The 72,089-nt window shown below is 38.2% G+C and overlaps 2 protein-coding genes and 1 long non-coding RNA gene across 9 annotated transcripts; all 3 read right to left on the minus strand.

Annotated features, from left to right (window-relative positions):
- Positions 1-19,613: 19,613 nt before the first annotated feature.
- Positions 19,614-43,699, minus strand: LOC114143752 (uncharacterized). Its single transcript, XR_003595308.1, has 3 exons — positions 43,615-43,699; positions 42,138-42,217; positions 19,614-19,714 (listed from the first exon to the last, which is right to left on the minus strand). It is a non-coding gene; the product is annotated as an uncharacterized LOC114143752 (long non-coding RNA).
- A 3,527-nt stretch (positions 43,700-47,226) lies between these two features.
- LOC114143544 (kinesin-like protein KIF23) lies at positions 47,227-59,590 on the minus strand. 7 transcript variants are annotated; one of them, XM_028015690.1, is made up of 24 exons: positions 59,292-59,590; positions 58,731-58,791; positions 57,991-58,119; positions 57,439-57,544; positions 56,869-57,005; positions 56,677-56,789; positions 56,407-56,577; positions 56,259-56,300; positions 55,698-55,810; positions 55,392-55,513; positions 55,026-55,128; positions 54,349-54,428; positions 54,102-54,221; positions 53,755-53,914; positions 53,442-53,600; positions 53,148-53,314; positions 52,888-53,061; positions 51,377-51,583; positions 50,819-51,148; positions 48,858-49,091; positions 48,575-48,663; positions 48,334-48,394; positions 48,162-48,202; positions 47,227-48,079 (listed from the first exon to the last, which is right to left on the minus strand). In XM_028015690.1, exons 1-24 carry the CDS (start codon positions 59,303-59,305, stop codon positions 48,064-48,066), a joined length of 2,949 nt encoding a protein of 982 aa, XP_027871491.1. In that variant the 5' UTR covers positions 59,306-59,590; the 3' UTR covers positions 47,227-48,063. The 7 variants fall into 7 exon arrangements, with proteins under 7 accessions (XP_027871491.1, XP_027871493.1, XP_027871492.1 ...); XM_028015692.1 differs by lacking the exon at positions 48,858-49,091 and having other exon boundaries at positions 59,292-59,588; XM_028015691.1 differs by lacking the exon at positions 56,259-56,300 and having other exon boundaries at positions 59,292-59,587.
- A 2,219-nt stretch (positions 59,591-61,809) lies between these two features.
- Positions 61,810-69,023, minus strand: paqr5b (progestin and adipoQ receptor family member Vb). The gene is made up of 8 exons (XM_028016078.1): positions 68,896-69,023; positions 68,314-68,441; positions 64,711-64,916; positions 64,331-64,457; positions 64,132-64,173; positions 63,567-63,657; positions 63,037-63,181; positions 61,810-62,241 (listed from the first exon to the last, which is right to left on the minus strand). The coding sequence occupies exons 1-8, from the start codon at positions 68,947-68,949 to the stop codon at positions 61,973-61,975; spliced, it is 1,062 nt and encodes a 353-aa protein (XP_027871879.1). The 5' UTR covers positions 68,950-69,023; the 3' UTR covers positions 61,810-61,972.
- Positions 69,024-72,089: the final 3,066 nt, after the last annotated feature.

A 72,089-nucleotide genomic window follows, 5' to 3' on the forward strand; every position in this document is an offset into this window, starting at 1 on the left:
GGAGGTTTCAAATGTATTGCATACTTAACTGTATTTCAATTGTTTACCTGAGTGAGGATTACTTGTAAAATAAAAGCCCAATACCCAGTGTGTTGGTGTTTGATTGTGTGATATTTAAAAATGGGTGAATGCCTTAAGAAAGTCAATTTAATTACAGAATACAATCAGATTTATCTATTTTGCATATGTTGCTCTTACTGGTAGACCAGACTTTCAAAGATCTTGACAAATTTGAAAAACCAGCAGCAGATAGCATAATATACTCAATATTATGTGAAGCCTAACAGAGATGTATGGGCTTTGGATTCATGAGCTATAAATTTCTAAACTAACACCAGCAGTTATCGGTAATGAGGACTGTGAGGAGCACAGGCATGCAGCAGTGGCCAGGTGGCTCTTTGGAAGATGGAGCCAAAAGATGAAACCACCTTAGTGTCAGCATTTTAATTTGAACTGCCATGTGCACATATGTCTTTAAAGTCTGCAGGGAGTCTCTCCACCACTGGTGTGCTTCGCCAATGTTCTGCTGTCGTACAGGTTAGCACTGCAGGCTAATCTGTAGTGAGTCTCTCCCAAAATCCTGTGCCAAGTAGATGGCAGAATGAGTGATCCCCTCTTCTCTCTGATCCATAGGCCTCAGATGCCCACAGTTGGCCAACTATTCATCTCCTTTGTAGTGGGTGCCAACATGTCCAGACGGGTAGAGGAGGAGCACAGAGATCCAGAGCAGCAGTGGTCCTCTCTGGCTAGATACAGTATTCAGAGACGGCAGTCATTTCAGAAGTGCCAAGATGTTTTGGGGACCAGAAGAAATCCTGTATCTTGGTTTAACAATGCTAAAAAAAAATAATTTGAGTATATTTAGGTGAACACTGTAAATCTTATTTACAATTTGAAATAAGATGTTGCAGATTAAACAAAAACATCTACCTTGCTGTCGATGCAAATGAGCATCCTGGTTAAATAGATTCTCAAACAACAGCGGCAACAATCCTGCTCAGGATTGAAAGAAAAGACTCTACATACTCCAACGTCTATATAAATGATGCTGTACCTTTTTTCCCCCATTACTAGCAAACGGAACTGTGCATCTACTCCTGCTCTATTGTTTTGATCAATTTCCCAATGATTGGCTAAATGATCTTACACCATGCTGTGGGAACAAGTACCAATGCCTCAGGCAACAACCTTACTCTGCGAAAGAAAATCATGTATAAAAATCTTTTTTTGCAAAGCACGGAGTGAGTCATGACCATGAAACACAACATCTCATGTATCCATTCAGTGTCAGAACAATTCCACCATTAGAGCTGCGTGAAGAGCCCTTGAAAGCGCTACACTGTCGATGGAGTTCTCACTCCTGCTTTCCCCTCCACTCCACAGCCTGCCCACATTAACTCTCCAACCCATTCAGCTGTGATTAGAAAAGCCTCTCGGCGTTCAGAGTTTGCAATCATTTGACCATAATGAATTCCAATCACTCCCTCCCCTGCCCTCTGCTCCCACTTGTAGTCGAGAAGTTATAAGAGGGGGAGTGCAGAACGGAGAGACAAAGAGTGCAAGGCAGTCAAAGAGACTGAAGTGTTTAGAAAGCAGCACAGTTGCACAGTTCAGTCCTTGCTTTTAATATTAACCATGAAAAATATTAAAAGTTTGCTAAAAGAGAGTAATGAGTGTGGAGTAATCATAGAGAGGACAAGCAAAACTGCATGTATTCAGGAATTGGAAGACAAGGTTGTGAGTTACTGAAGAGATTTTATGTGCATCTTGTCATAGTGAAGAATGAGCAAAGGTTTACAAAATGAAGCAAGGATAGCTTGTCGCAGAACAATGAAACAAGTGAAATCTCAAGGTGGCTGTAAAAAAGTTGCAAAAAGGAAAGAAATAGACTGTAATCCTATGTTTCCATCTGGTGTCTATGTCTCAAATGAGCTCTGTCACATTAAAAATGCCTAAATAAATCGGAAATGGAATAGGTATAGTTTTCCCTACCCCTAATAAAAGTGACATTGGTATTATCTGACTATTTCATAAAACCACCCTGTAGGTTTAAGTGAATAAATGCATCATCTAGGTAAAAACATGGGACACTCTGAAATAAAGAAAATAAGACAATAGCACAAATATAGTGCAGTTTTAAATCAACCAAAGATTACTAAGCAGCACTTGGTCCTTACCATGTATATTATCAAAATGATGAAAGGTATTTTTTTCTGCTTGTGTTAGGACCAAAGCAATTCTGAAAACCAAAAAAAAAAAAAACAGAGTGTGATTGTGCTCCAGTCTACAGTCTTGTTGTTCTCTGCGGGTTTTTCAACACTGTGTCACAGTGATGATGCTGACAGTTCTGTGGTAATGACCTTTCACCATTGTCATGCCAACATTTCCAGGTCCCTCTGGCCAGCAGTGTCCCTGTCACCTATAATCAGCACCACAGTCTGGCCGCCAAGCCGCCTTTTGAGTCTGACCAGTGGAGACATGAGGACAAGTGTAGAGTCACTGGGTTGGCCCAGGAAGATCATGGAGCAGGAATTAAACGGAATAGATATCAAAAATTTAATTTGTGGTCATCTTTTTTTGTTGTTGTTGTTGTTTTGCTGTGTCCCTGATTTGTGCCTCGTTAATTTCTCCCTCATTTTGAATTGAGCTCAGCTTCTTTTGGTCTCTGCCAGGCCATTGCCTTTGTCAAGCTGCCTGCTGGTTTGCATCTGAGTAAATGGAAAATGCAGTTTTCAAATGATGGTTTCATGCAGAGGAGATAAAAATTATACTAACTGTACAGGACAATGGAGCATTTTGTGGCATGGCTGCCTTGCAGCAAAAAGGGTCAGAATGGGCCTAAATCTCACCCTGCTGTCTTTCTACATGAAATTAGCATCTTTTTTCCATGGATGCTCTTGACTTCTCCCAACACCCAAAAACCATGACTGGTTGGTTAACTGGTTAGACTAAATCTCCCTTGTTTGTCGTTTGTCTTGTGATTCTCTGTCTCTTTGATTGCTTGATCTGCTTCTGATACACTGAGATATATTTTAGCCTGCATACATCATCTTACGTGCAAAAATAGACCTAAATGCCCATTCAGTGGATAATTTGCAGAGATAAAAGAAATAACTATTTACTAACATTTGTTCCTGACATAAAAGTGCCTGAACTACTATTTAAAAGCTAGGTTCTTTGCCAAGTAGGTAGTTATCTGCAGACATAACACCGACTCATCTCCTGGCTGGCGTTTAATAAAAATATGAAAAAGTAAATATCCCACATGAGCATCGCACTGAAAATATTCAAACACAAACTCTGAAATGAATGAGTGAAAAGAAAACACTAGCGGCCAACATCTAAAAACATCTTTACATCTAGAAAGAATCCACTCGAAGCTACTTAAAGAGATGACACAAAAGCCTGACAGCAGCAAAATGTGAAGACATGAAGCTCTGCTACAGACTTTTATGCTGCATTGTAAACAGTTTTGAACTGTGCAACAAATATGGAGTCCCCCACTGCTAATGAGACAGCTTAGCCAGAGGACGTCGCACATAGCTGGAATGTCAGACTGATCACACTGCTAAGAGGCATTTATTGAAGCTGGCAGATCTTATTTTCACACTCCAAGCAAACTCGACTCCTAGTGAGTGAGCAGGAGGTGTGCCAGCTGCATTTCACTGTTGATGGACGCAATTAAATTTATGGACAGGCAGATGGGTGGAGGGTGTACAAACTGAAACTTGGTCTTAACAACCACCCCCTCGCACTCCTCTGTTCTTATCTAAGCAGAGGTTGTACTTTAGGACAAGATTCATTGTCAGTTTGTTTACAGTTCACAAGCATTCACCAAAGGCACCCTGGTATTATTTATAGGGACAGATCATGATTAACAATCCATTAATTAACAGGAAGGAGAATGGCTGGTCTCCAGAACATCCACTATCCTGACTGCTGATTTCATCAGAGCTGTGAAAATGAGACTATTAATAACCTAAACACAACCTAAAAAAACCCCAACAACTCTTCAGCTCCAATACATCCTGCCTTGAAAGCACTGATTAAAATAGATAGCCCACAAATGCATAACATGCACACTGTGGCATGTTTTAAAGGTGCTTTTAATGTCTATCTAAGTGGATGAAGCAATTTGCATCTGACTGTGATTTGCGATGGAGCTTGGATGCCCCCTATATATAGAGGTGTAAATACCTTGCACTGCTTCACCTCAAAACATCTGACAACACAAATCTTTCCTAAGCAAACGTGGCAAATTTACGTCGCGTCTCCTTTTAGTTTTTACCGGTGGCCTTTAGCGTGGAGTTCAACCATCCTGTCCCTGCTGTGGTAAAAGGGGCTGAGAAGAGCTGAAGCAGAACGGACAGGTGGAAGCTGGGTAATGAAACCCGGGTTGCCAGTGGGGGCCGGCTGGTTGCTTTCAGCATGATTGTGTTGTCACATCCTCCACCAACTGTCTGACCACCAACCCCCAGTTCCTTGACTTTTCTGTCCCCGTTTCCCCGAGCACTGCCAGTACTCCTGTCTTCACTCTTCACCCATGTGACAGCAGACCCCCAAGCAGCAGGAGTTGATGACATTTGCCCACCGTGTCAGTCTCTAGTCTCTCACTTTAACTCATGCACACACATTTACAAGGTTCATACATGTACATGTTGACACTGAAACTCTTGAACGGGCACAAATTCTCCCTGACACATTCTGACGTCACAACCAGCCTGATCATTCTGAGGAGTAAGAGGAATATGCAGCCATGCTTATTTATCAAGACGCATGGATGTATTTTTTGATGATAAAATTCCTGAAGTATCAGCTGTTTGTCATGACTCAATCCCAGAAAGTGAACTCGTCTTCTGTTTTATATTCCATAGGTGAGTCCAGCAAACATGCCAGTAATTTTCATGATGTCAGAGAATGCAATCAAGAAAAAAACATCTGTTTGCAACTATTGAACATGTTATTGAACTTATTTTAGTTGTTCTGGTGGACTTTGATGTTTTATGTGTAAAATATTTGACTGTCATTAGCTACTGGGACACACTTATAAATCGAATTGTAAATTTCATTTGGGATAGTTGTGATAAATATCAATAATAAAATAATAAACATTTAACAAGATGACAATATATCCACTGCAAATGTGAACTGTGTCCAATCAATAATTTTAACACAGATAGTGGCAGCAGATTCAAATAAAATTACCACAAACACAACCTTGATCACACCTTAAAAGATTACAATGAAGCACATATAGTATGTAAATGTGCTGCAGTTAAATAGTGCAGAACAGAAAAAAATGCAAAGAGATGAAAAAATCCATAATTTTTTTCAAATTAGTAGTATATAATTTCAAAGATAGTTATTTTATATGAATGACAAAAAAATATAGAAAAATAAATTAAATGTGAAGCTACTCCATCTTGTACGCCACTGGTGTAAAGTTTACATTTTTAGAATAAAGATACTTATTTTTTTTTGTATTTTCTATCACCAGAAAACAAGATATTTAGTTGAGTACAACTGTGTTTAATCTCTAAAAACTGTTGACATATATGAAGAGGGTGAAAATAGGGAGAAAATTACCATATTAAGAAAATATTTTGGTAATAAAAACAGACTAAACAAAGTGCATGTAAAAAGGTGTATTTTTAGCATACAGATGAGTTTGCACTGACTGTACTGTTTTACAGTTAATCCAAAACATTTTGGCTTAAGTTTTGTCATCTACCATTGTTTTTCTTGATTTCAGCCGCCGTGCTTTCCAGTAGCGTCTGTAACATGTTTTAACATGCTATTCAAGCTAACAGTTCTCAGAGGAGGGAGACAGCCAGTATCATATGGCAAGATGAATTAAATCCACGTCAACACATTCCCCAGACAGGGATGAATTTCAGAAACTCAGTGGCTACTTTATCGCTGTCCTGGAACGGGGCAGGTCAATTCAGTGACCCCCAGTCCCACCACACATACTAGCACACACACATATATAGATGCCACAGCTTATAATATCTATTCTAACATTAAAGGATTTATGAACTAGATTAGTTCATCAATTTGTCAATATTTTCTGACTACAATGTAGGATTTTTTTCATCGCTTTTTTTAGGTTATGAATATGGAACAAAAAAAGGGTAAAAATATCAATATTTCACTGAGTGCTTTCCTATAATTTTCAAAACAATTTGTTAATTTCATTGTTTTTCTTGTAATTCATAAAAGCCAAATATGTATTATGACAAAGAATAAAACATAACTAAGTGCTGAATGTTTTTAACCACAATCCCTGCCTCTATAACGGTATTGATGTGCATCAGGTTGCGTCAAAACAAATCCATTACAAACTTTCTTCTAATTCTGTTTTCTTTTAAAAGGACAGTAGGACTTCCTGGCCGCTTTTTGAAAACAAGAGAAAATGTTCAAAAGTCTAAAGCTATCTTATTAATTCAGAATTTAGAGCAAAATGAGAGGTAAGAAGACCTTCAGAAATACAGAATCTTCAAATACTACTTTTTTGTAAAAGAAAAAAAAGAAAAGCAAAAGAAAAAAATGTCTGCTGATCGATATGTAGCGCCACTTCCTCAAACGTTTCTCTGATACCTCAAACATATTTGCACAGTCATCATTTGTCACCCTGCTGTAAATAAAACAGCAACTGCTCTGTTTGAGGATTACGCTGCACTTTAAGTTCATAACGAATGCAGGTTTAAGCAGAGGACAGCCTTTGGGATGAAAGGCGGAAGTTTGACGAACAACTCCAACTCGGTTAGGAGTAGGAGTCTGGGTTTCTGAACAATACCGAGCTAAAGTCCCCCAGCCAGAAGCTCCTTTCCTCAAGCCTCAGCTTTTTGACAAGCTTATTCCACTTGTCAGACAGACTTGATATATATTTTGTATTACAGACGCCTTCAAAGGACAGTTCTGTTTTTTGTGCCAAAAATATCTCTGTCAAAAAAGATGATTGAAAATGTCAGGATGACTTCCTGTAAAAGTGACAGTAGCTGTGGGGGTTTTACTTTACACTGGTGGAACAAAGCTCAAGGTTTGAGCCTGTGTGTGTTTTTGTCTGGAGGTGGTTTTGTGATGTGTTCATGTTTAGTTCATTTGTCAAGATGTCATGCGTTTCCCTGTGTTTGTTCTGCTGGAATCTCAGCTGGTGGTAGCATTTAGATAAGCTGCGACTTTGCACTCTGATCGATCACGAGCAAATCTTCTGCGATATCCTCTCGTAAGAAATGCAGCTACAACCACACGAGCCTAGCCAAAACATCCAAGTGAAAACGCAAACCCGTCTTATCCGCCCTCCTCCTCATTCATCACTTGGCTATGCAACAAGTAAGGAATGCAACTCTCAAACTTGTCACAAACTATTTCATTTTAAAACTTCTCAGCACAAAAGGTTTCAAGAAGCAAGGCAAAGGAACAAGAAACAAAGTCGGCTGGGAAAACAATATGGCAAACTAATTTGTTTGCTTGTATTTGTGCTCTGTCTGTCTCTCTCCCTACACACAACATCCACCTCCACACACTTCCTCTTGTGCATCCACGGCACTTTGCAGCTTGTTAGTGGGGCAGGGTGGTTGATGCAGCGCTCCAGAGACAGCGGTGTGAAGGTGACATCTATCACTTAGAGCGGCGGCTTGCTATAAATATCGTCAGCGGCTCCCTGCAGTCCTGCCTAGTGACAACTATAGCTGGGAGTGGGTGGGAAAACAGCTGATCTGAGCGCTGAGAGATGGACAGCGGAGGGAGAATTTAGTGCTGAAAGAAAGGCTGGGATGAGTTGCTGACTGGTGCATCTTGTGTCACAATCAAAGTACTCATCTTTTTATTCAGATGCAAGGCACACCCAAAGTGTTTTTATATACACATTTTGTGTCTGCGAAGACCAAAAAGAAAAAAAGAAAACCCACAAGGTATTCAGAACAATACTGAAGGTACAAACCTTTAGTTATGCTCATTGCAATGCTCATACCTAGGTAATAAATTACCAGGAACCATGCTAATCTGTGTGAACATGGGGTTATAGTCATTTAAACCATCTTACGCCTTTTCTTTTCATAATCCATTTGTTACATTTTCTTCATAGGAGTAACCGACCGAGGGTAAACAAAAGAGGCTTTTCAGCAAACAATGAATACTAAATGCTTTGCTCTTGTTTAATCAGCTGTGACTACTTCAGTTTAAGAGGCAAACCGGTTTTACAGGGGGATCTTATTTTCAACTGCTATTAAAACAGCAGGCGTTTCCTAATTCAACAAACAAACAAAAAAGAGGTGTATGTGCAAAACTGCCTCCATAAAAACCTGGGATTAACTTTGTACCACAGGTATGAATAAACATCCACCCATTTCTAAGGTGTTCCTCCTGAAAGCACGACATTTATCCGTCATCACACAAGAAGCCATAAACCTCTGCAGCTGGAAATGAGTCAGATGTTTTTCCAATTGTTAGAAAAGGTTGTGAGCCATCTTTATAATCCCACTAAAACTATTTTGCAATAACGGCAGCTGAACGATGTGACATGAAGTTTGAAACGCTAAAAGTGTTTGGATAAAAGAAGGCAACATTTGTCAGCTAAGGAGATTTGTTTACATTTCCAAAATGGCATCCTGGTGACCAAATGAGCATGTCTCTCAGTGAGCCAGTGACGTTTATGGACTGTTACAAAACCTTGGGTTTTAATTTACACTCACCTTTGGTCATCGTAGAAATGAATGTGGTGGAATGTAGCTTGGTTTATGGTTAAAATATTTAGCTAAATTATACTGAGAAAACACCGACTACTTCTAAATCTAGCTGAAGTAGAGAAGCCAACGCCTCCAGCTGGTTATCTTGAGGAAATGAAAAACACTGTGTATAAAAAGAAATCACTGGCCAGGTTTTCAAGCCATATTAGAAATAACCACAAATACATAAAATAAATAATTAAATTGGGAGCTTTGTTTACTCCTTGTAATATGCAATAGTGGTCCACATTATCAGAGCTGGTGGGTCAATTTCAAATGATAATCCATAGTCTCACTCAGTGCAAGAAAAAACCCAACTCCAGCTGTGTTTTATATATTTGAGCAAACCTAAATATGCAAGTATGTTTAGCATGTTTTTAAGTTCAACCCACACTTAATTGTTTTGTTTTTGTCTATAGCTGTTTTTTGCAATATGGTGCTTATTTAAAACAAACAAATCAACTGGTCTCTTTTAATTACAATGTTAACACAATAAATCAAGATATCAGAATTATTAACGTCATTTAATGCAGTTTAAGACCAAAATAGTATGCCTCACTATGCTGTTATCTAAAAATAAGGTCACAAGCACAATGTAATTTTTTTTTGTATTCTGACAACCAAAGCTTTTGCCTTAGCTAAACAACAATAGATCTAAAATAAACAGGATCTTGTTTAATTACTGAACATGTAGTGTGGTTTTGCTTCCATCATTTAAAACACATCAACCTCAAACACTGACCTGTCTTGACAGAATCTCTAATCCCCAACATGCTGATTTGTTAGCTGTGCATAGTATCACTGGAATTCAGAAAGAAAAAACAAGAATCACTTTCAGGAGTTACTTAAAAATATATTTCTTCATTAGCTAACGATTAATAGGAATTCATTCAAACTGGTGTTAAAATTCTGCCAATCTAATTGATCACAGAAATCTACAAAAAAAGAGAGCAAAAACTGAAGGAAAAAAATGGTCCAAAAGCAAGATTTTGATGGGCATAATTTTATGCAGATGATTCTTGCCATTCAAGTGGGTGATCTTGGCGCAGACCATCTGCTGGCAGAAAGTAAAGTACCAGAACTGGTTGATGACATGACTAGCCAAAGACTTTGTAGAAAAGTGCAATAGTAGTGAGAGTTTCACTTCGGCTTATAGAGAGCTGTCAGTATTTTGCTGCTGGCATAATTGGCAGTAACTCAAAGTCATCTGCAATCTCATAAAATTAAAGTGAGAGAGATAATGTAAGATCTTTTGTTTATGGAAGTGGATGAAGGTTTGGATCCTTCTGGTGATGGTAGTGATGAGGAAACCTTAATTAGTTGTGGATATTACCAAACTTCTCATCTAAGTTTTTTTCCACCATGAATAAGGTCACCAAGCAGAAACCAAACTTTAAACTGTTACTTGATCTTTTTGATAGAGTGTTAAAAACAAATATATTGTCAATCTAAACTATGGTTGTGTCGAGCTCCAGTCCTCGATACTGGATACTGGAGTCAGTATCCAGCCAGTTTTAGATGTCTCTGCTCCAACACACCTGATTTAAATGATCCAAGTATCCAATCAGCATGTCAAAGTTCTGCAGAGGCCTGATAATTTAATCCAGATGATGAGACAAACCAGGAAAGGTCCAGCCTACTGGACCTTGAGGACTGACTTTGGACATCTGTGATCTAAAATATGGCATGTTTTCTTTGGTTCTCAGCAGAAATCATTCATTTTCTTCAAATGTTTTGTTGTCTATATGAATGTCCAATCTGAAATAAGCAAAACATTGTATAGAGGTGGTTTATTGGAAGCAAACTCACCAACAGGAAAAGCCAAAATTAGTCACATTGTTTATTGACAAATGTAAAATGGAGAGAAATCAGGAATATCATAGGTCAACTTGTAATAGTCATACAGTTTAAACACAAATAACTATTTTAAGTCACAGTAAAGATTAAATTGTATATTCATCATAAAAAACAATCCCAGAGTTAATGTCAAACTTAATCTGGACGTTTATCATTGAAAGCTGTGACAGACATCCGTTTATGGGCCTCAGAGTGAAACCAACCGATCCTCTCTCCTACAGTTCTGCTTTGGTCTTGTTCAATAATTCATCGAAGTGTGGCGTTTAGGATGTCACCTCTACTGCCACAGGCCTCTTGGCCTGCCAAGCAGTCTGGTTAGAAGAGCTGCCTTCTGCCATTAACATGGCTCTGATCAGATCAACAGTTCGGCCGTTTGCCAGCAGGAAGCACGAAGGGGGAAAAGATCTGCCTGGCACGGATCGAGGATAGAATGGAACATTTAGCCTGCTGGACTGACCACCACAGTAAGCACTCTGCCATGATAGTGATCATACACAGTGTGATGGCCCCGCCAGAAAATATAAGCATTGTCGGCAGCTCAAAACAACAGCTCTGCAATTTGGCTTTGTAATTACAAGAAGAGTCGCAATTAATGTGACGCTTATCCAATCTTTACGATTTGGTTTCTGACCGGAGCTGATGCCTAAAAAAGCTGAAGGATGAAAAGGTGAAAAGAGAAATGATAGAGGGATAAAAAGACAACAAGGTGAAGAATGAGTGGCAGTGTTATAAAAGGTTGGACTAAAGACAGGGAATAAATAGGGGAGTGTAGATTGATGGCAGCACTCAGACAGCTCTACCTGTGGTGGAACAGATTGGACCCGCTGCAGAGCGTTCTGATTGCTGTGTCGACCAAGCGTCAGCTGACAGATGGCTGCCCCCAAGCATAGTGCACCGAGCTGTCCACAGCTTTCACTGATTGGTCTACACACACACACACGCCCACACACCCCCACGCAACACGGCTGACACCCACATGCACAGACTGGTGGCCTATGAAAATGGGAAAAGGAGGAAACAAGAAATACTTGCTTTAATCTGAGAGGCTTTTAGCACCACTTCAGTGTTCTGGTAAATTGTGAATAACTAATTCCACCTACATATACTGACTTCTGGGATCAATGGGGAAAGTACTGTAGCTGTCCTGTAAGTGGAAAGTTGTGGGTTTGATTCCAGCTCCCAGACTGCCACATGTCAATGTATCCTTGGATTAGTTGTCTTCCGATCTGGACGTCAGTGGATCAGTGTGTGTGTTTCTGGCTCTGACCAAGTCTAAAAGGGCACACTATGTCAGAACGACATAAAAAGCATGTCTAGATATAAAGATTAATTCCATTTACCATTCATGGCATCGATCATTAGTAGAAAAGGTTTTTTCAAGGAATGTCTCAGTCTGATTCCAGGCATCGACAATCAAAGCTTTTTTAAATGATCCACTTCGGAGTCCCTGATAAAATAATCCTAGATATCCAATGATGTCATCCATATCCCCAGGTAGACACGCACCCGTTTTCTACTGCCATAAGATTTGTCTGCAAATGATCAAATAAAAACTAACTTATGGGATCAAAACACTTAAAGATGCTCTTAGTCATATTATCACAAGCTATTTCCACAAAGAGAAAAGACATGCCAACATTAGCCTAGCAATTTTACTGAAAACTTTATCTGTAGTTAATAATTTTTGGCAGAAAGTTTACTTCTGCAAGGCAAATAATTTATAAGAAGAAAGTAACAAATCCAACAGTCACAAACTTATGTCTGCTTCACACGGCCAGATTTTTATGCTGATAATCTTAAAGACGATAAGATGATAATCTTAAGGACGCCCTGATAATCAAGATGGCTCTTAAGTTAATGTGAAGAGATATGAACCTGATGTGTGGTGTGTTGAGTGATCTGGTCCGCTCAGGGGGATGTCGGGATCACTTCGATCTCTAATCGGGGAACATGTTGGATTGTCTTGGCGTGTGATGTATTTCCTGAGGACAAACAAGCCGCAGCTTGTTGAAAGTGGCTTGGAGTCAATCAGAAAGCAAAGTGATGTCAACACAGAGAGACTTCTTTTTACATTGTTTTTTCTTTTTAGTCAAAAATGGTCCACAAACTATCACCATTGATTCTTCCTAGTTGGTCATATATTTTTACTCTGAACTCACATTTGGTCTCTAGAGGTTTTGCGAGATTGAAATCTGAATGTTGGTGAGTGAAAACTGGTTCTTGAATGGTGTGTTGCTCCTGCCATGTGGCTATAAGACCAAACTTTACAACCATACTGCTATACCTAAGATTTATTATCACCATGTGTGGGGACTCAGGTTTTGAAAAATCGTCCAACAGTTTTAATATCTTTCTGTGTGAACCAGGCTTTACTATCAACATGTCAAATTCACCACTACATGTTAGAGTTATTCCTATGTTTTACACTTTACCTGTAAGGTTATTTTTGCTCCTATTTGTTGTGGTTTAATCAAGTTTATTAGGTGAACAGATGTTTCAATGCTGGTTAAAACTGACGTTGAACCAGCACACAGCTGGTTATTTATCAGATAACCTCACAATTTATAATATGTCTGCAAGTGTAAAAACAAACACTATAGGACTTAAAACAGACCTGGATTTAAAAAAAGAAAAAGAAAAAAAACAGTCCCATGCAATATATTCAGCAGACTCACACAAGTGTGAAATAGACAATAATATAGCATATCATAGGAGCCATTTCCCAATACAATTCACTTTTTCTCCGCGCCATTTATTCTCAACCTCTGTCACGCAAAGACACACACACACACACACACACACACACACACACACACACACCAGGCTTTGATCTCTGAAGCAAATAGGTTGCAGGTGTTTTATGCTTCTCCAACACCTCCTGTTGCCATAAATATCTTGTTATGAAAGGCAGGTAATGAAAAGCACTGCCTTGGTAATCCATGACTGAAGGCAGTTTCATGCTAGTTTAGCTTCCATCACCCCTGTCGTTGCCTCCGCTGGCACCGCTACATCTGTCCTCTCTTCATCTCCTCTTTGTCAAAGAACCTTCCAGAGGTAAGGTTCTGCTAAAAATATAAAATATATTGCCTATAATATATCATCCATCCATCTATCCATGTGGAGCCGAACAGTCAGTTTTCTCTGTGCATTTATTTAATATATGGGTTCAGCGTGAAGAATTTTGGCTCATCACAGTTCCTGAATATTATTGTCATATTTTAAACTTTAAAAGACTGAGTTTAATCATTTCCAATTTTTATAAAATAAATGAAAATTTTTTATGGGATTTTGATTTTATTAGCAAATCAGTGAATCACATGGCCACAGCTATATTCATTTAGGATTTCTGCAGTTCATGCTAAGCATCAGAAGGGGGAGGTTAGTGACTTTGAACATTTGAGTGACTTTGCTTGTGCCAGATGGGCAAGGTCCAAGTATTTTGAAACTGCTGAGCTGCTAGGATTTAACATTCATCACACAAAGAAGAATATCCAAGAAGCAATATTTGTGTAAACAGAAATGCCTGTCTTGTCAGTGGAGAATGGAGGGATCAGTTCAAATGGTAGACAGGAAATGGTAGCTAAGCTAGCTGCTACATCCAAATTATTTGGAATACAATCCCTGAATATACAACATGCTAAACCTTCAAAAAGGTGTGGCTACAGCAGCAGAAGATCACACAGGGTGCCACTCCAGCAAAGAAAAGGAAACTTACATTTTACAAAGGGTGACTGAACTTGGATAACAGATTAGAAAAGCATTACCTGGTCTGAACAGACTCGAGTTCAGCTGCTGCATTCAGACGGTAAATTCACAATTTGGTGAACATGAAAGCATGGCTCCATCTTGCAGAGAATTAGCGATTAAGGCTGCTGAGGTAGGAGATCATTTTATTGCCACATTTTAATCCTATTAGTACAAAATGAACACTATTTATCTAGAGTATTCCTTTAGTACCACAGTGTATTGTCTCTAAAATAGCTTTTTTGCTCATGACAATGAAACCAGTGGTTTCTACAATAATCAGATCTCAGTCGAATACAGAATATCAGGATTCTGCAGCTCATGTGTGATACATTCATATCAAAATGGACCAAAATGTCAGAGAAACGTTTCCAACACTTCAATAAATATGTGCATGAAGAAGTTCCAGCACGGTGGTGAGTGTAAAACAGGGCTTAAAGCTCCATAATTCACATCATCAGGCGCATGAACCTCTAGTACACAAAGCGTAAAATATGAAAAACTATCATGTGTATGTTTTTGATCTCATATTATAATGCAAAGGAAAAAAATAATTTTTCACTTTTGTCTGCCAGAGTCGGTAAGGGACTTGGCTTCGTACAGTGAGCCATTGATCAGGGTGGATTGCAGGAGACAGCAGCTCAAAGCCGTGGCCCTCAGAGGAAGTCCCGCTCACACATCCTGGCAGCCCTTCCAACAGAATAGCTAATTCTGAGGAAGCAGCTCCCACTTCACTTTGTGCCAACAAATTTACAATTCAAACATGGAGCAAGGTGTTGGAGAGGAATTGTCTAAAACCATGACTTCTTTTTTATGAGAGATTTGACAGAGGTTGAAAGGATGAACGCTCCCACAATGTTGCGCTTCAGAGAATCTAAAATAACGTTCAATTTTTTATTTTCCACTTTTTATTATGAATTGTGTTTTACCCAGTGGTCTGACAGAGTGTTTCTCTGTAATCTGTGGAGGCCAGACACAAACAGGCCTACTTAAAAGCGCTGCAGTTTGTTTTCCTCTGCCCTCTTTGGACTATCTGATTTGTTCACTACAGAAGTGTGTCAACCTCGAGCTTTTCTAACAGAGATCTGCTTTAGAGATTTGTACAAAGATCAATCCTCTTCTTGGTTTCAACTCTATATACATCTTACCGAACAGGTTTAGTCAGATAATTACGCATCATCTCAGGAGGTCTCCATTTAGGACCCTGACTCAAACAAACTTAATTTTTTATTTTTACACTGTCATATTGTTTAAGAAATCACATTTAACGCAGCTTTGTTTTTGAGAACTGAAGACAACAATGCTATTTTTTTAAGTGAAGGTATCACCGCTTATTTTGACATCATTTAAGAGCGATTTAGTTTGGGGGGAGGGGACAAAAGATTTATGCTGTGTTTTTCAAAGGTAAACTTCGGATATATTTACGGTGCAGCATTTCCCCTGAAGCTCAGTCTGCTGAGTGTGTGCATTCATGCACGGAAACAGAGATCCAGTCCAGCTTTATGAGGGCCCAATTGATCATTTGACTATGCTGCCTTTGGCTTCACTTCATATATAAGGATATTAACTAAAGGCTTGAGCTCCAACCCTTTAAACGATCAGGCTTACAGGAGAGGTCTTATGCTGCCAGATTATTTTGTTCATGTTTATGGATCGGAGACGGAGCAAAGAGAAGTTGTAGCTTCAAACTCCTCTCTTCATCCATCTTGTGTGCAAGTAGAAATGGCATCAGAAATTTTATTAGCCGAGATGCAGGATGTGCAAAGATGACTTTGAAACAGAGCCTGTGGTACTTCCAGATCCAGACTGATATACAGGTAATGTCTAATCTTCCAGGCCTTGCTTTAGCAGACCACGTAGAAAAGAGTCCAGTAATGATAGATGTAGAAATCACAACAGCAACACCAAGAAGAAGAGTCATGAGAAGCTTGAGAAACACCAAGAGGTCAAAGTGGAAATAGAGACGTTGTGGAGAGTTAAAGCCGTAGTGGCAACGGCATCACTTTTATTTGTTGTACCTGTTCTTTATGCCAATAACACCAACTCTTGTTGGTGTTATTAGATAATATTTTAAAGTTAGAGGAAACATGATGGTAATATTAATAAGATGTTCAACTGCAAACATGTGTGGCAGAGTCATAGATAATCACAACAACCTGGTGTCTCCTCACACTGGTAACCACATCAGTGTGTGCTGCTCTTTAACCAGCCTTTTCCACAGGATGGTCCAAGTGATTGCGTTGGTCACTGAGTTATTTCAAATCTATTGTTACCTCAATTGTACTAAGACAAACAAGCAAATCTTTACACAATGCTTGGAATGTATTTTTTGACTCAATATTTCAACTTTACCTCCATTTATCACAACTGAAGATTGGCAAAAAAACAAAAACTTTTTTTAAGCTATATCTTCAGACTTATTTAGAATTTCAACAGTTTCCCTAAAACTGAGGCATAAAACAGAAGCTTAGGCATTTTGTTGATGCACTTTGAAATCTGTAAATTTCTTTACAGATTTCAAATCAAATGTAGCTTTCTTGTTTAATCTCTAAGAAATGCAAATCTCAAAAAACTTTTGTCAGGATTTTCCTCTACTTGTAAACAATTTGTCTTTGTTTGTGTCCAGGTCTTCAGAGATACTTTAACGTCACCATGCATGCAAGAGTAACCACTGCAAATAACATGCCTTTTATATTATTTTTAACCAGAAGGCAGATTTTAATGATTTATGTTCTATATTTTCTTGTTGCCTCGCTTTCTTTGACATTTACTTGTTCATATTCTCCTGTACTTAAACATCATCTAGTGTTTGCACGTGTGCATCAACTTTCCTGTCTGTGTTCATCTCTCTCTGTGTGGCTCAGTGCCTCCAGGCACAGCAGCTCAGGTTCCACTGCCTTCCCCAAAATTGAAAACCTCATCAGGAGATAATTCTGGGAGCTGCCACATTGCCAGCTATGTGCCACTGTCATTTTATCTTCCAGGCTTTTCGCCCTGCTACCCAAGTCTCTACCCTGGGGAAGACAGCTTAGTACGCATTCTGGCTACAGCAGCAGACAAGAGCAAGGCAGTGGAGATCACTCATTTTAATAGGCCTGTCAAATCTGTTTTTAGAACCTGTGGAGGTCTCCTGCTGCAGGCCTCTGAATGAACTGACCCCAAAGTGATGTGACAAGCTGCGATGAGCTCAGGGAGGCAAGCTTTAGGGCAGAGGACGAGAGGAAGTCATTAGATGGAGAGCGAAAAGGTGTAGAAAATAGAATCATACCAGCCAGTGCTGTGGTCTGCACCTACATTTTGTGTTATCATTTATTGGAGAAGTATAAATGGCTCCTTTTTGAAAATTTTAATAAGCTAGCCAAGTGTTCAACAATTTAAACTAATAAAAATATTCATTTGATTTACAATGACTTGTTCGTAACTGAATTTAGTAAACACTGTTTCTGTAAAATGTGTGTTTGTTAGGAAAACACCCAGTAGAAATGATCACATTACTTTAGTTTTATCTGAAATAACTTACAGACTATGTGATGATTTCATATGTCTTTGTCTATCAATACCTTCTGTTGGGGATCCAGCGCATGATGGACTGAACTACTAGGAACAAACAGACTGGAATAAAAATGGTTCATCCCACAATGCACTGCATTAACTCAACTTCAGTTTCTAGGATGAAAAGAAGGATGATCACATAACACAACTAACAAAAAACAGTCTGCTGACCCGCTGCTGACGCTCCTCCGGCCGCTAACCGAGCCACTAACTGATTCCTGGTTTTCTCTACAAACACTGCAAACGGTTCCCTGTTGAAAAAGCCTCTCTTGTTCAACAGAAATCTTCAAATGACAATACTAAGAGGTCGGTTGAACTTAAATCTGTCTGACAAATAACACAGTTAGCTTAGGATAAACAATTTGAATATTTTTTATTGTCTATTTCAGTGGTTCTCAAATGGGGGTACGTGTACCCCTGGGGGTACGTGGAGGTACTGCAGGGGGTACGTGAAGCTTTTCAAAATATCTTTAAAAAACCAGTAGGCTCCTCATAATAAGTCTTAGGAAAAATTATTTTGTAAAAAGTTCGATAAAATATAAATGTGTGTTCATGCACTGAATTTTATATTCAGTATTTAGTTTCAATATCCTTTAAAATAAAACGATTTGACTGGTTTTATACCTTCCTGGTGGTCACCGTCTTCTGTTTTTCTTTTTTGTTTAACCATGCAATGTTTGCAATATGGATGTATTTGTCAGGTTCACTGATATAAGTTGTTTGGCTTTAATAAATCAGACAGTGATTTTACAGCACTGTACCTCTTTTTAATTCCAAAAATGTTTTGCCCGTGTCAGGGGGTACTTGACTAAAAATATATTTTTAAGGGAGTACATCACTGAAAAAAGTTTGAGAACCAGTGGTCTATTTCACTGTGTTTTGCAGGAGTTAATCTGACAAACTGCTTGAGTACTAACAGGCTTCAAGGCCTGTAGCATAAACAGTGCTTCATAAAGTTAGTAACTGTTAAAATCATTTTAATCAAGCAATGTGAGTTTATTATTACAAAAACTATATATAATGTCATTATTGCATTAGGTAGTTAAACTGTACTGCTATACGGTACAAAGTAATTGTGTTCAAGCTAATTTTAAAGTGTCGCACTTAATCAAAAATATGTTTTTTTTATTTAAAAGCAAAAAAGGCATGTTTTTGTCAAACAATAGGGTTAATCCATGGTACAATGTTAGTCAAAAAATCTCTGAATCCTTTTGTTTGAAAGCTCTACCACACTTGTGTTTTCCACATGTTTCCTTGATCTCATGTTCTCTACAGATTTGTCGTAAGAATGCACCCACATTAGAGCATGCCCTCAAAACATCAATAATGCTGCTCTTATCTGCTGCATGAAAGGTTAGCAAAAGTGCACACAAACAAGTCTGGAGAGCCAGCATGCTTTCAACCACGGAGAAGCCGAGACGATGAGGAAAGAGTTCCTTGCAGAGATCACATGATAGTCATCCTTTCATATTTTAATATGATGGGTTGGAGCAAGAAAAGGCAGGCGGTCCTTCAAACCCAGTACTGAAGAATCTGAAGGATATTTGAAATAACCATATAACTAGATAAGTGTTAGTTGACTTCCTTCGAAATGAAAATGTTTCAGGGACACGCCATCAAGGTAAACTTAGACTGATCATTTTCTGCAAGAAGCTCAAAGTCATGATTTCAATTAACAGCAAAGCCAACCGTAGTATTTACAGGGGAAAGTCTGCATGTTTGGGTGAGTGTTTACCTGACGTAAACAGTCATGCAGAAGGGTGTGTGGTCCATTTTCACCCGGGTCAAGTCATCAGTCATCAGATATAGGCCTCTATTTTGGTCTCATCGTCCTACGAGGGACAAAACAACCCGTCTTTAATGGTAGAAGGCAAAACATAAGGGAAGGCAGTATCTACTGATAATTATCTTTATGTGTGAACCAAAAACAAGACCAGTTGTTCATTTATAACCAAACCAGGCATTTGACAACAATAGGACACGTTCCAGAGGTGCAATTTGTTAAAGAAAAAAAAATGTTAGGAACTCCAAAACATTTCAAGCTTGAAGTAGAAGATTACCTGACCTAGAACATCCTGATGTACTTCTTATCTTATCCAGCACATATAACATCTACCAGAAGATATGAGGGCTTCTGAATACACTAAAGCCTCTCGCCAGTGTTTGATTCATCTATTCTAGGTTAAAAGCAGAGAAAAATGCAAAAACAAATTCAATCCACAACGAAAATCAATCGAAAGCAGTCAAGAATGATAAGAGTTCAGGAACAGGCAGTTAAGTGAAGGAAAAATGCATGATGACAGCACAATATGTACGAAGCTTTGTATAAACATATTTACAACAGTTCTGCAAAGCGGTTAGTTGGCATAATTCTTTCTTTGGAAATGCCAAAAATAAAATCTAATGCTTTGGGTTTTATAAATTGGTATTGGCCATAGATATATGTGGAGGTCAACATGCATTGCAGTCTACTTCTTTACATACTTGGCACCAGTTATAGTGAATCTGATTAACCAGAAATAATGTATATCTGCCCTTGAATCTTCCTGAATAGTGCATCGTTGTAGCTAAAGCAGTAGTTTGTTGGAAAACAATTTTTGATTGTTTTCCGACAATCAGCAATTCAAATAATGGCATTTGTATGGTTCTCCAAGATAAATGAAAAGACTAGACAGGAAATACTCAGTAAGGCTGTCAAGAAGACAGTAGAACTACTGCTGCTAAAATTTCAGCTACATACTGGCTGCTGGACACTCAGGGAGAACATGTGCATGTTTGAATTGAAATGTCTTTTTTTGAATAGTGCTTTGAGAAAACTTAAATTGGTGTTAGACAATTAAACTGAATATATTTCTACACAAAACAAATATTCAGTTTTCTTTTTATGTCAGAACTAAGGAGAATGTAAATGAGATAAAACATCAGGAAGTGGGCAAAATATTCTAAAATCTCTAGATTAGCTGGTCTGATGAAACTAAAGTGTAACTTTTGGTTCAAATTCCAAAACTTAATTTTGGCACAAAAAGAACCACAACATGGTAATGAAACATGGTAATGGCAGCATCATAATCTGGGGGTATTTTTTCATCCCGATAGAAGTGGGGCTTTTGTTGAGTTGGAGGAAAATGTGATTCAGATTTTAACAGAAAAACTGATACCCATTTTTATTATTGTACACTTATTAACTAGCTAAAGAAATTCAACAAAGTCAATTATCCACAAACACCCACAGTGGGCAGCTATGGTCATCATATGCCTGTATGCTATTGTGTTAACAGCTTATATGCTACTACAAAACACAAGCCTGAGAAGAAGAATGAACGTGTCATTTTAGACCAAAATAATAAAGAAATAAAGCCCCAACTAATCAAAAACATTAAGAGGTAGAATAAGAAATAAATCTAAACGCTACATTTCTGTCAAAATATAGTAGTGGGGGAATAGATAGTACACCCTATGAGAGCCTGAGCGTTTTCTCAGCATAATAAGTACTGCATATGTAAGCTTGCAGTCTGACTGCATAGGGAACAGCTGACGGTTTTGTGTTTTTGTTGGTAGTGGGTGTCCAACATGTAGAGTAGAGCCAAGCTGAAGGGAGAGCTGTCATCTCATGCACAGCAGAACTATAAACTCAAACTAGTTCACACAGCAAGAGAACAAATGCTGGCCTGTCAAAAGAAAAACTGCTGGGAAGAAAACTTCAGCTATCTGACAGCCAGAGTGTTTCTTAATGGCTCTGTCCTGGCTGAAGAGGGCAGGATAAAAACGTAAAGCGCTTAAGCTTCCTGTCCAGACTGAGTCCAGCACCTCTTTTCAACAATGTGCTCAAAGAAATAGCCTCTATACAACAACCAAAACACCAACAATCTACCTGATCTAAGCCACAATTATGTATTATTTAGAAAGGGAGAGCATTTCACCCAGACACTGTCTAATTATTACTAATGTTAAAAGTGAGATTGCTTAAATGGACCATGATGATCTTAAATAGCATCATCTTTCATCATGGGTAAGATAATGATCAGAAATCAGATGAAATGATCAGAGTAACAAATTCACACTCACCAGAAAACTCAAGTCTTAGTATAAAAAAAGAAAAATAATATGCATAATAATGGGTGAACTATATGACGGAGTGGAATCTATTAAATAGTTTTAACATGCAATAGAAATATGATCACAATTTTGCTGTAAAAAATGTGGTCTCAAGGTATTTAAAATCTGTAAACCCGATGCAATGTAAAACACAAAAATGCTATAATACATTACTCTGATTTTTACTGCTTCATTTTTATTTATAGGAGCCGAGGGCAACATATATCCGTTTTAAAACCTGTTTAATTTAGTGCCATGGGGACATCTGATAAAACTATCTTTACACTTCACTCCCACTGTGCTTTAGCCAAATATGCCTAATATGTTTCTATTGGCAGAACATTTTTAATGCGAGACGGTGCTGGAGTTATTTCAGTTCAAATGTTCATAAAATGGACCATGTACCATGTGGAAGGTTTTACCTCGGAGCTGTTTAAGCTTTGGTAAGAAGAAAGAAAGAGACTCCAGCTATTTATTAAAGTTTTACAGCAACAACATCACAGCATCCCTGTTTGGTAAGGAGATGATGATGAGACTTTAAATTGAAATCAACTTTTAATCACACAGTAAAATGACACTCCAACTATTAAATGCATCCTATCAAAAAGTTTTGTGTGGTATTTTTACAAATTCACTAAACAGAATAACTGATACACAGTTGGATTGGTTCTAATTTTCCATGTGATCCAGTCCTTCAAGAGTCCAATCTGTTGTCAGTGCAGAGCTGGAGAGCCTTGCAGGCTCATAAATCTGACAATGCTTACCAAGCACCAATTTCTCCCTCATTAGAGCTCCACAGGCTGTGAAGGGATCTGAAAAACACACCGGTTTCAGAATAAACTAGCAGCCGAATCACTCGGGTAGAGGCTCTAACACCTTAACAATTAACTTCCAACAGTCTTTTCCTAATGAATTTGAGCTAATTTTACAGCCGAACATGCAGATTTAACAACCTGTGAATAAGTGGGAGACATTTCTGAAGTCATTAACTCTGACAACTATTCATACAACTGCCTGCTTAAACCCTAGAAGAAAAAAAAAAGTCGATGGATTCCTGATGTCCACTTTGTTTGCAAGGGTGTGTGGCAAACAAAGAGGACATCACTTTTCATCCTGAAATGTTGCCCTGTGGATGGATATCCTCCTCCTTTGAAGCATAAAGTACAGCCACATTGACACTTAAAATGTCTTCTCTTCACCTCCCACACTAAGCCTTAGCCCTTCAGTTGAGCTCCAGTCTCTTCTCTCAAGGGAAACATGTATGTCACGGACAGCAGGTGTGAAGGAGAGATTAGAAAAAACAAGAAGAGGACGAGAAAGGGAGGGAGAGCAGGAACATAAGAAAAAGGGAGGCGGCACACAAGGTTAATGTTGACTGGGTGTTTGCCGGTTCCTTAATTTGTATGCAAGCAAATTAAGTTAATTTTGCCTGCTTGTGCATCAGCTGTGCACATACGCTGGTAATAGCCTTTGTTTCTCCTCAGAGGCTGTCGCTCGTCAGGTCTGCATGACGGACAGCTTGATGGTTGGCACCGCCAGATGAAGAAAGCTCCAAGGCCATCCAGTCCTCAGAGCAGCAATTATCTCTTAGCCTCAGCCCCACACTGTGGGTCTGCATGAGAATGAGCCTTGAGCCATGCCTCCACGTCTGGCATCCCCTCTTTGAAACTACACACCATGTACTCATACAACACTTGGTTTACATACCAATATGGCTAATGCACTGAGGTGCATTTCTGTCTAGTGTCTCTAATGTTCGTTTTTCCAATACTGACTGATGCTAAAATATAATATAAAAAAAACAATGCCAGCATGTGACAAGAGAAAGAGCCAACAATGAGGCAGAAATCGACAGGTGAGCCCAGTGTTCAATAACACTGGGCGTCACTTAGGAGTATTCAAGACAAAACTTGAATTTATTAAATAACTTTTGAGGTACAAACATAAACCAGCCGGTTTGTAGCAAATGTCTAATAAGAATTAAGTTCTTCTTAATAATCAGGACCGCAAAAACAACAATCCTCTTACAAACGTTTTAAAATAATTCAGCAATGAAAATAAATGGTACAATTCTGGCAGCGACAGTAAACATGAGAACTTTTTACTAAAAATACTAAATAGAAATTAGAGAAATGAAATTTGTCTGACTTGTTTGGCAGGAAAAGCAGGCGCATATGGCTCATAAACAAACATCAAACTACAATCAATATTAGCTGGTTTGTTTATTTGCTTGCCTAGCCCACCACTTACACTGGTGTTTTGTGTCTGTGCCCAGAACAAACATAATTTCAAGAGAATCCTTCTCAACCAGCTGAAGATGCTTGTACTTCCCGCCTCTGACCCCCTGAGATGAAACGTCAAACATTTCACAGCTGCTCTGCAGATTTTTTCCTCACAGTAGCAGGTAAGTTCTTGAGTTTTGGAAGTCGTCCTGACTACTTCTGTTCTGAATGGAGAATGTAAAGTAAAATGACAAGTTATTTAAGTAGTACCTTTGCTTTTAAAAATATATAGTCTGATCTATATCCAAACCAGAATTTACTAAATTGTGTTTCTCAAGCTTTACCTCTCCCCTTGTCCCGCATTGTCTCCACGTTGTCTTTTTAATAATGTCGTAAACAAAACCTCAGACTAAATAAAGAAATACCCAAAATTATCTGAAAAGAGTGCTGACCAGCAGTACCTTGTTCCAACTCTGTTCAGTTTTGTGTTAATTTTTTTTTTTTAAATCATTCAAATGACGACAGTACTGTGAAAATAAAGAAAAAGCCCTTACAGATTTGCCTTTTCAGATCAAACAAATTTTGTAACATTTATCTCAACAACACATATTTGTGAGACTTTTTTTCTGACCAATCCTGTTCAGGGTTTTGGGGACCAACAAGACGCACTTAAAGGCCAACTAGAACCTGCAATTAACCCAATTTGAATGTTTTGGGCTGTGGGAGGAAACCAAAATACCTAGGGAAGTCACACATCTGCACAGAACAGGATTTCGCCTCCAAGGCAAAACTTTAACCTCAGACTTGTTTAATGTGAGGCAATACCGAAATGCTCTCCCCTGAACTGGACACAGCTGCAAGCATTAAATTAACAACTTAAACTGCAAAGATGAGGATATTTAACACACGGATATGTTGGTATCAGAGTGGGCATCAGCAAATGCACCAGTAGCTTATCTATAATGTACTGACAAAGGACACCTCACAGAAAAAAAATATCAGCCTCACTGACAGCATCAAGCAGATGGCCTGGACCAAATATAGGGCCAGATGAATGCAAATGGAGAAGAGCAACAGAAAAAAACAGAACATAAAAGTTTATCTTTTCTAAATCAAATTTTGTTTGCACATTAACTGCCTGCAGTGGCAGTTTAAATACATTTGAGATCAAGAATATATATATATATATATATATATATATATATATATCAGGAACATTACATTAGTTTTTGGTTGATCTAACATTTACCCTGGAGGAAATCTAGGTATGTCTGCAGCTGCAGATAGGGACCAGGTGTTGTTTATGTGGCGACTCCTAGGAAGAACTATAGGTAGAAAAAAATACCTCTCTCATCCTCTCATCAAAACAAATATGACGACTTTGTACTTCTAAGTGGGAAGATTATTAGCCCAGGATTGCAATGGCACTGCATTGATAAGTCAGGATAAATAAAGATAAATCTGAAGAATTAGTAATCTGCACCGACTAAAGCTTAACAGAAAAACTAAAAGAAAAAAAACGATTTCTTTGTTAAACAAGTGGGAGGCTGGGAACAGAGTGTGTCTAAATTCTTGGCCCTTTGCTCGCTTCATCCCTGTGTTTTTGTCTTGACCATCTTTATTGTGGAGTAACGGACACAGCACACAGAAACACACATAGCAACTCCTGCTCCTCTGTGTGCTCTGCTAATATTTACATTGTCAGGGTGAACACTGCCACTATTGAATTTGACCATTCAAAATAATGTTTGACTAGCATTAGATCAACAGCAAAGGAACACCGTGTGGGCAATATGACCAGTGTGCCTCCGGTTGTAGTACAGATAGAAAAAGGAAAACAACGAATGAGTTAGTGACATTTTTGACTCCAGCTACACGTTTAGTGCGCCGTCGTTTTCTGCTGCAGTTTGGAGTATTTGCAAGTGGAGTTTGATATTAGAGCTCGACCAAACGTGCACTGTGGCAAAATAAATAAAGAAATTAACATATGCCACCTCGCCCCATTCAACTTAGAATTAAATGATTATCAAACATTCCATAAAATGTGAATTAACTTTGTTATGATAGTTGTATTGGTTATGTATGTTAGCTACGGTTCAGTGTTTACTTAGTTTACTGCCTACCATAAATGGGAATGTTTTCTGAGGAAGATTCAAGAAGAGAAAAGATGACAGATCGAGATGAACAGGGGTTTGGGGTGATGTCAAAACATGCACAGGGCATCGAAGGGAATGTGTGTTTCATGGCTAGTGCTGCCATCTAATGGTGATAGAGGTACTACATTCACCAGAGTTTAGAACAAAGCAACATAATTTGCATTTGAGTCAGTAAAAAAAAACATATATAATTTACCAAATTGATTAACACACAGTTAAACCACAGAAAGTTTTGTCTTAAAGTGAAAAACGCTAATAAATAGAAAGATGTGTGAGTTGACCAAAATATAAACTGTTCTCAGCAAGTTGTGGTTAATAGTTAATCTTGACAGTGTATAATATCAACTCTACCAAAGTATTTGAACAATGTGATTTAACTTTGACCCCTACATAAAAGTAAATAACACTAAGGTATTTAAGCATTTAAAGCTATGTAGCTTAGATTCATAGTTAAACATGGGCAGGTGAATAACTCATTCAAAGTTAAGCCTCAAAACTCAACATAACTTTTAGCGTTCCTCCTCTGATTAAACAACTTACGCAATGATGTGTGTTCAGAAGAGCCTTTAAGGTCGTTGTTCTTTCAGGGTCAGTTTTCAGTGTAACCAGCTGAGCTTTAGCAATTTGTCAGTTCTGCTGTGACGTCATCTGATCAGAGTCTCGTCAGCTCTCTGTTTTAAATGCTCTCTTTCAGCGCATTGGCCACAGACTCTGACTTGTAACAGAATGACGTCGTTCTTGAAGGTCAGCCTGGACCAGTTTGAAAGTTTGTGTGTGGTGCCATCTCTGGTATTTGGACAATATTTGATAACTAACCAAATATTGTTTTCTTTTTTTTTCTGAAGCTTAATTCTGAGAACTGAACTGCTGTGAAACAGACCATAAACATCAAATATTTGGTTTTGTGAAAACATGAACAAGGTTCCCTGAAGGTTGACAGGTAGTCTGATCACGTCAGACTCGCTTCACCGCTAACTAAACACACACAGTAATGCTTCAGAACCACCATGCTTCTCACAATAAACCATGTCAAAAATACTATCCTTGGCAGCCTGTTAGAACAATAAAAGTTTTTGTAAGTCACATAATTTTGTGATTTAATAAGAGCTGGATTGACAACAAGGGCATTGAAGGAAAGAAATAATGTTACGGCGGGTGAAGAACTATTTATGGTCAACATTTTTAACCCCTAAAGAGAAAATTTAAATTTAGTGGTTTGTGCATCAGGGTAAATATACTTACTTCTGATCTGTAACAGATTACAAAACTATTTAAATCTAACTGCATGCAGAAATACACAGCAGAGTTGAACAATTATTGCATTCAGTGGTAGTTTTCTTCATGACTTTCAGTTTCTCAAAATGTGGTGGAGAAATTTTGGGAAACTTTTCTTTTCAGCCGTGTGTCAGTGTATTAAGGTTTGCATAAATATCCACAACAGTTTGATTGGGTTAACCTCTTGACACTGTTCCACCTTGATCTACTTTAGAGGTGGCCAAGTCAAGGCCTCCAGAGCTACCATCCTGCAACTTTTAGATGATTGCCTGCTCCAACATACCTGAATCAAAAAGTTGAATACTCTCACTGGCATCCAGTCAGCTCTGCAGAGGACTGGGATCAGGACTGCAGATCATTTGAGTCAGGTGTGATGGAGAGGGGGGTCTCTAAAAAATGCAGGATGGCAGCTCTAGAAGACTGGACTTGAGAACCCCTGACCTACTTTTTTATTTATTCTGTTCTGAGTTTTATTAAGATCATCTTGTTTGGACCAAGATTCAGGTGTCAGACAGTCTCACATGTGTCCTAAAGTCCTTCAAGTTCCAGCTTTTCTAGGTTGGTGGGCAGAATAGATTGGTTCTTTAAGGTCAGTGTATTTCCTCATCCACATTATTAAAAGACACCTATAGCCTCTAGACAGGCAAACTGCGTAAACTCCTGGTTTTATAAAGGTGGTGACATTTTCCAGTGCAATGTAATTGATCAGGCTGAAGCGATTAGCACCTTGCCGCTGCAGCTCCTGTTAAATTTCATGGGACCAGCAGGGCTGTTCTTAGATACAACATTTTGAGTTTGTTTTTCTTTTTAAGAAAATGACAAGAAAGAAATACCAACAGCAGCATAATCTCCATAAAACTGTTAAACTAATGGACAACTTGTATAACATGACTTCTGTTATAACTTCCCTCAAATGTTATGAAATGTTGCTAATTTATGAAGAAAAAAAAAAACTGCTCATAATTTTTTAGAATAAAAAAAGAATCTATGATAAATTTTCCTAAACTACTATTGTTTTTAAATTTAAAATTTGGAAGTATCAAAGTGATTTATTGCAGTTTTCAAGATGCAAAGTGTGCCACTAAAATAGGCATAAATGTTAGTGATATAATGTATTAAGGATCAGGCCAGAGCTAAATGATTGGTCACATTTAATGAAAATACGTCTCCTAAAATTAACATTATAAAAATGTAAAAAATATAAAGGTATGCTATAGTATTTTATTAGGAGATCAATTGAAAACAAAATCATTTATATCTCTGACATCTTTCGTTGTCTCTTGTGAAAAGTCCCACTCATATCCAGTGACTTAAAATGCACCAAACAATAAACCTCTAGCCAGGATTTGATGCCATTACATTTATGTTCCTTCATATTTCCATGATCTGAATGCAATACTGACTGAAGTCCAACCAACTGAATGTGTTGTAGCCAAGATTAAAAGCAGAAAATATCTAGTGCACTAATTAAAAATAAGTCTTCTAACTTTAACAACCAAAATAGCTAAAATAGAGATTATTTAGGACTCCTGCAGGAGAATTATGCTACCTCCATCTTACATGTTAATGCTTTAACATTGTTCAGAAAGGATGAATGTAGATGACCCGCTGGATTAGAGTGAGCCTTTTTAACAGTTGGTGTGCTTTTGAGCCAAGGACAGGCATTGGGTTGACAAACGATGCCTCCAAGTGAAACAAAGCCAGATTAGCACATTTCTCTCCTCTGAATAAATACTGGAAGCTTCCTTTTGTGTAGCTAAAGGATAAATCCTCCTGTAATCTATTTATAGTATTTGTTTGTCTTTTGTTTGTGCCATGGCAGATGGCACAGCCCTGCTAAACAGTGGCAATCCTGAATGGGATTTTGTAAAGTCAAATTAAAAAGTTATGGATACGCCATTGTGAGAATGCCACAAGTGTTCACATTTAGAAGTGCTTCAACAAGCTTTCATAATGACACAAATATGGTCAAGTGAGAATATGACTACAACAGATTAAGAGGAAATTCAAGAGAAATGCTGCTTTTCTTCCCAGGGCTTCACTCTGAGGCTTAATGATGATTTTAAAACCAGCTCTGAATGTGAAAATTAACAGTAGAGCTGCTCCATATTTTGAATCCCTATCGTCATAACAATATAATTTTTTTTTTTTTTCAAAAATCAGAATCCCAAATTTTGGCAAGTTTTGGTAAAAATTATAAGATTATATTAGTTTTGTTCTGCACTTTTTCTAAACTTATAAAGGAACTGCCTATCAAAATGTCTTCAACACAAACCTGAAGAGGCATTACATCCCATTAGTGTCTCTTCAAAATATGTTACATACTGCGTTACACTGGACTGTTTTATATGTTTAATTTCTATAGCAGACTTAATTTATCTACAGAGACGTGAAGCCAGGGTTAAAGTATTTGCTTCAATTAAATTGAGATTTCTATATATTTTCAGATACTTGATACAAATGAGCAGTATTTACACATGCATTTAACACTGTGTACAAATCCCATTTGAAGAGTTGCTCATAAAAACTGACGGCATTGCAAAGACCATTCAGAAACTTCTTTTGAGAATCAACAATCAATGTTATCTTTAGGGAATAAAAACAATATATTTTGGCCCATCCTGGTCATAATGCGGCGATGAACAATATATTGTGGCAGTTTTAGAGAAAAACTGTTCAAAAATGTCTAAAAACAAAGTTGTTACTTGCCCAGCAACAGCACCTGGTCAAAACAATCAACAATATATATCAATTGTATCAACCTGCGTCAAATAATTAGTGCAGCAATAATTCAATCTTCCTGGTTTGGAATAAGTGCTTTTAAAACCGAAAGTTTGTTTTGAGACGGGCACTGAGTTTCTTTCGTCCTAGTGTTAAATGATAGAGCTCTACGCTGACTGCTAAAACTCTCCATTCCAATATTACCCCATTTCATTAGCTCCCAGACAATTGTGGGCTTGACATATTGAGAGGTCGAGCAAGGACTGTGCTCAGGGAAATAGATGTGAAGCTAATGCACTTTGCTAATGTATTATTTAGTAAGTGGCCTTGCTAATTGAGTTTTAATGTCAGTGGCCGCTCTAAGATACGCATTCGAGGGAGCGCAGGGTAAAGTTTAGATCTTGATAGATTACAGCGGGGCACTTGTGGCAGCTCTAAAGGTTATGGCCAACGCTAAAGCAACCACCACCACAACCTCAGCTGTTTTGGAGGAAACCTGACCATGACCATTCTCACTTTAAAAATGCACACACTACTGAAAAAGCACCCCAAGAGATGAAATCAAATGTGACATGAAAAAATATTTTCCACATGTTGAGAACTACAGCAAGACTTTTTACAAATGGGGCAGAGGAGTTCAAGATGAAGACGTGGTCAAGTTATGGGAGGTGGAGAAATAATTAAGAAGGAAATGAAAAGTGATTTGTGGGAGCATAAAATGCAAAAGTTGAGAAAACATGTCTAATATAAAACAACAAACAAAGCAATCATAATCCCTCAGCAGAATAGAGAATGAAACTGAACTAAAATGTATTCAAACAGAAAACAGTTCAAGGTTGGTATGTTGGAAACCTGAATAAACAAGGAGAAATTAGCATTTTAAACAGCAACACATTATCCACTGCAGCTTTGTGGAAGTCATTAGTTACACCCTTCCTTGCAATTAGTTTGCAACTTCAACCCACACATTGCTTATGATAGGAAGACACAGAGAAAGACTCTAGTCTTTATGAGAATCACTCACCCACGGCACGAGATAAAACACAGCAATAACTTATTTCAAAAATCCCAACCGGCTAATTAACATTGTGAATTCAACCAGAAAGTCACTATTCCTTTGATGAGTTTAATTGCACTGATGTGTGAGCTCCAATTTAGCAACTCAAATAGAGAGCTGCTATGGCTCCAATAAATTACAGTATTTTCTCACCTTAAAAGACGGAACAAAGTTTTTTTTTGTCGGCTTAATCAGGTTTAGCTTTACCTGAACTCGTTTGGTGATCTAACGCTCTTAAATGAGTTTTCCTCGCAAGGTTAATTATGAAGCTCTGAATTAAATTTGCCTCAGTGATGATTGCTTGTTTAGAAAAACGTCTTCAGCTCTGCAAAGAGGTAATGTGATTTTACGAAATGGACCGAACCCCAGCTGAAACCTGTTTTGTGTTTAGGTTTCCAGATGACTTTGAAGAGTTACTGAAAACCAACGGCCAGGAAAACAGTAACCATCAATTTAGCAAAAATAGCTGAATTTCGTGTCTCGTCACTTGTGTGTTAAAACAGGATGTAGTCTAGCTGTCTCTGAAGTAGGAGCTACGCTTTTTTTAAAGTATGATTGCTAATGTCCAATTAGACTGTCCACCAAATACAAGACAGTTTGAGGTATTTACAGAAAGAAGAGCATCTGGGTAAGACCTGAAGTTCATAGCAGCTCTTGAAATGCAGATGAGAATTGTGCATGGCTAGCAATTTGTTAAAAACTACTAATGAATGCACATAAGTTAGCATTTTATATTAGCATTTTCCAAGGATTCTGCAGATGTTAATTAAACAGGTTATTCAATTTTTCAGCCAACATGCTAGTTGCAAATAAGCACATTCACTATGCAGCATTGTCCTTCACAACAGTGGGCAACACACATAGCAACCGATATTTGGCATTTCTAAATGGTGTCTGTTTAATATTTTCTCCAGCAAATTTATTTCTAACCTCAGCCTCAAGAGGTGAAATTATAAAACAAGCAGAAAAAGAAAAATAACAGCACAATAAACCCATGAGGAGACGCCTGTGTTTAAGGCACTTTACAGTTCAATCCACCAATCTAACTTTACTGAAGGTGGAATATGACTGAAATTAACCATCTTTACATTTAACACTATATTTAAAATATTTGTCAACCCTTTTTCTTTTACAAGTCTGTCCAAAACAATCTAGATATTTTCTTATAATCCGTCAAAGTGCGTTTACGTCTTCAGACATGAGGCAAGTCGCTGTCTGCTGTCAACAGGGGGTGACTATGCACAGGATCCCACTCCTGGCTGGCTCTATAGATCATCACTACTAGACACCCATGAGCCACTGTGCTGACTTACTCTTACACATCCTCTGTGACGGCTTCGTCTGGTGGCTCAGAGGTACAGAAACTTCAACCTCTTATGCCAACTCAGTCATTACAAAACTGACACCACGGGAGAAAACTGTCCAAGGATTGACTTGCAGTAAGAATTTTTTGTATTCAGGTCCACATGCTGCAAATAGATCATGTGTCACTCGAAATATGTTCAGAGGGTCCAACACAACGATCGACCCTCCCTGCTATAGCTTTCAAAGGAATGGATGACACTCTTGTTTTATCCAATTCCTCTGGTAGCTTGTCACCTGCATTAATAATCTTAGGCAAATTTGTAAACAAAAACAACAAAAAGTGACCAGAGATATTTTCATACAATCTGATTAAAACCATGCTTATCTTCAATCTCCCAGTATAACACCAACTCCTCACAAGTTTAGAACTGTTCAAGGGGAATCATCATCTATTTCTCATCATCATCCCCAAGTCTTCACCCATGAACAACCTGCGATTACCCTCATCATCCTTATGGACACCCTGACATTCATAAGTGAATCTATTGACGATTACAATTATGGAGAGTGATTGAGCTCATCCCTTAAGTTCCAGCACCTGCTCCTGAAACATGCAGGGTCTGTAAATGGAACAATTAAGATAATTGACTGTACAAGCCCCATTAATAAAGCCTGCTCTGCAGCTTGGAGCGGCGATTTGATTAATTCTCTAATGGAGAAGCCCGTGTTCCTCCATTGTTCTCCAGTTGCCCTCTTTATTCCATCTGACGGTTATTTCCTGTGAGAAGGGTTTTATTTTGGACAGCAATTACGGTGTTTGAATGGGCAAAGACCGAACGGCAAACAGTCAGTGTCTAGGTGACAGATAATCAATATTTATGCAGTAACTAAGCGCAAGTTAAACGTTTGGCTTCTTAAACAGAACGGTACTGATATTTTCACAATGAACCAAGTTCAGAAGCAGGAACGAAATAAAAAGAAAATAAAACAAAAAAGGATGGTGCAAAAATGTTGGTATTGCCAGGGGTACAAAACAAAAAAATATACGTAAAACAAATAAATCCTACTAGATGATGGCTGAAGCTCGTAAGGGAGTCAGCATCCACGATGAACTGTGACCTTTATTCACAACGGCTGAAACACCACTCAGGCACAAAAATGCTAAATAAAATGGGAGATTACAATTTGCAAAGGCCCTCAGGGACAAAGACCTACCTTTTTATAGACGTGTTGTGCAATGTGGCAAAACTAAAGTCGAACTGCTTGGACGAAATGACAATTATTACATTATTATATAAGGAGGAAACTTGCAAGCAGCAGCTACATGTGAAGTTGTGCCATGATAGAGAGAAGTCCCAGTGAATATTTAATTACAAATTAAAAGTCCTACATGTTATGAAAACAGATTTCTTAATCAAGTTTCATCAGGTTAAAGTTGTTCCCTTTTCTTCATATGTAATTGAATAACTTTCCCGTTCAAATTTTAGTAGCCAAGATGTTGCAGTGCTTTGCTCAAACATGTTCAAATAAGAATAAGAGTTATAAATCAAAACACGTTGCAGTACAGTAGACAGATTCATCACACCAGGAACGTGAAATGACTGCTGCTCACTGTGGTGTCGTTTTAACAACATTTCAGGAGTGGCCAGATAGTGGAAAAGTAGAAACTTTTCAGACAAACTTAAATGGTGTAATTGGGAGTTACCAATATTCCCTAAAAGATCAAATCTGGTCCTCTGCTCTGTGGAAAGCTAAAAGAGAAGTGGATAAAAATCAATATGGTCATTTGTTCGTACAGAACAATACAAGTTTTTTTAATGTAGTTTTTATCCGTAAGAGATGAATCTAGAGTTTGCACACATAAAGGAAAACTTGTCAAAATGTTGGCTAAACATAGACCAGAAAGTTAGAATTGCTTCTGCTGGAAAACCTGCAGTGTTGCACCACATTATTAACACATGCTAACTCCTAATCTTGTTTGCCTTATGTTACTGGGAATGCACTCAAATATTTACAATAATTCACATCAGTAAAGACGTAGCAATAAAAACTGTTTATATCTGTGAGTTTCCTTCACTAGTTCTTTGCCATTCAGTAAAAAAGTGTTTCAATAAATAAGATGGCTAACATACTGTATGTATCTATGGAGCACTGTGTTAGGCCACCTTGACTAGTAGTGTATATTTTTTTGTTTCAGGGACTCGGTGCCTTGCAGGTTTTAGAGGCTCCTTTGCTCCAGCAGATATAATTAAATAGTAGGATTACATTAACATAGCTTAATGTTATCAAGCTCTGCATGAGTCTGACAGTGGTTTGTTGATTCAATGGATGAGTGCTAAACCAGTAAATATTTAAAATATGCAGGACACCTGCTCTTAAGAACCAGACACCAGTGACCTCGACAGCCTTAGAGTTTTAGACCAACCTGTCTGATTGCCACTCCTACCCATTCATGAACAGGAAACATGGATACTTAAATAAGGCTTATGCTTTTGGGGGTTTCTCTCTATTTCACTTCACAGAAATGCCTGGCTTTCTGTCTTGTGGCCCGTCTAATTCATTTAAGAATTACGTGTGTTCTTCAGCTGCTTCCTAATAAAACAAGTGTGCACAGCTGCTTCTGGTTTACATGTATCTGGTGATTTGCTTTAAGGGCCTCTTCATGGTATCTGTAATAGAAGACAAATACCCTCTGGGTCAACAAAACCAAGGTCTGGTTTTCCATCCCTCAGAGGAAAAAAATAAACATGGGTTGCTCTAGGTAATCATGGCAAAACCACGAAAGAATTTCAAATTATCCTGAATTTATTTTCCATTAGGTCTCTGTTGAAATCCAAAAGGCCAATTTCGCTTGGACAGAAAAAGATATTGGGTAAATATTTTCAGGGAAGCTCGTCATATCTGAAATGAAATAACTTCCCTGTTCACCCTCTACCTTCAAGTGTGTGTACATTTACACTCCAACAATAAAAACCTGAAGACATTTGGCTGTGCTAGCAGAGACACAAACTAACAGCTTCTCTTTAGACACACTCCAAGATTTTTGGAATGATCAGCATGGGTCCACTTTTTCCAAACCAACCGAGAATGTGTTTATTTTTCCCATGCAGATTTTAGGGCAACAACATTTCCCACTTGTGCAAAGGTGAAATGGGCAACAAACTACTGGCTTACGGGACAAAAAGGTAGCTAAACATCATTAACAAGCCATCATTTACAAGATCACAAACAAACCCAGAAGAAAATATGCGCTAAGTAGTTTCAAGGCTTTTTTCTTCCCCAACAGAAATGCCTCTCATGAGGTTTCAGGCAGCCTGCCAGCCAAATCTAATATGGATTTATATACAAAGAAAGTGCTCAGTTTAACATAATGAATATTTAATCATGCATGGACTCGGTAAAGCAATTTTGCTGAAATAATTGAAAGCAGACCATGACTCTAGGCTGGGGGAACAGCAACAGCTAAACTGTTGACCCAAAGGAGCCCAAAAATCCCATGCTGGATTACTGCTGGCACACACTCTGATAAATGAGGTTAGCAATCTGGGCTGGAATCAGTGGGTGTTAAATCTGGTGATTCTATCAGGGCACACACACACACACACACACACACACACATACAGAAACGTCTGCCGAGACAAGGCATATGCTCATGTTAGACAACTCTATCCTTCAACAGTATTTTGACTGTATTATCCTGTAAATAAGCACCAAGTCAAGTCTAAATTATTAGGACAACACAGCATCTGTGGGAAGGTATATAAGCGGTCAATTTAAACATCAAATTAGTTAGCATGTACAAAAATATTAGATCTAAGACGAGACTTTAATTAAATAAACAAATAAAATCTACCAGTTCTCCAGAAACACATCTTTAGAACTGAAAAACAGAATGAAAAAAGATTCATCTAATGATACTGCATTATGTTTGCGCATGAAATTGACCCTTTTCCTTATTATTATAGCACAGAATATACAAAGAAAAGTGTTTGACAACATTGTGAAGCAGCAATTTACAGCAAAATACAAGAAAAGCTGCACTGCAATAAGAGAAGACGGCTCCACCTCTTATTTATAGGAGGAAGAGAGGCCATAAGCGGATTTGAGAAAAAGTGTTCACTTATGCAAAGTAAAACAGGTTATCTGGTCTATTTGGTGATTCCCCAGCACCCTCAATAAATCAGCTTAGGGTGCAGCCTAACGGCTTCATTCACCCTACAAATCTCTGCACTTCAATAACATGCACCAGCGAGCACAGATTAATTTAATAACTCCTTAATATTCTCTATGAAAAAGAACAGGAGACCAGTGACTCAGGAGCATTCGGGGAGGGTGGTGAAGGGGGCTATCTGTGGAGTAGGATGTTGCTGCAGCAACAGATTGAATATTACGTAATGATGTCATTTATATTCGATTGGAAGTGTTTAGCTCCCCAGACTGGGGACTCAGACAGATCTAGAGATTTGTCTATGATGGAGACCAGTAATGAGAGAAAGATTTGGTGGCTATAGTAGTTGTTACAAAAAGGATAAAGGTGAATAGATTGTGTTAAAGTGTAAATACTGTCAGTAAACGAGTGAGTTTCATTTGTATAATGTGCAATTGATTTCAACCTGGATGCTTAACACCTTTATATGAAGAAACTTATTCTATCAACTTATTGTAAGCCATTCAAAGATGATTTCTTCTTTTTTATAATTTCTTTACATTTTTTGTGTTTTAAAAAGAACAAAAGTGCACTTTACACAATGAAAGACTAAGTTTGACAAAGTAATATTGACATTACTTTCTACAAGCATGTGAATGTCTGCATGAATGGCTGAATGTAGCGCTTTGGTGTGCTCTGAACTTGATAAAGCTCTAACAAGTACAGGCAATTTAACCATATAACTGAATTAAGCTTTCTTAAATAGCAAATTAAAAAAAACAAAGATACATTAACTGTATTTATGTTTTTGAATCCCATTTGAATGAAGAAACATTTCAAAATGCTTAATGTTTAAAAGTTGGGGGGGAAAAAATCCAATTTAAAAACAAACAAATAATTTCATGTACATATTTCACTGCAAAGCACAAATTCATCTAAATAAATACTTTATTGATCCCGAAGGGAAATTAAATGCTGTTGTAACTCATTAATTCAAATTCTTCAAAGAGGTAACAGCTGAAACTAATATTTGCTGCTAATTTTTTTTGTATATTATTGACTCTTTCAACAATATTGACACAAAATGCAACTTTTCAGGTTAAAAAAACAAGTAAAATCACATTTCCACACCAGACTGATGTCTGAAGAGGACAAAACCAAGAGTCACACTAAAAAGACTCGCTAATCAATAAGTGCAAAGTTCAGCTTTAAAACACATACAGGAAGGTCAAGTTAATACACTGAAGGTTGGCAAAAACTTCTTTGTGTTTTCAACTCATAAAACTACATTTTCTGTCACAGATATTGAACCTTTATTTCCAGATAAACTATTTTGCGAATGCCCTGTGCTCAGCTATTTGCAACATAGGTTCAGTAATTCCACGTTATCTTTACTTTTCTAAACATTACTATAGACATATTAGCTCAAAGATGATTAACAATATTTTAATGCCGAGGCTTAATGCACAACAATCGATGTCTATTTTCTTATTTTCCATCAAAACTGATAGATATCCCGCAATAAGCAAAACGAGACGCAGTAGGACAAAACGTCCACACTGGAAACGAGTACAGTGAGCTCCAAGTGGCACACAGGGGCAGAGGTGAATCTTGGAAAGGAGAAACAGAGCTCACAGTCGGTGTAATGAGAAGTTTTTTAATATATATATATATATATATATATGTATATATATATATATATATATATATAGCAGTTGACAGTAGCCTATAGCAAAGGACTTCCATCTGTGTCCTATTGGAGAGGGAATAGGAGGTAAGGTGAATGCAAACAATCAGTGGAGTAGAGTGACACCTTGTGGCAGAAGTTCATAAGTTTACACAAATTTTAATAAAAGTTGTCATACTGGCTCTCGCAAATGGGGAGTTTCTCATTTAAATTATTTCAGTATAAGTGATAATAAAGATGTGCACCAGAATGCCTTAAGTTTGCCTTTTGTCATTTTTAGACACAATTTTAATGATATATTTTAGTTGATGCACCCAAGAAATGTTTCAAAATACAAGCAAATATTATATTACATAATGCATTTGTCAATTTACTGAATGTAAATTTACTTATGCCTTTCAATCAGAAAATGTGAGATGCAGTCAAACTCTAAACCTAAACACAAGATGACTTATACACAGCCTTCACAGTGGGATAATATTTTGATTAAAATATAGTTTTTAGTTCACAAAAAAAAAATAAAGCTGGTTAAATATTTAAATTAACTGAGGAGGAAACAATTTTCGCCTGGTCCCTTATGCATTCTCAAAGGAACATGGGAATCGGCTGACAGTAACTAAAGATTTGTTTGCATATCAAGTGACTGTCGTTTGTGCAGGTAGATTAAACACTAAGGTCAATGTTGAACCTGTAAAAGCACTCGACAAAGAATGGCATTACAGTTGTTATTAATGTGTTTGTTTTAACTTGGTACACACACTCTGCTTTGTGTGTGTATTAGAGGTGGTGTGAGAGGCTTTTAGCAAGATCAACAGGCAAAGTGGGTAAACAGGCTTACCAGTGGCCATCACCTGTGGAGGATGTTATAGCTTTACCTAACACACAGACCCTGCCTTTAGCTTTTAAACTGGGAAAACAAGACATTGTGGGACTTTCACAGGCCTCATAAAGCCTTATCTCACCACTGTCCCCAGCATGGTGTGCATTCTCAGCATGAGCCCAAATGGATTTATTCTGTTTTCCCAGAGTGATATAAAACCATTTGAACACACAAATCAACCATAGTAACTTTCTCACTGATTACTGAAATGCACCTGGATGCCAGCCGCTGCAAATCCACACATTCATCATAATAAAACAATCTGTACTGATGGTTAAGTTGCAAAAGGCATTTGACAATGATGCAAGTTGGACACATCACTAACACCGAACTGAGTTTGATGACCAAATATATAAAACTTTGATTTAAGCCATGACCATCAAGTCCTGTGAAGAAAAAAAATACAACACAAATAATAGTGGCATTTAAAAACGCACTATATTATCGCTATGATAATGTGCTAAATGTGGGGTTTCTATTTCCAAACTCCAGGACTCTCTGGAGTATTGGCCCTGTGCCCTGATGTTTAGAGGGCCCAGACTAATATTAATTTTTTAATGAATGAATGTCCAGATAATGCCTTAATTTGATCAATTACCAAATGGTTTGAGACCATGTGAGGAGACCTGCTGTAATTCATTCCTGGAACGGTCCGTCATGATTAGTCTATTCTAGTTGGGTCAAGTTTCATATTCATCATTTATCCTGTGTGTTGGTGAGTATCAGTGGTTGCTGTTATAATGACAGACAACAGAAAGAACGAGATTAGAGATTTAAACCATTGTGTGTTCACCATGGACTGTTCTCCCTGCTGCCCTCTGGAAAGAGGTTCCGCAGCATCTGGTGCAGGTCCACCAGGTTCCGAAACAGCTTTTTCCCACTTGCCATCAGACTGCTGAACTCTTAACTGGACTGCACTCAAAATCTGGTCTCCACTTGATACCTTGCACATGTACAGAGCTAAATAAGTTATATTTTACTGTCATTCCTGCACTTTATATTCTATATTCATATTTATATTCATATTTTATACTGTATTTTATTTTATTCTGGAGTAACCTCACAACATTGGAACCTCAAAACACTGTCCTGAGCCGTATGCAACGAAATTTCGTTCTGTATACACCCTGTGCATGCAAAATGACAATAAAGTCAGTCTAAGTCCAAGTCTAAACCATATTGCAGAAATGGTTTGGAGTCTGACATATGGAGAGACCAAGGCCTACACCAATATACTTGCCATTACATCAACCTTTCCAGAACCTGAGCTTCTGCCTGAAGCCAGAGACAGAAAGAAGAGGTCATAGAGACACAGTGACCTTTGGCTGCTGCAGCAATGTATGTCATGGACACATACAGCACTGATTCTACTTACTGCATTCCTATCAGGCTGAAAGAGACTAATATTAAAAGCATTGGAACTAGTACACATAAGAGTCTTAAGATTTCACTTCAAACACTGGCTAGTAAGCACAAGGCATGATTCACGTCCTTTTACAGCTGCCTTCCTGTTATAACATAAAGAGGAGGATATAATTGCTTATATCCAACACAGACTGAATGACTTCAATCACTTCCGCCGCTGTCATTGCTAAACTACAACCCTATTAGATAGACTGCATCTCTGAAAAAGAGCGGAAAATCAACATCAACTGTTCACAACTCCTGTTCACTGACTGACCTGGTTGAAATTCAACTGGGAAAATTGAGCTCAATGGGAGAAATTCCAAAAGGAGTGCTGAAGGGAACTGAGAATTGAGTGGAATCGCATATGGACAAGCTATGTGAAACCAGGAACCATGCAGCTAACAAAGCAAAACCAGACAAAAAGGCAAGAGGCAGCAGACTCAAAACCAACTCTGACAAGCAAAACTAGTCAAGAAAGCATCACAACCTTGAGCTCAAAGACGTCATCACCCCAAACCCCCGATATCTGAGCTCAAAGACGTCATCACCCCAAACCCCCGATATCTGAGCTCAAAGATGTCATCACCCCAAACCCCCGATATCTGAGCTCAAAGACGTCATCACCCCAAACCCCCGATATCTGAGCTCAAAGACGTCATCACCCCAAACCCCCGATATCTGAGCTCAAAGATGTCATCACCCCAAACCCCCGATATCTGAGCTCAAAGACGTCATCACCCCAAACCCCCGATATCTGAGCTCAAAGACGTCATCACCCCAAACCCCTGATATCTGTCAATCATTGTGTGTACACAGGGTTGCAAGTTAACTGACTCCACTTCATCTCACACACATATTCCTGATCCAATTTACAGGATCCAACGGCCAAGCCAGATTTCAAAGCAGAATCCCAACTAAAACTTGACTAGTTTTCTCCGTGATTTGATGCCCCAAACTGTGTTCATTTTATTTTGGATGCTATGAATGTCTTTGTGTGCAAGCAATATGTGAATTTATTTACAAAGAACCTGTTAAACACCGTTATTTTTTTTTTATTGGCCAGAACAAGTACCTCAAAGCACTTTCTGTATTTTGTATCACCATTAAATGTGGTATAATTTATTACAAGACATATCACAAAATAAATAAACTCAAAGACAGTGGATTCATAGCGTAACGTCAACCATTAGATTTGTCCTAATCTACTACACTCTGAAGGTTTAATTTCAGTTTCCATCCAAACAAATATAAACATAAAAATGGAGAACAAAAGATGAACTGTGAAATCTGGCTTGTGCATTACCTCTTGGTACGTCTTTGAGATGATGGAACTGTCAGTCCATTGCCATTTGTGGCACAGTGTTTCGACACGATTCACATACCCTGCAATTACATACAGTCATGTCAAGTGAACAATGCAGATAAAAGGTGTACAGACGTACATCTTGCTATAATGCCTAGACTTCTGGAGTGAGACTCGAGCTTTTTCTCAAACTCATAGATTATCTATGAATAAGCCTAACAAAGACTTATTCCCTGGTTCATTTGGGTTAGTTTGGACCTGCAAATTAACTGCAGCTTATGTACTGGACAATACTTGTTTTGTAACACTGAATGTGTCTTCCTAATAACAAACTCAAATCAATATCTTGTAATATTTAGATACATATTTAGATATGTCTCTTCTCCAACACGCCTGAATCAAATGAGCGGCTCATCAGCACTGAACTACATGCTGGTGAGGGGATTCAGCCTTTTGATCCAGGTGTGTCGGGAGAAGATTTCCATTGAAAAACTGAAGGATAGCAGCGCTTAAAACTGGACTTGGCTACTTCAGTTTTAGATTGAGTCAATCTTATTGTCCACAATTATCTTTAAACGCAGTGGTCCTCAGGGCCCACTGTCCTGCATGTTCCCTGCTGCTGCTGCACACCTGGCTTAAATGAATGGGTGTTTAACAGGCTTCTGTGGTAATTGGAGACATGCCAGTGAGGCAACACAATCATTTAAATCAATTGAGCTGATATAGAGAAATATCTATAACATGCAGGTCCTCCGACCCTGAGGACTAAAACCTGGTTAGTTTTAGTCTGAGGACCAGGATAGGGGGGCCACTGAATCCCCGACATTATTCTTAAAGGTTTAGGTGTTAAACGGGAAATCATATATTAATCATACAGAGCTAAAATGGATTTCACGCAGCCAAAATAAGTCATGTTTTTTAGAGCTCCAACATGTTTTAGTTCAACTTTACTCGTGGTGCACATGTCTTTGGTATGGAAGCCCGTTTCCGCCACTCTGTTAAAAAAAAATAAAAATAAATTATCTCATTATAATGAGATACTATCTCAAAATAATGAGATAGTAACTCAAAATAATGAGATAATTTTTTTTTAACAGAGTGGCGGAAACGGGCTTCCATACTTTGGATACCATAAAAATGCTATCTATAAAAATCTATTTAACGAACAGCGACTTCAGTTGATTTTTATCAAATACGTCACCAACTTGATAAGTTGGCGACTCCATCCCAGTGTCAGTGACGCTTCATTTAAAATATTCCTTGAATATTATTAATAAAGTTGAGCATATCCTGCTGAAACTGCGAAAAACAATGGACATATTTCAAGAACAAACGTAGTCATACATAAAACAAAAATATACTCATTATGATCACTGGCTAATTATAATAGATAAACATTAATGTTTGACAACTTTATTTACTCGAAAAGAAAATAAACCAATTGCTTTATAAAGATAAAGCTTCGCATATTACTTACCATTGAAAGTCATCCGGAGTGACTTTAAATTTAGAGTAACAAATTCTCAATGTTTGCCATCGAGGTGGACGCAGGTGAGGACGACATGCTAATTAGAGAACTCAGCGTTATGGCAAGATGTTTTAGGATTTAATTCATAGTTTTCTAACGCTAATTTATCCACATAAATATATAATTATTATTATATATAGCCTTGTCAACTTAAAGTAAAATTTAAGCTAACAAGGCTATTAGTAGTATAACATTCTATTGTAAGGTAAGGATAAAGCTTCAAACTCTATGGCTCTATGGGGTTTATTTAATCAATCACTTAACCAATTCCTATTTAAGATAGTAAATATAAAATGAAGCTATCAACTAATGTATTGTCACTAGAAGAAATTTTATTGTAAGGTATCATCTTAGAGAATCGAGTGTTTATGAACTTAATGTTCTGGGATTCCAACAATGTTTGGTTTGCTGAAAGCATCTTGTGTGTGTTGCTGAACTGCTGAATCAGTGTACATCACCATGCTCAAACAGGGCCACGTGTCTTATCTGCAGGTTTATTTTATTTTCATGAATACATCGAGTCTGTGTTGACCATAGTTTATCACATTCAAAGTGTGAAAACAGAAATTTGACAAATTTTACCACAGATTTGTATAACCGCTGTTTGTTTTAGTCATGGATATCTGATCAGGTCAAGATAAAATGCGTTTTTGTCCTTTTGATGATTAAACAGTGATTTGGATAGATAAATTACGGGCCAACTGTCTGCTTGTGTTGACAAAGCAAAAGTAACACTAGCTTTGAATTCTGATCATTTATGTAAAATTCCCAAAGGAAGATCCGTGACTCACAGAACAGCTAAGCAAATGTTTAGGTTGAAAGTCAGTGGATATGGAAACATAAGCCGTTCTAACAGCTTTACTCACTGGCAATGTATTTTTAAAAAGTACTGTGGACATAAGCAAGAATTTTTTACATAAAAGTACCTAAAACCTATGCTAGACTGGTGCTGAAGGCACTAGGATGGGTTTTTACCTCCATTTACTTTCTCCATCATGCCATGTTTGACTGGATCTGGTAGCTTTTCTGGTCAGGCATATTTTTTGAGAGCACTTGAAGGATTTCTAAAAGTTGTGAGTCTCCTGGAGCCAGTTTGAAGGAAATGTTTATTCCAGGAACATAATTTCAAGCAGTTCATAAAATGATAAGCGTTAAGGTGTAACATGCTAAACAAATGTATACATTTATTAATGGGGGTACACCTATAATTTTGACCCTTTCCTTATTGGAGAAAATCCAAATTTGTGCATCCAATTTGTTTTTTTAACAATCCCTGAAAAGGGAATGATAGTGTTAAAAAATATATTTGGAAAAAGTCTGTTGTCATTTCGTGCCGAGGACAGTATGTAAACTTCTGACCAGAAACTTAAGCTCTACAGTGGAAATAAAATTACCCGAGCTGCAAACATGAAATCCGGTGCTTTCTTCTCACAGCTGTGCACAAGATAGGTGACCATTGTGTTACAACCTACCAAAGCAAACACAACGAGTCCACAATGTGTAAGAGGAGCTGTGTTTACAAAGCCATTAGCAAGTGTTTGAGCCAGAGAAGCCATTTAGTGTTGCATGCTGTCATGAAGTATTTACCCTGACGATGCTTAAAGACTGACTAGTTACACAGGCAGGGGAGGAAACATCAATATTTTGAGAAGGCTGAGGGCTGCCGATAGCCGTTTCCCCACATTCAGACCACTTCCAACCGCTCTGCAAAGTGGACGGCCCACAAAACAGAATCCACATCACCGCTGAGGCCAGTGAAGGCAGAGTAGTTTGGGAAAATATACTTTAGTTACAGTGCTTTCATTGTCTCAGGTTTCACACAGCAACATTCAGTGGCAGTGGGAAAAAAATAGAACCTAACATTTGTAATAGAAAAATGATAGCGAGTCCATACAAAATTAAACTAAATGATTGAAAACAAACAAAAAAAAAAGGGTTCTGCAAAATTCCAGTGGTAGAAATCCCTTCTGTTGTCAACTTGCAAAGTGCACATTAGAGCTCATACTTTTCAGCTTCATTTGCTGTGAAGTGAAATGGCTGCGATTTCAGACTTCGGGACACGTAAATGACTCCTCATTTTCCAGGCAGAAATGTAGCACGCCAACTCAGTGACCTCATCAGCCAGGTTGTCCAGGCACTCACTGTGAAATGATATCAGAATCAGACAGGGCAGGAGGAGGAAATGGTCGTCAATTAACAGGAGGGCGGGAAATGCACTGTTGCCTCAGCTCAGGCCTACAGTAACACGAGGCTAAATGTTTCACAGCTTAGAAGAATTACAATGAAGATCAGATATGAAGCAAATAATCATGTACAACAGAAGAGTTTTGGGATGGGGGGTTTTGCAGGTATGTAGCGCCATCTGCTGTTCAGAGGCTTACAGACAACTAAATCCATCAGTTTCTGCAATCCGATGCAAGTCGACATTATGCTAAGCAGCAGCGAGGCCATGTTTACACCTCCACCTCATCATGTGATTCCATTTGACCTTTCTTCCCTGCTGACAGACAAAAACATGAATAGGCTGCATAAACAAGTGTGCACTTGTCAGTAAAGCAAACTGTGCACTGAACCTGAAAGGGGCCCTCAGCTCAAAAACATAGAAGGAAATGAGTTTGACCTCTACCTTGTCAGCTTCTACCAGTGAATGAACCAGTTCATCTTTTCCAGGATAATGACGTAAAAACTTCCTATTTTCTTTTATCACTTTTTCCAGGGTATGTTTTACTGATACACAACTCTCAAAGAAAAAGACCACTTACAACGACCAGTGTCTTTGATTTTACTTTTTATAGGTATATGTTTGGGAATAGACATTGTTCTTTTATTCTATTATCATGTCTCTGAAATCCCAAGCAAAACTTTTGTATTTACTTGCAGAAAACTGAGAAATGGTCAAAATAACAAAAAAAGATGCAGTGCTTTCAGACCTCAAATAATGCAAAAAAAAAAAAAAAAAAAGATTCATTTAGTAACTTCAATACTAATGTTTTAACTAGGGAAGAGTTCAGAAATCAATATTCGGTCAAGTAGCCAAATGGGGTTCAGTGCAGTGGTCTCTTCATTTTTTCCAAAGCTGTATATTCAGCAAAACAAACATGGAAAAACAGTTAATTCAGCCTCTACACTTACTCTGTTCCCTGGTAATTGAGTGAGTATGAGTATATATATATTTATTTATTTTGAGTTGCATAAAATTCAACATTTCAAGAAAAATCTTCCAATACTATAAACTAGTACCTCAGCATGTATTTATTGAGAAGAAAAACCTTCATGACTAATCATCAGCAACTCAAAAAATTAACAAATGCAAGTAGTTTAGATCATTTTACCTCGTGTAGAAATTAGTTGTCCATGTCTTGTTTTCACTAGAATAAATGTCTAACCTGATAGATGCATATTTCTGTTATTCACTCATCAAAATGTCAAATCTTTATCAAGTTCAGGACTAAAAGAAAAATAGCTACTTTAAGATTGTTGTTCCAACAGGTTTGTCATTTTACTCTGAAAAATCAAGATTAGTGCAATTAAAAAAAATTAAAGAAAATTCACCTTTCACAATAAATTTGAAAAAACTTTTTTTAATTTTGATTCGCAATTCATTTTGCACCATTTCCAATACATGTGCATGTACAGATGTGACGGCGCTTTACTCCACTTTACTTTCAGTCCTGAAACCATTCCAAACGAGGTTAAAACCATGCCAACCAAGCCCGGTATGGCTCGAGGTCCGAAAATAAAACTAAAATCACTCTTTGAGGACAGAATAGTAATTACAACATGGTGTCCAAATAAATTTAATGCCACCAAAACTCCTAGTGCGCTACACTTGTTTAGAAAAGATAAAAAAGGTTATTTAGAGGGGGTCAGCTGCACTGCGTGACAGCACAACATTTTTACATCCGCAGATCCACGTGCTGAAAATCCTAAAAATAGTTTTTTGCGATCAGATGTGTACATTAACACCTCTCGACATGCAATACATCAAAAGACGCGAGGAAAAAAAATAAGCAAAGACAAAAAAACAAAACAAAAATACAAACATTTCCACAGCACAGATACTTTGGGTGGCAGCATAAAGCAGACAAAAGACACAAGGTACAATCAGTCAGCACGCATGTGGTCATTAACCACCTCTCAGTCTTCAAGCAGAAGAGTTTCCAGCATTTAAAGAGCAATAAAAAAAAGCACCTACTTGTAGGAAAAAACCAACAAATAACACTTTATATATCATTCTGCGATGATTAAATTATAATTGCACTATAGTAAAGTTTAATATAATCAGGAATAGCAGAAAGGTTCTACAGCGGTCAGATGCAGAGTTCCCCCTTTACTGATTTGACAGGCAACAGTTTGAGTGTGTAGGGAAAAGAAAAGAAAAAAAACCTCTGCAGCACCTTAAGGTCTTCTCCGTCTAGAAGAAAAACAACATTAATAAAAGTGATTTTGACCTTAAATGACAAACTACAATACAATCGATGCATGGTTTTGCTTACTTTTGATACCCATGGCTTGAACTGATGTTTGCCACTGGAGGCTTTAACAGGGAGAAAAAAAAAAAGAAAAAGGAGGGAGAGTTATTCTAACAACAATATGCATACAACAGCATTATATACTAAATATTTATAGAACAAAAATCAGTAAGCTCAAACATTTATTTGAGCTTACCCTGTTTTCAATGTCGTCTGTTTGAGCCGGTCCCTCTCTAGAGCCGGATCGCCTTTTGCGACTAAAGCCAAACAAAACACGAAGTGTCTCTATTAGTAACTTGGACAAAGCAAAACTCAACAGTTTTCGAATACATTCTTTAAAAGACTGGAACACTTAGGTGGATGTTGAACATGTCTTTATGTCCCACATCAACATGGTAAGAACAGTGTAGCGCAACGCATTGGGTCAAAGACTTTACCTTGGTGCTGTTGGGTCTTCTTGCTTTAGAGTCTCAATATCAGTAAACTCCACTGCTTGCCCTCCGCCTCTGGTCTTAAAAACATTGCCCTGTTGGAGTAAAATAATAGTAATAAAAAAAAATACAATCAATATGAGTACCAGTCTGTCGGAAAAAGTAGTAAGACAGGCCGATTATTAATCAAATCAAGACCCCAATAAGGAAGGTTTTGCCAGATGTGAATAGGTTGAATTGTCAAATCCATGCACAAAAATGTCAAGTTAAGGAAATCAAGTAGTTTTACCTTTATCAATTTGGTCTCGATCTCCCCGTCAGAGGCAAGCTCTTGGTGTCTAAGCACATATTTGTGGCATTTAGACAGAGCTTTCTCGTTCGGGGTCGACACCTTGATCGCATTGGGTATGATTGGCTGCATTACAGTGTCTAGATCCAAATTAGAGGCCGGTTTGTGGTCTACCCATTTCTCCCCACCCGCAGAGTGTGAGCGCCTGTGCATTGGATGAACCGGAGGAATCGTCTGGTGATCCCAAAGTGAGAAACAAAAATCAGTTATTTACATGTGATTCATTTTTTTTAAAAAGTGTGCAGTGGTCAGCAGGGAAGCTTGATCATGAAAGGCGGTCAACTACTTGTGAAAAGAACAGTATTGCTGGAAGTAGAATAAGGCATCAGTAGATGGATTTTGTTGAATTTGTGTGAAAATCATTCCAATTGCAATTCCAGAAAATCAGCAATACATTCCTCTAATCACAGGACATTTCCCAAGAGTGAGATTCAGTGAGCAAAGATCACTAAACTAAAGAATGGTTAGCATGCAAAGGAACAAGCCAATATTATTTATTCCAAGAGCAAATGACACAGAATTTTGTATGCGTTACAATAGATTCATGATGTGGTGGAAAGCAATTTTTCAACAATTATTCTGTGCACTGGAGAGACTGAACAGTGGAACTTTCTGAAAAGTGTGCCAGATTACAATTGGTGTGAAACTGAGCACATCATACACCGTCCACCTCTGAAAGGCTCAAAAAAAAAAAAAAAAAGAAGAAAGAAACAGGGAGGGGTTTGAAGTGGCCTAGTCAAAGACTGCCCTTAAATCTTTTTCAAATGCTGTGGAATTACCTTAACCAGGCTATTCAAATCTGAATGAATTAAAATGATTCTGCAAAGAGTCACTGCCAACTCTTGCAAACGCTGTATTGGGGAGACAGGCTGGTCTGGATAGGTTTTGTTCTCATTAACAAATGAGATTTTAATTTAAAAACTACATTTCCTCTATATCCAAGTTATTGTTTTAAAATGTGTTTGATGTTAAATAACTAGTGTGACAAAAAGTAAATAAATCTACAAGTGAGTACTTTCCCAGGACTGTAACTGTCACTTTACTCAAAATTCAACCTTGACAAAATCTCTGGTTCAAAGTGTTGATGGTGGAGCTTTGCTTCTGGGTATGATCACTACGTCACACACTCTGGTCTGAAAAGATCACGTAAATGTTGCTGTTTATTTTAAAAACCCTGTAGTGTTATTTAATTGGACTTAACTTTTTAGAGGAAATTTTGAGTGAGAGCAGACATGCATCATTTTATGGATAGTCTTATCAACTGTCTTTGCTTTTTGGCGTCACTCAAGATTGAACTGAACCATCTCAGGCCTAGAGCTGCACAACACTAGAAGTCATCCAATCCAACAGTCTAAATATATTATTTGCATGCCAAGTGCGAATTCATGACGCCTGGAATGTAATATCCAAAACTGTATTTTTCAGCTTCCTTCCAAAATCTTCACTTTTCCAAATTCCTTAACAGAGATAAAGCTGAAGCTACAGAGGTTATTATCTGCACTCCAATTTTGAATTATCCGTTTTACAAAAATGATAATAATGTATGCAATACACTTCCAAGGAGCTCTGGTGATGCTGCTATTGCTACTTACCAGAAAGATGTTTATTTTATTAAATACACATCTAAAAGTCAACAGTACGACATTAAAAAGGAAACTATTCTGGGATGCAGCATGCAGAAACAGCAAAGTAGCTCGCAGTCATAAAGGGAAAGATGACGCAAACGAAAGCTTCAAAGATCTACGTCTCCAAGAGCAGAAAGCAGGAATTCTAGTCTATGCCAATGTTTCTACTAAACAAGCACACTCCATGGTAGCTGCTCTACACCAAGGCAAAGCCGACGCTACAGGCTTCAAGCGAAGCGTTGAATACTTTTTTAGGACAGCTACTAACACACTAACCCTTGTGCCTGCCTCTTTGTTTAGCTCATAGACAGACGCTGCATGAGGGACCTCAGTCTCTGGGGCGCAGCGGCGGCCTCTCCTGCGACCCACGCTGCTGGCGCCGTGGCATGGGGTGGGAGTCCTGCTGCCAAACTGGGGCGTTCCTGGTTGTCTAGACTGGCTGCCTGAATCTAAAGGGAACCTCTGCTCCCAATCTGAAATGTAGGAGGCGACCGAGGGAAAGGATGAGGAAGAGGAGGATGAGGAGGAGGGAGCGGAGGTGGGGACGGGGTCCTGAACTCCCCTAACACTGGCTCGGTTTTGGCTGAGAGGCGTTTGGCCTAAATCCTGCAAAGTCGGGGAATGAGGTAAGGTGTGATGAGTGGCATGAATTAAAGGAAAGCAGAAATACACAAACGACAAAACACACACACACACACAACAGAAACAGCTGTTGTGGACAGCAGCGTATCCCAGTTAACTGGATCACAATAATTATTAGTGGCATGCAAAATCGCCACACTGAGTCAAGTTAATAGAGATTAGTGGAGTCCCAGTGTGAAATAACAAACTTACAGAGAGAGGTGTAGGAGAAGCTGAGCGCTTCTCAGCAATGTTTCTATCCCTCTCTCTGGAGGGTCTCTCCGGCTTCCTTGGCGGCTCGGCGGGACCGCCGCTAGCGCCGCCGTTCTCCGTCACGATGGCTTTTAACTGCTTCAGCTTCTCGTCCTTCACCCACAACTTGTTCTGCAGCTCCAGCTGCTTGGCGTTCACTCGCCTCTCCTAAAAAGAAAACAAATACAAAATCGGGAAATGATTACGAGTTATCAGCATATTAAAAAGATATTTCATACCCGTCTAACCTTTAAATCTTAGATTGGCTGTAAGTCGGAGTGAATCAATAACCGTGTGCCGTATGTTCGTTGATTCAACACTGATGAGGAAATTATATCCAAATCGCCCAACATTATAACTAGAGACGCGTCAATCAATAGGCTGAAATCCACACTTTCTACTGAACTGGATTTAATCGGCAATTAAACTTATCAAAATTAAGAAATTTCACAGTTGTCAGTCTAAAGACAGATTAGACTGAAAGGAGGATGAAGCAGGATGTGCTTTAACACCTGCAAAAACATCCATTTTTGTTTCTTGCCATCTGCTTCTGTTGAGCATCTAATGGTTGCAAGTATCGGTAAAGACACAGCTTGCTTTTTTATGATCACTGACTAAAAATGTAGTGGTACTGAAATAATTGGTAAAATGTCTCTTTGGGAAAACTATTTATCAGATTTCTACCGTTTTTAATACAAATCTCATTTTCTTAACCCGTTAAACAGAGCATGAACTTTTCTCCGAATGTCAACACTGAACAAACAAAATGTCTCAATTGTTGAAAACACCGCAGTTCTCAGTTGCCAACACAAGCTTGACGTTCCGTTTTACAGTGCCCTCCACTTTTGATAGCATTGCTATAGCAACAGCAATCTCACAACAAAAACTTAGAAAGGTCTAACCTCTAATTAAAGTTTCCCCTCATTCAGTGGAAATAAATCCCCTGTTCCTATAAATTGGTTGATCTGCTTTCATTCAAGTAATTTTTTTACCTTTTTTGTTGTTTTTTTAAGTGAACTAGTAACATCTGGAAACTTCTACATTTTTAGACTTTTCAAAATGGAAAAAACAAGAGAACTTACAATTAACTAAGGCAGATGTGTGTTGATCTTCATAAATCACAAAGTACCTACTTGCCAATCTCTACAGTGAGATTAAATACCAAAAGGTATTAACTTATAAACCAAAAGGTTTATAAAAGCTGGACATGATGCGACTGCAATAGAAATAATAATTTTAAAAAACTTAGTTATCCTATTCTTGTACTAGGCGTTGTACTTTACATTTTAAAAATCAAAAACGTATCCGGACATGTCTATGTTTAAAAAAAAAGTGATTTTTTTCTTCATTTACAGAAATGCAAAAAAAATTTCAATAGTTTGGCAGATATACTCATAAGTCATATTAAGTCAGCGTTGTTAGCCCTGCTAGAAACCCAGTGTATGTTGGTCCATCCATGTTGTTCTACTTACACACTCCCTCTCCCATTTGAGCTTGGTGTCCGTCACCATGCCCTGCATCCGCTGCTCCATGCGCCTCCTCTCTGCCAACTCCTTCTGCAGCCTCTGCTCTCTGCCCTCCAGCTCCTGCTGAAGAGAGCGTTTGTCCTGCTCGTACATCTCTGTCGTTTTCTGCAGGATGTCGATCTGCAGAGGAGGATCGGGAGTGAGGACAAAGTCGACCTCACTTACAAATGTCAAATTACTTCAGCAAAATGTAGAAAGATCAAGACCTTGTATTCTAAAGTCTTGGATTTTTTTTCCAGTCGTTCAATCTCCGTCCTTTGGTTTGCAATGACTTTGTCTTTCTCCCCCAGTTTGCTTCGCTGATCATGCAGTACGTTCTCCTTAGAACTGAACTGACTCTCAAACTGCTGGAGCGTGTACTTCATATTATTTGCTGAAAAAAAAAAAAAAAAATCGCATAATTTGTCTCGACATTTCCTGCTTAGTTTTTTTTGTGTAGTTATTTATGGCCAAAAAACGCTTGTATGACGATCTGTAGATTAACAGAATAAAAATCCTACCAGTCTGGTTGAACTGTTCAGTCATCTTCTGACGGATACGGTACCGTCTTTCCAGAACCTCCATCAGACGGGGCAACGTCTGATCATCAGAGGGATCTGAGAGCTCGCAGGGAGGCAGTGGTGGGAGGCTTTCAATGAGCTGGTTCAGCTGAACTGGATCTTTACAGGAGACAACATTAAAACATGAGAAAGAGTTTTGGTTTTGCTGTTTATTTTATAAGGTGTAAGATAGTCTAAAACGACACAGTCCACATGATTTTAAGTAATAAGGCTCTAATATACAGAGAAGTACAAATTTCAAGGTGTAGTTTACCTCCATTAACAGGACCTCCTCTTTCTTCCAGCCGGCGTGACAGCTCATCTTTGAATGCCTGGTTCCTCTGCCTGCGTCCCGGTGTCAGGCCACAGATCGGACGGTCCACCGGCCGAGCCACCTCCACTTCCTGGGTCATCTCAGCAAAGCGCATTACCAGCTGCAGCGCACACAATGCAACACTTATGTGAAACTAAACTGCTAGGTTGCAAATGGAGGCTAAATTAAATCCAAAGATATTTTAAAAATAGCATTAACTTGTGCATGCTACTAAGCAACTAACATTTTGCCAAATACAGAGAAGACTCCAAAGTTAAGCAGGAGTTGTACAAAACGGAGACCGTTACCAAGGTTTCTTCATAATCCTCAGCTTTGGGATTAACACAGACAACCATCCTGACTTTTCCTTCTCCATCAAAGTAGTTTTTAAACAAATGTGTGACTTTAGAGTCTCGGTAGGGCACCATCTGAAGAAAACACAAAGGGTATGAGAGAGTGAATAGAAAATTAAAGAAAGTTTAAACAATAACGGTTACAGAGCAAGGTAGCGAACCAGAAACGGAGAAAGAAATGGTTCAGTGTTGAGATACAAACCCTATTAGTTCCACACATCTGGTTTTCACGCAGGACCTCCATACATGTCCGCAGGGTCATCAAGGATTGGTTAATATTACCTGTAGAATAAACATAGAAAAAAAAATCTCTGAATTGAATGAATTGTGAAAATGTTTGAGAGATGTAAAAATGTTTTGTTTTTTTTACATTTATTTATTTCGAACAGACAAAAGTAAAAGCAAGAAAGAAGAAAAAATTAAAATTAAAAACTTATTATGCCCAATTGACATGCAATTTTATATTGTCTGTTCAAAAAGGAGCAGGTAGAAGACACAAGATTGAGATCCAAACTCTTTCATACTCATCAACTTATAGACAATTAAATCTCCGAACACCAGATAAACTTAAATTATTTCCACCTTACATGACATTTAAATCTCACTTTCTCATCTTTAAACATAGAATTACTTAAACATTTTTTAATATCATTTATGGACTTTGAAACACTCATCTTAACACATTTCCCAGTAAGCTTTTTTTTTAAACAATTTTTTAAGCTAGTTTATATTTCTACTTTTTTTCAAACTCATCATTTAATGCATTCCATAAATCTACTCCATATGCCGATAAGCAAAAACTCGTTTTGGTTGTTCTAATACATTGTGTGGAAGTTCTATTTTTACGGTTGGAAATGAGCTGAAACGATTTAAACCGACCTGCTTCTCGAAGGCGACTTCCCTCTGCTCTGGTTCTGCTGGTGCGTTCGCTGCCCGCCAGGTCAACCAGGCACAGCTGGCTCACATTCACCTGGCTTTTGTCCTGTTTGAGCAGCAAATGGACTCTGTAAGTTCTACTTTTTACAGCTCAAGAAAAGTAGAAAAGTCATCCTGTAGGATACGACATCATCAAGTCCTAAATTAACATCTCTGTCCTCACTTGTGTGAGAAATGCATACATTTGCACATTATTGGTAATTAACTGCTCTCCTGTTTAATAGCGTTTTATGTCAATTGTAAAACTCTTCCTCAATATACGTTTTTAAGTATAAGAAATTAAAATAAACAACCTTAGCAGCCAATCACCTGTAGTATATGGTCCCCATCAGCATCTAGAGGTGCCTGGGCCAGCTTCACTGTGAACACACTGTGGGAGCGACTGGACTCTCGGTTGAGCTCAGTATTCGCTATCCGTCTCTTCTTTTGTCCTAAACAAATACAGAGTTGCAATATGAAACATCAAGATTCTGGCAAGAAGAATTAAAATATTAAAAACAAACAGACAGTGATGTTTTAAATCCTTCAATTTGCTACAAACTAGTCAATTTCTGAGGAAAGGAAAACGTATAAAATGACATAACCCCTGTACTGATACAGAAAACCTTCACCGACCTTTCCAGAAGACTTCAAAAGCCTCTTCTGTGGATTTGACTTCAACTTCTGTGCAGCCGGCCACATACATGTTGTGATTCTGATCTTCACGCAGAATTTTTGACTGAGGAGGCCTGAAACGTGGTGGTAATGAAACGACAAAAAAAACCCAAAAAACTGTTAGATGAACACTGTAAAATAATCATCCTCTGCTTTCGTAAGCCAAGCTGCAAAGCTGAATACCAAACATTTTATGCGATGTTGGAACAAAAGATTTATGGAGACACAAGTTCATTCAAGGGGAACAAGCACGCCAGGTATGCACAGCAGCATCCAAGCCATTCAGAGACATCTTCTGTGTCCTTATCAGTGATAATAAGGAGCAACGGTAACAAGAGGACAGCCACAGATATCTCACAGAGCTAGTTGGGAGTCATCACTGTTAAGACCAAGCAGTGGGTTAAAGGGATGGAAACAGACTAACAACGTATGCAACCAATCAGCTACAGTCAGGGTTCATGTATGACAAACAGTAAATGGGGTAGAAACTAAAGAGCTAATCTGCATTACTGGGCCACATACATGAACTCTTTGTTCCATACTGGTGTGTTTCCATCGAGCCACCTATCGAAAGTAGGGATTGGTCATATGTCAAATTTAGATCTTATAGGTTTGAAAAAAACCTCATCTGTAAAGAAGAAAAGCATCAACTCATTTTAAACAGTCTTACTTTGGTCTGACTGGATCAAATGGAGCATCTTCAAGGAGGTCATAGATATAGTTGTTGTAGATCTCAATGTAGGACACGAATACGCTGTAGCAGCAGTCTTCGTCGACGCCCTCGAATTTACACGCCTGGTCTGGGTTGATCATATCCGCAAACTCCGGATCCGGCCGCTGCCTACAATCGATTTATTCAAAAATGAAAAGAAACCAGCTTGATAAGCCAGAAACTATAGTGCCGAAAAATGAGGATAGTATTCCAGAACCACCCAGATACCTGGAAGACGGCGTTCTGGGAACCGACTGCTGGTTGTCTCTCTTCTGTCTCTCAAGCAGAGCGTCAACCTGGTTCTGAACCTCGATTCCATTTTTCTCATCAGGCTTAAACACCTAAAGTGACACTTGCGCCTCAGTAAATCTGCCTCAAACGTTTTGAGAGATCAAACATATAGACCATTATTTATCTTACAAATCTTTTGGCCTGAAAAGGCCCGATGCTGTTGAAGAGCATGTCTAGAGAACGAGGAAGGAGTCCACCTTCTCCAGGCGAGCCGGTCATAGTGTACGTTTTACCACTTCCTGTCACACCGTATGTAAACAGCAAACCTGCCAACACAGTCACACATTTTATAGACAAGAAAGTTGAGGTGGCCATATTGGGAAAGGCCAAGTCAAATCAAATTTGCTGTTAACTTATTCTTGAGCATGAAAAAATATAATTCTTTTTTTTGTGCTTGTTTTTGGCAAGCACAAAAACATAAAAACTTTATTTTTAAGCTTCATTTCAGAATGCTTGAGAAATATACTCTTAACTCACTTCAAACAGGTAACTAAACAAATAGCCAAGAAATTGGGCATTCGTAATCTACTTTATATATATATACTGGAGCTGAATGACTGAATTTATAACAAACATTTTGTCCATACAGGAAAAAATCTTATTGACTCAAATGTAGACAAAAGGCAAACATTTGACACTTTACATAACTGAATGACTGTTAACTGTTAAGAAAATGCTTTGAAGTCCCAGCTCACCTACCGTTTTTACAGTGAATGAGGTCCTCAATGAGGGGCTTGGCGACATCTTCAAACAGCTCAATTTGAGTTGTTTTAATACCAAACACCTTCTTAAAGCAGTACTGTGTCTACAGGAGAGACAAATGGAAAAGCAAAGTCATCCAATGAACACTCAAAAAATAACTATGTTAAATTTGTTACAGTGGAGACAGTTGCCGATGTTTGGTTATACAACTCATTAGCTGTGCATACTTTTTTCCTGTATGTTTTTTTTAGCCCAGGGTGGTGTGGCACTAGGAAAGCATTCAGTCGTATAATTACTGAAATAATAGTAAATAATCCTAATTTTATCACAATGTTCTGTCCAATACATCCACTTTAGCGTCTCTTTAAATAATCTTTTTTTTCCCATGAATGTATAGAACTTGAAAAATCAGAGAGTCATTTCAAATACAATATTGCACTCCCTGTCTTGGTGACTGTAATTTCATATACAGTCTAGGTCCAATTTAGCCATTTTTGTCAAATAATGACAAGAGAGATAGATAATTTAATTCATATGTAACATACATACCTCCTTGTATTCACCATTGCGGTTTGCTTTCAGTCCATCGGGAGCATGAAGCTGAATGGTGGACCTGCTGATCATCTCAACACAGCATTCCTCATCTTCTCCACCAAGTGGACGTATGCGGCAATAAACCTGGAATAAATAGTTTTAAAAACATTTTATATATATATATATTCTATGTTACCTGAATGTAATTCAAAGTATTCCAATATACATTTCATATCACCTTTTTTTAAACTAATCAACTATTAAGATAAAATGTAGAGAACAATTACCAATGTCAAATATAAATCGCAATCATCTGAATGTGTAGCTAAGAGAATACGTTTGTTTTATGTTAGTTCTGTTCTTTTTGGAAAAATAAAGTATGTAAATAAATGCTTGTTTGTCAAAGTCGAATATCTGTAGCCACACTAATAACTATACATTGTATTTTTGAAGATGGATATATTTTATATAATTATTAAGAATATTTTATGCCGCATAACAAACTTTGCTACATTATTGGTAAAATGCCATACGTTTGAATTTTGAATACATTAATGTCGATTTATCTGAGTTTAGGTACCACTCTTCTAAAGTCACGGCAAAAAAATAAAATAAAAAAAAAGATGAAGATTTCCATACATGATCAGCTACTTAAGAAAAGCTGGAACAGAAAATGAGCAACTAGCTGGTCGTTCAGCGTCTTGTTTTAACTTTGCTCTATGTAATCCTCCAGATGTCTGCAGAATGTCACATACCCCCACGGGATCTTTCTCTATGTTGCTTGGCTTTTTGGGCCTTCGAGGAGTCCTCCCTTTCCTGCGACAGAGTAACACAGTTAATATAAAACAAAAGCTACTACAATTCACTACCGTCATGTGGACCATTACACAAGCTAAGAAAAACATTTCAGCGAAATCCTAACAGAGATATATGACTGGATCACCGCTAGCTTTTTGTCATTCTGATCGTAAGCTAGCAAGCGCATATGCCGCTTGCTTTCGATAAACAAAAACATGAAGTTAAATTTATGCTCACCAGTCGAGTACAGCTTTACAATATCTTTGTTCAATACAGTTTTAAACACCAGACTGTTAGAAAATGGGTCCTGGGATCACAGAAGAAGGTTGGCAGTTTACCAACCGTAATTGTAGCTAACGACTTGTAGCTAATCTGACATTTACAATAAGCAGGTTAAGACATTTTCTGGGGGGAAAAAAATTCCTAAACTTCAAATAAGCTCCAAGTGTGATTCTAACTCTGGTCATAATTTATGAGCACATGTTCCATTTTTTAGAAAAGGTAAGTGTAATACTGACCCAGCTCGCTGCATTGTTTATATAATGAAAATCCTCTCAGCTGCTCAGAAGCGCCTCTTGTTCACGATTTGAAATGTTCCCTCTTATACGACGTTTCTTCCGGTATTCATGGACGTCAACCAATTAGACGCAGAGCAAAGCAGGAAGTCCCGCCCCCGCCTAGAAAAACCGTTTACAGTGCTTTTTGTTCAGGATCAGGTAAAGTGATTAAACACGATGAAAAACAACTTTCACGGGATTTTTTTTTTGTCTATCAAAAGCTGCAGAACCCTTATGTGTGAAGCATAAAGTTTCTATAAGAATTTTTATTTACAAGTGTACAATATTATTTTGTTATTTTTTGCTTAATTTTCTCATACTATACTACCAAAAAATCAGATTTACGGCCAAGAAAAATGTTTAATAAATAATTAAAGTAAAGAAAATAAAAATAAGCATTGCTTTACAAATTGTTTAAAAATGGGGGTGGAGGGAGATCTGATGATTAACTTGGGTACATCTACGGTGTGAAAAATTGTGTATTAAGAAATAAATATATTTAATAAAATCACAACTGTTTTAATTGTTGCTAACTCTGAATTTATAGATTTTTAAACCCTTTTAAAAATCTATAAATCAAAAGAATGTTTTTATCCATTCTTTTTATACTACTTTCTGTTCAGTGTCCAATTAATCTACTTTCTGTTCTTCAGGAGCATAAATAAAACAGGTAAAGTTATTTAAGCCACTGGTGACCACGGTGGAGGAAGACCCATGTTAATGATGTGCTTGATGTGCACAAGTAAGCAGAATGGCAAGGGAGCTTAAATATCTCAAAACTCATAAAATGCCAAGAGGTATTGAATAACAATCTTGTGCCTTCTATCAAACTGAAATGGGGAAATCCCCGGGTCTTTCAGCAAGAGTGTTATCTACGTTTTATGGCCAAATAAACACAGGAAAATGTCAGCACACCAGAAAATAGAAAAAGTTTAAAACATACCTTTCTACCAGAGTCAAATTCTATGGAAAACCTGCGGAGTGATGTGAGAAATAGCATAAGAGCAGAAGAGAGGACCCAGAACTCTGGACAATCTAAAGATTGTGATAAGAAAAAGATGCAAAGATATATTTTTCTATATCCTTTAACCATGTGGCACATTTTAGAAAAACTAAATGCTGCCCTGTTGGTAAGGTTGTGCAAAGTATTATGAGAAGAGCGCTCAAGCATTTTGGCACTTAAGTACCTGTGGGTTATTTTTTAGGCATAGACTATAGATGATAGACGAATGGGCAAGACAGTGATTCAAATAAAAAACAAAATTCAGACTTGGTTTGAATTTTATTTGGAAAAATTATAATAAATACATTTGAACTTAAATACTTTCTTTTTACATGTTTTACAAAACAAAGAAAAAACAAAATGTTAGCAGCAACTTGCAAGTAGACAGACACATGAATCTTATGACAATATCCTTGGTTAATAGTTTCAACACCATGAGTAACCGCACAATTTATGAAGCCATCACTATGCCGATTATAACAAACCCTTCAACAGTACCATCTAAAAGACCTGAGAGTTATGAACGTGAAAACTTTACCCTCCTGTTATGTTCCGGGTCAAATTGACCCGTTTTAAAGTTTAAAACATTTTTTTTTAAATAGTTGGAAGTATTTTTTTTGTATGAAACTTTTTCTATTTCTCTTAATAGGTGTACTCTACATATAAATTGAAAATTTATTCGTTTTACACATTTGTACCAACCCCTGGGTCTACTTTTTACATAGATACTGTTCGGGTCAATTTGACCTGGCAGTCAGGTTAAAGTGCAAAAAAAAGATTAAAAAATGTCCATTTCTATATGTTTCCTTGCAGCTATGAACTATATTTCACCACACACACACAAACACAACACAGCACACATATACATGCACACCCCGACACACACAAGCCCACTTTCTAACTACTCTCTACTCCACTAGGAAACTGCGAGAAAGCAGGTGTTCACACAACTTTTGACGGGAATCTTTTCTGTTCCTGTGGACATTAAAAATGTAAATTCCATTTTTTATGTCCAAATGAGTAAATGACTAGGTTGTTGTCATTGATCCTTAATTTGTGAGAAATAATAAAACATAATTGCACAAATATTGATTGAAATGGTTAGTATTGGAGTTAATAATCAGATACAAAAATGTTTTGGAGGAACTTTTTGGTTTCTGACACTATTGCATGATTAAACACTCCCCGGGTCAAACTGACCCACGGACATTTTTGCTGTACCCTAGAAACGAACATAACAGGAGGGTTAAAGCGACAATCTCAGCCTGTAAATTCTAAATTAAAAAGTGAATTTTGAACTTGACATCATTTTTGTTCCCTGTAGTCTCTTCATTCACCACATGTATGACACTCAGAGAACACAGTAAACCCCCCCCCCCCCCCCCCCCACACACACACACACACACCTCTGTACAAACATATGAAGCACCGATGCATAATACAGCAAACCAGCTGCTCTATACAAGAACCAGTTTCATTAAAATGTTCATTGTATCTAAGCGTATTGTGCAACTCGTCCCTAGATCTTCAGCTCAGCTCTTGAATACTTTAACAGCAGCTATCACAGCTGAATGCTTGTATACCGTTTCTCTTTACCCCCTTATTCTTTTCACTCATCTATAAAAACCTGGATTAAGATTTAGTAGCAGGAGCAGAGTTTCTTTTTATTTTTTCCCTGTTTGCTTTTCTGCCACGCCGGGCCAGAAAGGAGAGGCAGACTAAAGAGGCAGATGAGGATCAAATTCACCACCACGCAAAGCAGTGCTGGGCCCAGAGAGTTGGCAAACGAGACGGGCACGGAGTTCGCGGTGAGCCAGGGGCGTCGCGTCACCATGTCCTGCTCTACGGCCAGCATTTGGAAGTGGGTGCCGAGGATGCCGCACACATGGAAGAGCTGGTGGCTGTGACCTGCAGAGGGAGCAGTCGAGTCGCACTTGAGTCAAAGCTTCTCACCTTTCACCACAGAGCAAATTATTTACTGACTGTTAGTTAGCGGCGAGCCAGCAGTGGTTGTGCATTAACGCTTTCTCACAATGTTTAACACAAAAACGGAAAAAAAAGGAAAAGAAAAATATGTGAATGTTTCACAATCAAATCAAACAGGTAGCTGTAAAGCGACACTGACTCATTAAGCTTCAGGTAAATAGGTTTTCACTTCGGAGCTCCTGTGTGTCCAGGATATCTTTAATAAAAGTAATTAAAGGTTTGTTTCAAGCAGCTGAGCTTAATGCGTGTGTAGCGTCCATCTTTATCTTTTGTCAGAAATATTGTAATTTGCTTGATTTTTTTTTTTTTGTTAGTACATTTTCTTGACATTTATGAGTCCATAAGTTTGTTCAAACTGTATTATCTTTGTTCAACCAATTGTTGGTTATATATGTTTTTTGATATACTGTCGCTATTATAAACGTGGATCATTTAAACACTGCTTAAGTATTTGTTCCAAACATACAAATATTGTATTAATGTTGGTGTCTTGCACGATTTGCACTTTATTTGGACCTGTTTTCAAAGTTTTCTCAAGGTTGTCAAATCTAACACCGAGCTTGTGACGAATCCTAACTTTGCCTTTGTTTGGTTGGCTGTTCATTACGTTTTAAAGAATTTGAATCAACTTACGCGGCAACAGATTTATCTGCAGTGACCTGACCTGAATGATGAGAGCTTGAAACCAATGACTGCGTCTCAGAGGAGGAATCTCACCTATGTAGTCGAAGCTGCCGGGTGCCAGGCGCTCAGGTAAGCGGGTGGCAAACAGGAAGCCAGTGAGGACAGCCAAGGCGATGTGTTTGTAGTGGAGGATGTTGGTGTCGTTGTCAGTGCAGCCGTCCCCTGTGCACAGAAGCACCTGGGAACACGACACAAACGTGATCTCAGCAAAAACCAGGGAACTATAAAGCATGTTGAGCATGCTAACGTCTCTTGATGTGGCTTAAACTGAAGCACTGCTGAGATGTAAGTCATAAATGCACAACTGCCAGTCAAGCATTTAAATGAAAAGTCCAAAATGAAAAATATTCTACCTCAAAAGAAGAGTAAGGAAGGTTTCCATCTATTTAGTAACAGACTATTAGTCTTCTGTTGTGTAAAACCACCTGCATTTATACATGTCTTGGCCCATTAAACACAAAATATCCAAACCTAATCAAGATTTAGTAGAGTACATAGCATCCAAGGTGAGCCGAGTGCAAAGATGCAGGTGTACAGTGTAAAGAGGATCAAAGCAGTCGTACCCTGTAGAAGAGAGGAATGTTGTCAAACAGGTAGGGGTAGGCGAAGGCAAGGATGCGAAAGAATTTGCTGAAACTTGGACTCCCAGGTAATCTGGAAAAAAAAAAAAATTTAAATGACTGTGCAATAAAAATACACAGACTAACAATTCTTCATGGTCAAATAGTCTTGATGAGGATTTATTTAGAGTCTGGTTGACATCATTTGTAATGCATAACAGACAGAAATCGGGATAAGCATTGCTTTTCTTACAGTAGGGCGATTGTTACGCAATACATTCAGCTGCTCTTTGTTTGACTTAACCGTGTGGAACTACACGGGCCAGATTAGGGCTGGTCCCTGTAATCACTGCCAACCAACACCCATTGCACTGAGCAGCATGTTGCTCAATACGACAGATCTCAAGTATCTGTCGTAGCTGCCGCATGACAAATCGTGAGTAAAGTCTAGAAGGCGGCTGCATTTTGGTTTTCTGACACTTCTTGAGTCACAGTGTAAAAATGTTCTGGAAGATGATAAAAACAAACAAAAGAAAAGTTTTTCTTTTCCTGTTTGCAGTCTCTTTACCTTTTCAAGTCACGGTTATATTGCAGGAACGGAAAGCCAAGCCTGAGCGACAGAGAGAGATGAGATGAAAGGTTAGGAATTAGCTAATGATGACATAAAACTGTTTGTGTGTGTAAGACGATCTTCACTTGGCTCAAGAATAAAACTCAACTTTACATACTTCTACTAGAAGTGGCAACAGATCATTTCCTCGTCATACCTGGAGTAGCAGGCCAGGACGGTGCAGATGAGCGTGTTGGCCATGGCGATGGGGATGTACCACTGATGAAAGGAGCTGTTCACCCACTTGTCGGGGAAAGCGTAAAATGAATAAACGACTGCAGTCCCTGCAGCAACGCAAATCAACCGTTCAAAGTTATTTAAAATCAGGAAAATAGATCTTTGCCAATGAAAAATAATATTCTAACTAAATAAATGCTTCCACATTGAGAGCAAAGGCAAACTGTTCTGACATTTTGCAATCATATTGTGTAATTCAAAGCAAATATTGGTATTAAGCAAATTTTAAAAGGGCAGCTAAATCGTTAGCTAGGGTAGCTATTAAACTTTCACGACTCTGGGTAGAGCGGATGCACTCACCCAGGCTGTAGAAACTGAGCGCCCCGTAATCAAAGAAGAAGCAGATGTGGCGCGCCCGCGGAGACATGGTGCTGAAGGTGTGAGCACAGCTGGACGCCAACGGATAAATGCAGCAGGAGAGGAGGAAGACCATCAGAGGCCAGGTGAAGGAGTCCTGCCATCCCTGCTGCATCAGCACCACCGTCACCAGTTTCCACAGAAAGTACCTGCCCAAAAAGAAAAAAAACAAAAAACATTTTACTTTTCTGCCTGATAGAAAGAAAAATCTTTGGTAATAGCCAGTGTCAACTGCAGTGACTATCCACAGCACAAAAGTAGCAACAATGATGTTTCTGCAGCGGCTGAAGAGTGAAAAATGCCATAACTGCGTCAACAGCTGGAAGAACAATTTTGTACGTTTAAGAGGGTAAACAGAAAACGTTTTTCACAATGTTGAGAGTTCAATAGTGTGCCCTTCAAAGTAGCCTGATCTGTATTGTTAAAAAATCTTTTTAATAAAAACTAAGACAGTGGCACTGTTTAATATCAATTTTCTCCTTATAGTCACTGTATGTGCTGATTTTTTTTTAGAGTTTCATAGAATGAAAAAAAAGTCCCATCATTAGTGTATTTCTCTCAGAAATACACACAGGGGATCAAAGTGAGTAAACTTTATTTACATTACTAAATATTACTAAATTGCCCTCTAATTTAGATGAGAGCAAAGAGACACACATATGATATGTAACAATTTCAGATTTTTGTTTATTTTTGTAGTGAACTGCTCTGCCCTTTGCAAGATAAATCTCTCACATTATGCTAGTTTAAAACAAAGGGCTGTTAAAGTAACAATTGGCAGATGTACAAACTTAACGAAGATGAAGAAGATCTGAAATAAACCCAAAACACAAATGTCCCAAATAAAACCTTCAAGAGAAAAAAACATACAACATCTCATATGTTCAAACAACAGTGTCAGGAAAAGTCACATTAATTATTTTGTGTCAGCAACATGAGGAAATGTATGCAGAAGAGTAAACAAAGGGGTATATCAACATTCAGTGTCTGACATTTTGCAGGTTGGACTCTAAATGTGGGAGCGAGTTCAGCATAAACAGACTTCTTCCTTCCAGACTACAGCACCGAAGTAGGGAAACTTTAGTGCTTTCATTTAGTACTACAATGTATTATTTGTTCACTTCTGTTTGCACAGGCCTTAAATAAGACTTTTATAGCAGGTGACTCATAAATGTTCACAAGAGCTGGTCATCTTAGAAAGAAAACAGCCTACGAAATAATGAGCACAATTATTCAACAATAAGTTGACGCTGCTCCTTCAGAAAGTACAATTATGAATTATTATCCCTCAATTAAACCAGTTTTTTTCCCTCCATACCAGTCAGTTACATAACAACTAAGAGCACTACACAAACAACCTGATCTGATCAGCTGCAGTGTGCGTTGTGTGTTGCCTTCAGTGTTTCCCCGTCACTGAGCAGTTAGCTAATTGTGGCAATACGCATGAAAGCCTGAAGCGCAGACCTGCTCATTAGTGCCAGGCCTTTAGGTCCGCCTCTCCCCCTTGACACAAGCGCCTGTGTGTCTTCACGATATTCCAAACAAACCCAAGTCTACACACACACACACACACACAGGTTTGATGAACATACCCCCCGCCCTTGTCTTTTAGACAGTGCAGCCAAAATAGCCGACGTCTCGTTTGGGAGGAAGTGAAGCGAGGCCACGAGGGGCACTGATCTCAGCAGCCACTTTAAGATATTCACACAAACACACACACTGGGTTTTTGGGGGTAAAAATAAAAAGGATAGTTTTGCTAAACAATTTCAAAATGAGGGGGTTTCTCCTTTTAGAGATTTGATCAGACTTTCTATTAACTACTGAACACGTTTGTGATTCCACAGCCGAGGAATGTCGAGGTGAAATCCTCGTGTTTACAGGGATGAATAAAGACGAGGAGATAAAAAAACACACACACACACACACGCCCGCACACACACACAAAGCATGTGTCTGGCTAATTGAAATTAAAATTCCACCTGAATGAGGTCACTGACCCTTTCCCTGCTCTCTATCACAAAGTAGGCGTGGTTGATAAACACATCACTGATGTAACACCTGTGGCGTTCTTTTGCTGTCTTGCCTTAATAATGAAATAAAATACTTCCGTTCTGCTCACGCACATTTGTTGGGTTTTCATGTTTTCCGTTTTTCTGTTCAGAATCTAAGTGACAAATCTGGCAAGATCTGGAGTCTTTTTGGAGATATTTTTATAAGTTCGGCTCATACTGGAAATACTCCTATTCATTATTTAAACCGTAAATATTTGCTGACAGGTCGTCCCAGTCAGCAGAAAGTTTCTTTTCTGTCTCCCTTTTTGCTTCTTTTATGTTTCTGTACGTGGGAATCAGGCTTGGATTTGGTCATTTGCTTTGCCTGAATCTTAGGATCATGTCACGATGCCACATAGCGTTTTTAAATGTACGGTAGTTGTAAAATTCACTGATGTAACAGTTCATTTACGGCTGGGTATGTTAAGGAATCTAAGGAATCTATGAATGCTTACTGCCCTGTTCTGCTGTATTTTTCTCTCTTTTTTAAAAGAGATCTCTTTCTTTTCTTGGGTGGGCGGGCTTTGGTTGTTGTAACTAAATTTTATAATAAAATATTAGATTGTCTTTCGGTGACAACCGTTTTATAAAAAAATGTGATTTGATGCACAGCTGATCTGCAAGACAAACTCTGATGTTTTCTCAGGGAACAAATACCACAACAATCTAAAGATTCTCTCCTTTCCCTGCGTCGTTGACAAGTTGTCATTGTTTTGGCGCTATGTGTAACTTCCATTATGTCTCTTATTCTTGCCACGTGAATAATCAAATCTACTCCTTGTTAATGAAAAACTTCAACAGGCAAATCAGTTTAATAATGAATAAAATGCGTAAACTTAGAGGGATTTCCTCTAAGCCTGAAAATTTGGGGAATATTCAGGGGAACACGGTGAGGCAGAGAGGGGAGGGGGAACCACATGGCTGCTGGGATGGTGACTTGAAAACAAAACCTGTCAGTATGTTCAGTCTCAGGTTACACTGGTGAAAGACTGGGAAAACTATATGAATGTAGAAATCTAATCTAATCCCGTACAGGACCTGGATAGTACACAAGGCCGAGAAGACTTCTCTAGAAGATAAAAATGGAATCACGAGAATCTAAGAATGTTCCTGTGATTAAAGAAAAAGCTGATATTATGTAAGAGATGCCTGGAAAACTCGTTGGCCTGCAGGTTTTACAGGACGTGTGTGATTCACATCTCATGACGTGGGCACAAGTTTTTTTGGGTGTTTCGTGTTGTTGTGTCATCGCTTTACCTCTTTAATTCAGGTACGTGCTATCCGGCCAAATCGAGGTTACTGACACAAAAAATTTGCAGAATAACAGAAGCTTAATCAAAGGATGAAATCAGAGAAAGTTTCCCTGCTTTGAGGGTCGGCGTGTTATCTTTTAGAAAACTGAATATAAATTCTGTCAGGTGTCTCGTTTGATTTTTATTTTAGCACACATTGCAAAAAAAAACAAACTGAAATACTTAAACTTTTTCAGCTCACCAGGTGGGTAGAAAGTGAGTCCAGATGTTTAGCGTCTCATTGGTCATCTGGAAGAGGCTGAGGATGCAGTCGGTGGCGGAGCTCCTGGGGTGCCGGTACCCAGAAATGATGCTGTCCTCATGGAAAACCTCCACACAGAAAAAAAAAAACCACAACATTGTTTTTGGTTTGCACCTTTAAGAGAAATCTGAGAAACCCGTTTCTTCACTTCTGTTCTGCAGGCAAACCAAAATGAATTTCCATGTGAGACGGAGGAACTATTACCGCAGGAAATGTTTAATATAGGAGGTACAAATTAATCAGGAGGTTCAGATTCATTCGCAATAAAGTTGAATCAAAGTAAATCCAAAGATGTTCCTTCTGAACTGGATGATAACATGAGTGGGAAAGTGAAGTGCGGCGCAAGATAAGAACAGAATTTTTTAAAAAGTTATTCTTTAACACATAAATCTTCTTCACTCCTAATGACAGAAAGCTCTCCTCATTCCTCCACCGCTCCTGCCTCTGGCTCGGGTAAGTCAAAGTAAAAGAGGTGAAATCAGTTCATGTGTTTTGGTGAATGTGCGGTGAAGATGGACTTACTTTGGGCACCTGATTGATGCTGAAGACTCGTGGAAATTTGATGAGACTGAGCATGACTGCAGGGTGCCGCCGCCGTGAGAGGGGAGAGCTGAACTGAGGCCACAGGCGGGGTGTGCCTTTATGAAGGTGCGTGTTGCCATGCCGTCTGCAGGGTTCCTCCCCTTCCGACTCCTTCCTCTTCAAACCCGGCAGGAATATCCAGTGCAGTGAGCCACTCCTCCTCCCCCTCACATTGTCTCTGCGGAGGTGGAGGCCGAATGCGCACAACAGGTGTACGCTCACAAACAACTGTTTTCCCCACAACAAGGGGAAAGAATATTCACTTGATTCTCGTTCACTTTTGCAGAAGAAGGGACGTTTTGAGGACTGGCTAAAAAACATTTTAGAATTATGCTACGAATGCAAGCTCTTCTTCTAAATGCAAAATCTTGACATTGCAAAACAGTGGAGCTGGTATTTCAAGTTTCACCAACTGACAAAGAAACAATGGCGCTGGAGTAAATAATTTTGCCCACTTTCTGCAACAACAACAACAAAAAAAAGAAGCTTGCGACCGAATCTGAATGTCGCCCGGGTTTTGGGTGGGTTCAGATGAGGCAAGGCTGGTGAATGAAGGGTGTGAATCAGTCTGTCAGTACAGTAAACAGAGCTCCTTTGCTTTTCGGCGTGACGTCTGATCTCAGTGGAGGGATGGGCCAGTCCGATCAGAGCTTCCAGAGTGTCTTATCTTGTTCAAACTTTGCAGCAATGAAGACAAACAAGATGCCAGTATTAGGAAGTGAAATGTGCTGTTGTTTGCTCGAATTGGAAATAAAACAGGAACAGCTCCCAGTATGTTGCTGGTGACAGCAGCTTACCCCCAGTAATGGTCGCTCTGCCAGGCTCAGTTCAAATACAAGAGTGAGATAGTGAGATTTTTATTTTCATTTCAAAGCATTGATACAAATAAAACTCAGAGGATTCTGAAACTTCTGTTAGAAGTGTTCAATTGCACTTAATCAAGAAAACTCGTAATTTATAGCTTAAGAACAGTCCAATCCCCGAGTAGTACTTTTTTTTTTCGTCTTAGAACCACCCTCAATAATCCATCCTGTGGAAAATCCCAGTGAACTGATGGAGACTCTCCAGTGTAGAAACACAACGTTAAAGTAATGACAGGCAGCCAGCAGCCAATACGTGTGTGTAGGTGTGTGGGTGTGTGACTGAGAGCCGAGTTGGCACAGACTCCGTTTTTACTGTTGTGATCTGTGTTAATGAGTACTTCTTTTAAATTTACCCTTCAAGCAATGTCAAGCACCAGAGTAATAACCTGTGAGAGGCAGAGCGTGGAAACACAATTGTCCGTTGAAAGAATGTTGCTGTCGTGTACCTGAAGCTTTGTTTGGTTTGGTATTTCATTTTTATTTTCTAGACTAAACAAAAGTTTAAAGCAATCCTTATTTTCTTTATTATCTACTTGAAAGCTGAATGCTTATAGTAGCACTTTCAACAATCTGATGGTTGAATAATCCAAATAACCAAATAATGACTAAAAACAATAAATATCCTTAATCTTAATCAATCGACTTATTCAATAATTCAGTAGTAAAAAGGGCTTATGGAATAAAAATGTTTATTTTGTCGATATATGTTTGTTTTTTTTCATTAAAATTTGCTAAACATAGACGGATTAAAAGCAATAAATTCAAATGTCTTTGAACTCGTGTTTATTTAGCGGTTTAGGTGCAAAAAGGGGTTTTGAATTATATAAGGGTGTTTTGTATGTAAATGGTCTTTGATTTAAATGCGATTCATTTCTATTAATTACAGACCGTGGAATTAATTTGATAAAAAATTTTAATCAAAACCCCAGAGTCTCTTACATTTCAATTCTTCCTAACACCAAGTACAGAAACTGACTAGCCCAACCCCAGCATGTCTTTTTTTTTTTTTTAATTGTTTAAATTTTTTTACATTTTGTTTTAGTTGTAAATCAGAGCCATTCTTTTTTATGCGTCGCTTTTGTACGATCTCTACATCAATCACAAATACATAAATCTGACACATCATATCTGCACCAATCATCAGCTGCTGTCTGATATTTGTTCTGCTTCAGCATGGTGACAGAAGATCTGCGTTAATCCATCGCTGAAGTGGTGAGCGCGCTTGAAATCATTAAACAATGAAGTGCTGGAGAATTATTCATAGCTGCTGTTTCAGGAATTAGTAACAGTGAGAATGACCAACATTTTCAGCTGCTTGATGTATTTTTTGACTCTCAGTTAATTTTTAATAGCTACCTTTGTTAAATAATGAGCTATTGAGGCACAATTTATTCTCAGGTGAATCTTGGATTCATAGCATGATGTTGATATTTGTCAAAATGTGAACTAGTGCGCCCCCTTAAAATGTAACTTCAAATAGGATGTTGAAGTGTTTTAAAAAGAGCATTGCTGGTAACCCCCCCCCCCCCCCCAAACAGAGAAGAGAGTTAAAGCTGTAAGCATTTAAAGAATATAGGAATAGTCAGGGAAGCGTCTTAGGCATAGATGATGAACTTCATTCATGTTTTGTGTCCTTTAGTTGGCTAGTGGCCAAATCACATAGTAATCTTTGATCCACTGGCAAGAGAGGCAAAAAAGTCCCACATGATGTAGATACATTTATCTATTTTACCTGTTTATCCTTTCAGTGACACAGGAAGGCAGGTATTTTTCACCAACAGTCCTTGGGCGAAAGATGAGATCCACCCTGGACAAGCTGCCAGTCTGTAACAGGGCAAACAACATTCACTCCTGAAAAAAAAAAAAAAAAAACTCTTACAGGCATGTTTTTGACCTGTGGGACCACCACCACTGCCCTGCTGAGCAGCCCTTCTCACATAACAACAAATCCTGTTTAAAATCCAGTTTCATGTGATATTTTAAATAAATTATATTTAGGTGGGTTGAATTCATGATTCATGGTATTTACAAAAACAGTTATATTCTTTTGCAATTCCAGTGTGAAAATACTGGAAACTGCAGCTTAGTCAAATCCTGTCCATTTTTTATGGACATGTTTGTTACCAAACGATCTGAGGAACCTGGGTAGTTTTTCTCCTGAACATAATGCTGGATTAGTCAGGTCCTAATTTTTTTAATTGTAGTTTTTTTTTACATGTATGGTGCAGTTAGACCTGGTGTCTATTTTTCACAATGAGTCTCTCTTGTTGG

This window comes from Xiphophorus couchianus, chromosome 4, assembly GCF_001444195.1.
Source record: "Xiphophorus couchianus chromosome 4, X_couchianus-1.0, whole genome shotgun sequence".
In the NCBI taxonomy this organism is placed as follows: Eukaryota; Metazoa; Chordata; class Actinopteri; order Cyprinodontiformes; family Poeciliidae; genus Xiphophorus; species Xiphophorus couchianus.

Bases quoted from the DNA above. Each gene is read 5' to 3' on its own strand.
- LOC114143544 (XM_028015690.1), bottom strand. The intron at 56,301-56,406 runs GTAAGACTGTTT...TACTTTCGATAG, and splicing joins TTTGATCCAGTCAGACCAAA to GTGGCTCGATGGAAACACAC. The intron at 53,315-53,441 runs GTAGGATTTTTA...TTTTTTTTTCAG, and splicing joins TGAACAGTTCAACCAGACTG to CAAATAATATGAAGTACACG.
- paqr5b (XM_028016078.1), bottom strand. From the start codon at position 68,949: ATGCTCAGTCTCATCAAATTTCCACGAGTCTTCAGCATCAATCAGGTG. The intron at 63,182-63,566 runs GTACGACTGCTT...TCGTGTTCCCAG, and splicing joins ACATTCCTCTCTTCTACAGG to GTGCTTCTGTGCACAGGGGA. The intron at 62,242-63,036 runs GTGAGATTCCTC...CTCCCTCTGCAG, and splicing joins CGGCAGCTTCGACTACATAG to GTCACAGCCACCAGCTCTTC.